This window comes from Pelophylax lessonae, assembly GCF_965119305.1.
Source record: "Pelophylax lessonae genome assembly, chromosome: 6".
Taxonomy (NCBI): domain Eukaryota; kingdom Metazoa; phylum Chordata; class Amphibia; order Anura; family Ranidae; genus Pelophylax; species Pelophylax lessonae.
Genome location: NC_138773.1, coordinates 281,256,936 through 281,329,024, shown reverse-complemented (window position 1 = coordinate 281,329,024; position 72,089 = coordinate 281,256,936). Strand labels below are relative to the sequence as shown.

General features: G+C 43.0%; 1 protein-coding gene across 1 annotated transcript; it reads left to right on the top strand.

The window, feature by feature from the left end:
• Positions 1-19,328: 19,328 nt before the first annotated feature.
• LYPD6 (LY6/PLAUR domain containing 6) lies at positions 19,329-52,715 on the top strand. Its single transcript, XM_082261406.1, has 5 exons — positions 19,329-19,441; positions 28,601-28,768; positions 31,700-31,798; positions 50,024-50,154; positions 52,318-52,715. The coding sequence occupies exons 2-5, from the start codon at positions 28,651-28,653 to the stop codon at positions 52,486-52,488; spliced, it is 519 nt and encodes a 172-aa protein (XP_082117532.1). The 5' UTR covers positions 19,329-19,441; positions 28,601-28,650; the 3' UTR covers positions 52,489-52,715.
• The last annotated feature ends 19,374 nt before the right edge of the window (positions 52,716-72,089 follow it).

The following is a 72,089-nucleotide window of genomic DNA, read 5'->3' as shown; positions in this document are numbered from 1 at the left end:
AGTTTCTATTGTTTTAAAAGTGTGTTTAAAGACCTTAAGGCTGCATTCACATGTCAGCTTATAATCGCGGGCAGAACCGCCGCGGTTCCGCCCGCGATTCGGAGATTTATTGCAAATCGCGGGACGCCTAGCGTTGCCCGTTGATTTGCAATAGCCCCCCAAACGCTGAGCGATGTTGCCGCGATTTACGCCCGCCGAATCGCGGCAACATCGCGCAAACAAAATCGCGGGACGCTCCAAAAAAGTACAAGAGCTTCTTTGGAGCGTATTGCGTCCCGCGATTTTGTTTGCTCGATGTTGCCGCGATTCGGTGGGCGTAAATCGCGGCAACATCGCTCGGCGTTTGGGGGGCTATTGCAAATCAACGGGCAACGCTAGGCGTCCCGCGATTTGCAATAAATCTCCGAATCGCGGGCGGAACCGCGGCGGTTCTGCCCGCGATTATAAGCTGACATGTGAATGCAGCCTAAAATGCTTTTACACGAACAGTGACAGTAAAAAAAAACATGCCTACAATGCATTTTAATAGGGTTTTTCTATTTCGCGGATTTTCACTTTTCGCGGCTGGGTCCGGAACGTAACCCCCGCAATGGAGGGGGGTTTACTGTACAGGAAAATCTTCTGAACTAAGATAGAATCTTCTGGCAAATGGTAGAGCCAATTAAAGTATCCTTTCTGTATTTTAATATCACATTTAAAAAATGTATAAATATGTAATTAGAATAAAAAAATGTAGGTAATTCACTATACCAAGCAGATTTTCTTTACGCACCATATTCTATAAAACCAGCAATGAGTGGAGAATGAAGACGGTGCACGGTGATAATCTATGTATTTCAGCTGTGTACTCTTTAGCCATGTTTAAAGTTTATTTAATTGATCGGATTCTTGAATTTGTTCCTTTTTGTTGATGTGTTTTTAGTTGAATATGTTTCGTGCTGATAATGTGTTCATCTGAGGATTTGGGCCCTTTTCACATTTGTGCAACTTGTCCGGCGACTTGGGACTGCAAAATCACATGACAGGTCGTACTCCATGATTTCCAATGAGTAACGTTCCTATCTTTTAATGTAGTCCCTGTACTACCTTGGTCCGACTTTGTATATGGACCTCAAAACACAACATAGGCATTGCTTCAAGTCCAGGCAAAATCGTGGTAAAAATCGCATGACTTTTAGGTCGCAAAAGTGTGAAAGGGGCCTTAGGTTCTTCCTGTAGAACAGAAGGGAAAATTTAGTTTCAATGTTCGTCTTCCTGGCAAAATGCTGTTATCAGCTATATAATATTTTCCTGCCCAAGGTCAGCGTTGGGTTGATTTGGCTCCATGGTCATTAGTAATGTGCAGTGTGAAGGTCGGGCTCATATTTCATTAAGGAGGTAGACATGTTCTTGAAACAAAACTTGTATGTGCAGCAGTTGTTGTGTGGATGAGGAATTGGCAATGTCTGCATAATATGTCCTGGTTCCCTTCCCACATACTGAGGAGCAGCATGCATGTAAAAAAAAAAAAAAAAAAACTGCAAAGAAAAAAGTTATTAAATATACTTTGTAAACCCCGAGTTTCTGTAATCAGATCCAGGGCATGCTGAGGAGCCCAAATCTTCTAGATTGATGCCCAAGCACAGTGCTTCACATGAGATTCTTCACATGAGATACTCTGGCATTCCTTGGAACCTCATGGGAGGAGGGAGCCAAGATCAGGGGAGGACTGGGCCATGGGGCAGGGGGGGGGGCAATTGCCCCCTGTGCCGCTCTGATGCCCCGTAAAAAGGCTGCACTGCTTCTGCCACAGACTTCCCTAAAGGATTCCTGGAGAAGAGAAGTAAAAAGTCCCTGCCGTGGACCTACTGAGTGCGGTTTGAAGACCAGGACAAAGAAGACCCCCGCCCCCCAGTATTGATGGTGTAAACTGTTTCTGAGCAGAGGCCGATTCCATGCCCCACTGGAGACTCTTCTGCCCTTGCCAGTCCCAACCGAGCGGTCCCAGCTCCCCCCAACCGCCCCCCTGCTGGCCAGGTCGGGAACCCAGATTCAGCCGGTAAGTAGAGCGTATCTGGAGCAGGGTTTAAGCTTGGAATGGGGGTCAGGAGGAGTATTGGGAGAGTGGGAGGGGGGGTGAGGGAAAGTGGGAGGGGGGCAGAGTCGCTGCCCCTGGCCAAGATATATTAAATCTGAAATCCAGGATATTGTCTAAGAGTCAGGTGCATTCCCACTGGACTCTTGATGTGCTTTGGGTATTTCTTCCAGGTCTGTGCAGTAATCCAGTTTGAGGTCGGGTTCACACTGCTCCGACATGGAAGTCGGACGACTTCCAATCCGATTTTGCCCTACGACTTCATGTTGGACTTCCATGCAATTTCAATGAATAGGATCCGTCTTTGATCTGACCTGGTATGAATCTTGAGGGAGTCGCATGGCAAAATTGTAAAAAAATAAATAAAAACTGCTTAGGGTCCCCCCCCACCCCCCAAAAAAAAAAACATACCAGACCCTTGTCCGAGCATGCAGCCTGGCAGGTCAGGAAATGGGGGGGGGGGGGGTGACGACAAGCGAGCACCCCCCCTTCCTAGGACATACCAAGTCACATGCCCTAAACATGGGGAGGGGTGGGTGCTTTGAGTCAGGGGTGGCTCTGCTCCCACCCACCCCAAAGCACCTTCTCCCCATGTTAATGGGAACAAGAGCCTCTTCTAACAACCCTGGGCGGTGGTTGTGTGGGTCTTCCTGCAGGGGCCTTATCAGAATCTGGAGGCCCCCTTTAACAAGGATGCCCCCAGATCCCAGCCCTCCCCCCCCCTCCCCCATGTGAATGAGGAGGAGTATAAGGTACATTGTACCCCCTACTCATGCACCCAAAAAAAAGTGTGTAATAAGTAAAAAAAAAAAACAGTACACCGGTGTTTGACAAAGTCCTTTAGTAGAAATGAAGAATGGCTCTTGTCGTAGCTCCAATGTGTCTCTTCTCTCTCCGGTCATCTTCCCCCGGTTCTTCTCCCTCTGCTGTCTTCTTCCTCTGGTTCTTCTTCCAGATAGCTGCCATAACCCTGGTATTTTCTTATATATTTTATCTTTCACATAAAAGTGGTCCCAGCGGCAGATTTGCTGCGGGATCACTTTTATGGGTATGGGCGGCGGTAGAGGTGCCCTTGCCTCTTCCCAGTAGTTTTCCCCGCTTACCGAGCCTTCAGTAGTCCTTTTATGAAGTGTTAAGAGTAAATCTAAATATTTATGTAATTCTTTACATCAATATCGATATACTGTATTGGCTTGTACAGTATAATGTCTCTAACTGTATAATATTTCTCATAGACCTCACATAACCCCTGCGGAAGACCTTACTGTATAGGTCGAAACGCGTTGTATATTGGGTGTAATAATTCTTTGATTACTGTCCATTGTCTTTCACCAGTTTGTGATATTCGATAAGACCGATATATGTCTGTAACCAAAGCTCATATTTTACGCCTTTTGATTTTCATAACTATTTTAAAAAAAATTTGAAAAAAAGATGAATAATTGTATACATTTTTAGTCTAATTTCTATATTTCTATTTGCTGCCTGAAAACCCCTGGGGGGGGCTTTTCCTTTTTCTCCGTAATATTGGGGTGTGCAGCCTTCTCCATACCATGTGTTGTATTCTCCCCAATTATCCAGTGTTCCATGAAAAAACCATACCCGTGAGAAATCCATACCCTCGTCACTTCCGGTGCACCTACGGAGGGTATGGATTTCTCACGGTAGTTAAACTTGCGGCGCTTTCATTAAAACAGCTCCTCTGCAACATAAATCATCTCCGCTTTTCCCCCTATCACTTCCCTCATCTCCGGTAATAAATATAAAAGCGGATCACGGAGCCGCGATCGCCGTCATTTACATCTCATACACCCGCCGCCGCTTTTATATTTATTACCGGAGATGAGGGAAGTCACAGCGATAGCAGAGGAGATGATTGATGTTGCAGCCGAAGTGTTTTAATTTACCGGCCGCAAGTATAACATTTCACACGGTGCCGTGATAATGTCATGCCCACCGAGCATGCGCACTTCTCTGATTCTTTGATGTTCAATTGCGTATCCGGGGCTCTGAGCATGCGCACTGCTGCGCTGCTCAGCTGTTTCAGACCGGAAGTGACGAGGGTATGGTTTCTTCACGGGGTATGGAATTCTAACGTTACACCGGTCATTTCCCCTTCTAGGCAGGAAGTCGAGTGAGGGCAAGCTGGCCTTGGCTGTGGAGTACCTGAGCGAAGTCCTACATTGCTTCCTCCCAAGGCCTTAAAGGGCCAATTTTTTTTTTTTTTTTTTGCTTTTTAGTGTAGATGTGAGATCTGAGGTCTTTTTTTATATTCCTTGTATTAGGAATAAAAGTAATCACATTTTTTTTCTTTTTTTTTTTTTTTTAAAGGGACAGTGTAAAAATAAAAGATAAAATAAATAAGAGGGGGGGGGGGGGATCTTCAGGAGTCACGAAGCATTTAATATTGTCAAATAGAATTGATAACAAATATACAGCATTACACAATATTTTTAAAGTCAACTGTTCACAAACAACATATAGGTTTTAAATATTCTCAATGTACATTTACTACTCTATCTAAAACTAGAATAAAATAGTTGGCTGGAGTTCCACTTTAATTCTTTTCACAATACAAAACTGCCATGGTGTGGATCATTGTGTACAGGTGTTTGTACTGTGCTTTTGATGTGCGTTTTTAGGCTACATTCAATTCTAGGCGTTGCTATTTTTACAAGCGGCTTTGCAGCATTTTTTTGCAGGCTTTTTAGGTTGACAAGGGACCAATGAAAAAAAAAAAAGAAAACCTCCTGTAAGCTGCCAAAAAAAACTTGTCCTTTTTTTTTTTTTTTTGACAGGCTTTTTTCTTAAGGCAACAGAACGCACAGATGTGAACAGGGGCCATTGAAATGAATGGGATTTGTCTTGTTGGGCGTTTTAGAGCTGAGTCTTAGAGCTAGATGTGAACGGAGCCTTAACCTCTTGCTGACCGCCCACGTAGTATTACTGCGGCAGGACGGCTCGGCTGCACAAAATTTACGTAGTACTACGTGATTTTGTGCATGAGGTTTCAGCGGCGCCGCTGTGTTTAGATGCAGCGGGAGGCGGGCCGCGGGAGGAGCGGCGGCGATTGCCGCCTTCTTCCCGTGATCGTCCGGTAAACTGACAAAAGACCCGCCTGCTTATGTAAACAAAGCAGGCGAGTCTTCTGTCACACAGGCAGGGAGAGATCAGGAGTTTCATCTAAGCTACAACCCCCATCTCTCTCTTCCTGTCACAGAGCCCTCCCCCCCCCCCCCAACACACACAGTCAGTAAGCATATTTAGGCACACATTAACCCCTTTGATCACCCCCAGTGTTAACCCCTTCCCTGCCAGTATCATTTATACAGTAACAATGCATAATATTTAGCACTTATTACTGTAGAATGTCACTGGTCCCCAAAAAGTGTAAAAAATGTCAGTTAGGGGCCCGATCTGTACGCCGCAAAGTTGCAGTCGCGCTAAGAAAAAAAATTCTGATCGCCGCCATTACTAATGAAAACAAAAAAATAAATAAAAATTTCAAAAATCTATCTTGTAGTTTGTAAACGCTATAACTTTTGCGCAAACCAACATGTATTCGCTTTTTCTGATTTTTTTTTTACCAAAAATATGCAGCAGAATACAAATTGGCCTAAACAGATAAAAAAAAAAAAAAATTTTAAATCAAATTTATTTTTTTGGGAATGTTTTTTTTAGCTGAAAGTAAAAAATATTGCTTTTTTTTTTTAAATTGTCGCTCTTTTTTTTTGTTTTATAGCACAAAATCTAAAAACCGCACAGGTGATCAAATACCACCTAAAGAAAGCTCTATTTTGTTTGGAAAAAGGACATCAATTGTATTTGGGTACAGCGCTGCACAACCGCACAATTTTTTTTGTTAAAGTAACGCAGTGCCGAATCACAAAAAATGGCCTGAACATTAAGGGGGTAAAACCTTTCGGAGCTGAAGTGGTTATTGTAGCCGAGGCTATGGATGTTCATATATATGGCACCCCCCCCCCCCCAACCCCGTGTTTGCCATTCTTCCTGTACTCCTTGTAGATGACAGATCCCTTTTTTCTTTTTTTTTTAAACTGGTCTACTGAACTTTACTCATCTTCAGTGGTATTTCCAACTTCATTCTAGTAAAAGCCAAAAATGTACTTTGGCCTTTCACCTCCCCCGGGGTGCTGCTTTGGCTCATTATCTTTCTGTAATTTTAGGCCCCCTCTTCAAGCAGCTGCTCTTCTTCTTCTTAAATTATTTAAATTTCTTTTTCATGAGATTTGAAATTGGAGAAGTTTTGTAGTGACCGGCCTCCCGTGGATACAGAGCGTCACCCCGGGCAGTCAGTGACGCTGACACATTTTGGGTTGGGCAGATAAGTTTACAGCGAGCTCGTCAGATTATTTTAGCTCAGCCTCGAGAAGCTTTTACGGCATCAGACATTTGCCGGGAGGAGGGATTAGCCGCCGTAATCCAATTCTTATGATCGGATTCCACCAACGCTGATGGGCAAAACTAATTGTTTTCTGTTCAAATTAGTATTGTTATTTCTATCGTTCAAAGAGAAAAAAATAGCAAAGGAGGAAAAAGAAAGTTAGGCCTAGTTTTGTCCTGAAAAAAGCCAATGAGGTCATTTTCATTTCAAGGCAATGAGTAGCACTAAGGTTGGCCATAGATGGTTCAAATCTCGGCCGGTTAAGCAGAAACCAGCCGAAATTGAAACTAGGGATGCACCGAAATAAATTTTGGGCCGAAACCGAAAATGCAGGATGCCCTTGGCCGAAAACCGAAAATGACTTTTTCCCCCAAATAATTTTAAAATAGATAGAAGAGGGGCATACACCAAAAACAGGCAGCGATGTATACCTGTCGCTGCCACCCTGTCACAGTATATGTACTGTGACGGGTTGGCAAGAGGTTAATTTAATTACCAATGGTATTAGTATTATTCAGCATGAGGGGGTTAATGTATTGTCACTGCTGGTCACTGATGCATTAGTGACCAACCAGTGGCAGTTAATTAACCCCTTTGTGCTGCATTAGTGCAACCAGTATCAGTGTTAATTAACACTGGTTGCACTGATACTGGTAGCACTAATGCAGCACAAAGGGGTTAATTAACTGCCACTGGTCGGTCACTAATGCATCAGTGACCAGCAGTGACAATACCTCAACCCCCTCATGCTGCATAATTAATACCATTGGTAAGCTGCCTCAGCCCCCCCCCCTCCCCTCCCCCTGCCTCAGCGTCCCTCTCGTCAGTACAAACTCCCCCCCCCCCCACCTCAGTGTCCTCTCCTACTCACTCAGCTCCTCCGGTGTCCTTCTTTCAAAAAACGCGCCTCTGGCCGGCGGCCCACCTCCCGGTGATGTCACTACTACTACTACGATCTGTGCATGAATGAAGTGACATACCGGGCGGGAGGGCGGGGCAAGTGGCCGCTAACTGTAACTATGTGAGCGCTTCGCTTGCCTGTCAGAGGAGATACCCGCCTGACAGGGAAGTGAAGCTCTCACATAGACAGTTATTAGCCGCCGCTCCCCCCGCCCTCCCCCCGGTGTGTCAGTTCAGTTCATTCATTCACATCGTCCGCTGACAGGGAAGTGAAGCGCTCACATAGTTACAGCTATTAGCGGCCGCTCGCCCGCCCTCCCGCCCGGTGTGTTAGTTCATTCATGAACAGATCGTAGTAGTAGGGACATCATTGAGAGGCGGGCGGCCGGCCAGAGGCGCTTCTTTTCAAACCTGCGATGCGCCCTCCTCCTACCTCACGGCGGCCATTAATTTCAGCATTTTTCACCCATTTTCGGCCGAAATGGGATAGGCCCATTTTCGGCCGAAAATTTCAGTGGCCGAAATTTCGGTGCATCCCTAATTGAAACCATTAATGGGCAGGCTGAATATACCAAGTTGATCGATCAGTTTGGGTACATCCAGCCTGCTGGTTTTGCTTGCGATTATTGCAAGCTGCTGCTATAGCTGCTAGCGATAATCACTGTCTTCTTTCTTCTGCCCCCTGGAAGACAATGGCTCGGCAGGAGGGATTCCCTGTCAACATGGTCAATGCTGGTGGGGAAATTGTGCGAATTTCTTCCTTTGCAGAAAATAAATTTGCACGGTCTATGGCCTGCCAAGGGCTTCTCTCACTATAAAAAAAACGCATATACAATTGTTTTTAACCACGTCTGGACCGGAAGATTTTCCCCCTTCATGACCAGGCCATATTTAGTGATTTAGCACTGCATAATTTTAACAGACAATTGCATGGTCGTGCAAAGCTGTACCCAAATGAAATTGATATTCTTTTTTCTCCACAAATAGAGCTTTCTTTTGGTGGTATTTGATCACCTCTGCGATTTTTATTTTTTGCGCTATAAACAAAAATAGAGCAAAAATTCTGAAAAAAATATATATATATTTTTCACTTTCTGCTATATAACATTCCCAAAAAAATGTAGAAATCAAAAATTGTTTAATATTTTAGGCCAATTTTGTTTTCTGCTACATATTTTTGGTAAAAAAAAATCATAATAAGCGTATTTTGATTGGTTTGTGCAAAAGTTATTGCTTCTACTAACTATGGGAAAATTTATGTCCTTTTTATTGTGTTTGTTTTTTTTTTTTTTTTTACTAGTAATGGTGGCGATCTGCGATTTTTAGCGGGACTGTGACATTGTGGCAGAGAGATCGTACCCCTAACTGACACTTTTGGGGGGACCAGTAACATTACTACAGTAATCAGTGCTAAAAATATGCACTGTTACTGTAATGACACTGGCAGGGAAGGGGTTAACAGTGTGGGTGATCAGGGGGTTAAATGTGTACCTAGGGGAGTGATGCTATCTGTTGGAGGGCGTGGTTTATGGAATGACCATAGAGACATGTGATCCTATATAGAAGGATCACAGGCACTCTGATCATTCCAGGGAGAACGGTCAGCTGTGTTTACAACAGCCGAGCGTTCTCTCTCAGCAGGGAAGGATCGTGGGTGTCAGGCGGCAATCTGAGCCCCCTGACCCGTACATCAGCTTCCCCGCTGATGAGCGGGGGCGGGAGCACGCTGCCGGCGGTGCGCACTCGCCCACTAGCTGCAGGCGCGTGACCGACGTAGACTTACGGCGGTTTGCCTGGGAGAGTCACACTAAAAAGTAAAAAGGCGGCGTGTGGTCGGCAATCAGTTAATTAAAAAGTTGAATACAATACAATTATATATAAAAATATATATTTTTTTAAAAAACTGTATTTTTTTTGATTTCTGTTTTTGGCCACATGCATTCTTCATTTTTGGTTTTGGCCCCAAAATTTCCCTTGTATGCCCTAGATAAAATGGTAACAAGCTGATTTTTAATGAATCCATATTATTGCATTTCATACATAATTAAATATAATGTTGACCATATACAATCCAACTGGCAATACACGATTAAGCAAAAGTATATGGTGTGAATGGGAAACAGAGAACAATTGTTTTCTATGTGCCCTTGCGTTGAGCCTGCATTGATCATGGTTTGATCAATGAACATTATGTGAATGAGCCCCTTCTGTTCTTAGTGCATTTATGTATTTACTTGTCTAACCTGAGTTTACCCTAAAGAAGATTACAACGAGACACATAAAAACGTACAAAGCCATTCTTGTAATCCAATCACCTCCAGTAACACACAATTTCCATTCCAGGACTCATTCACACCGCTATAAAAATGTTACTGATGCTATTACATGCGTTTTTCTAGGAGAAAAGTTCCTGCATAATGAATGATCGGTAAAATACTTGCGTAAAGATGCGTTTAAATGCGTAAAGACACGTAAGCGAACATAACTTGTTTTTGTGATCATTTATTTTTTTCATCTTCACCATCTTTCACCCAACGCCCAGACAGCATTTTTAAAAGTAAGATTTTGACTAAAATCCAATACTTTACACCTTGTAAGTATGAGAATATCGGTTCTGTAAAGGGCGATGGATTCAAATTATAGGGGTATTTTTAGTTAAAGGTATTTGAGGCCGGAACTCCGCTTTAAATTCTATGTATGTCTTTACACTCGTCCGTTGTGGTGTTAAAAATCTTGCTTGGTGCATTTTTGGTCAGTTAACCTGCGTTATGTCTTTGGGGTTTTTGAGTCACATGACATGATGAAAAACGCACCATAAGGCCAGTGAGTGTAGATGGAAATGTAACTTTCAGAAGTCAGCCCTTTTTTGAATAGCCGGTTACCAATACAATATGATGTGGTTGTTTACTAATATAAATCAATCAGAATGACTATAACCGAAGATTTTCTTCTCTTTATTGTAATATTTGTTCCTTTTACAGGAAAAAGATCTTTGTATCCTCACACTATTTCAGTTGTGTATTTAGTTGTTTGCTTGGAATTTTGTTTTAATTTTTCGAACTGGAAACTTCATGTATCATTCTAGTTCCTCTGGGGAAGTCCTGTTAATTCCTTCAACAATATACAGTATCTCACAAAAGTGAGTACACCCTTCACATTTTTGTAAATATTTTATTAGATATTTTCATGTGACAACACTGAAGAAATTACACTTTGCTACAATGTAAAGTAGTGAGTGTACAGCTTGTGTAACAATGTAAATTTGCTGTCCCCTCAAAATAACTCAACACACAGCCATTAATGTCTAAACCGCTGGCAAAAGTGCACACACCCCTAAGTGAAAATGTCCAAATTGGGCCCAAAGTGTCAATATTTTGTGTGGCCACCATTTTCCAGAACTGCCTTAACCCTCTTGGGCATGGAGTTCACCAGAGCTTCACAGGTTGCTACTGGAGTCCTCTTCCACTCCTCTATGATGACATCACAGAGCTGGTGGATGTTAGAGACCTTGCGCTCCTCCACCTTCTGTTTGAGGATGCCTCACAGATGCTCAATAGGGTTCAGGTCTGGAGACATGCTTGGCCAGCCCGTCGCCTTTACCCACAGCTTCTTTAGCAAGGCAGTGGTCGTCTTGCAGGTGTGTTCGGGGTCGTTTTTTTATATTGGAATACTGCCCTGCGGCCCAATCTCTGAAGGGAGGGGATCATGCTCTGCTTCAGTATGTCACAGTACATGTTGGCATTCATGGTTCTCTCAATGAACTGTAGCACCCCAGTGGCAGCAGCACTCATGCAGCCCCAGACCATGACACTCCCACCACCATGCTTGGCTGTAGGCAAGACACACTTGTCTTTCTACTCCTCACCTGGCTGCCGCCACTAACGCTTGACACCATCTGAACTAAGTAAGTTGATCTTGGTCTCATCAAACCACAGGACATGGTTCCAGTAATCCATGTTCTTAGTCTGCTTGTCTTCAGCAAACTGTTTGCAGGCTTTCTTGTGTATAATCTTAAGAATAGGCTTCCTTCTGGGACTACAGCCATGCAGACCAATTTGATGCAGTGTGCGGCGTATGGTCTAAGCACTGACAGGCTGACCCCCCCCCTCCCCTATTCAACCTCTGCAGCAATGCTGGCAGCACTCATACGTCTATTTCCCAAAGACAACCTCTGGATATGACGCTGAGCAGGTGCACTCAACTTCTTTGGTCGACCATGGTGAGGCCTGTTCTGAGTGGAACCTTTCCTGTTAAACCGCTGTATGGTCTTGGCCACCATGCTGCAGCTCAGTTTCAGGGTCTTGGCAATCTTCTTATAGCCTAGGCCATCTTTATGTAGAGCAACAATTCTTTTTTTCAGTTCTTTGCCATGTGGGGCCATGTTGAACTTCCAGTGACCATTATGGGAGAGTGAGAGCGATAACAGGAAATTTAACACACCTGCTCCCCATTCACACCTGAGACCTTGTAACACTAACGAATCACATGACACCGGGTAGGGAAAATGGCTAATTGGGCCCAATATGGACATTTTCACTTAGAGGGTGTACTTACTTTTGCTGCCAGTGGTTTAGACATTAATGGCTGTGTGTTGAGTTATTTTGAGGGGACAGCAAATTTACACTGTTATACAAGCTGTACACTCACTACTTTACATTGTAGCAAAGTGTCATTTCTTCAGTGTTGTCATATGAAAAAATAAAATATTTAAAAAAAAATCGTGAGGGGTGTACTCACTTTTGTGAGATACTGTAAATCATTCAGAATGACTATAACAGAAGATTTCCTTTCCTTTATTGTAATATTTGTTCCTTTACAGGAAAATAAGATCTTTGTATCCTCACAGTATTTCATTTGTGTATTTAGTTGTTTGCTTGGAATTTTGTTTTAATTTTTCGAACTGGGAACTTCATGTATCATTCTAGTTCCTCTGGGGAATTCCTGCTAATTCCTTCCTGAATATAAATCCACCAATCACAAAGTAAACAGAAGCAGCCGATTCAGTTTCTTCTATGTGACAGACTGTCCAATGTGTTAAATTGTAGACTAAGCAAATAAAACGAGCGGTAATTATACCATGAGATCAATGTGTCATTAAAGTCGGTTGTCACATTTCCACAGTCAGAAGATTAATTTGTACGCTGATGGCGTTTGTCTTTTAATTATGCGCCTTTAATTGAGGCAGGGTTGTTACGCTTGCAGCTCTGACTACCTAAGGTCCAAAGGACAGAGAGGAACGGGGGGAACGACAAGATGTTCCAGCTGTCAGGTGAACTATTGTCGCCTTTCCCACGATCCTTCTGCAACCTGGAATCCTATCTTTATTTTATCTTACCAATGATATCCTTTATTCTACTATTTTGTCTTTTACACTGATACATTTTTTTCTATATTAATTAAATTAATTATATAGCACAAATTTATACCAGAAACTCTATACTCCATTATATTTAGCCCTAAATTTGATGAGGGGAGTACCGCGCTTCAAGATATTATGTAATAAACTCGTGATTTAGTGTATTAAATTCATAGATCTATAAATAATTAAAAATGATAATGTGTTAATAAATAAATATTCCTTGTGTCGTCTTTTTTAATTATAATTTTTCTGTGTAAAAACCATATATTCCAAATGTGTATACCTTCAGGTGAAACTTTTCTACAGTTTAAAAATTAATTCCCAAATATAGCTGTAAATCCACTATATTTATCCGTTAACAAATGCTCCAAAGTGCCTTATAGCGCTCATATATATATATATATATATATATATATATATATATATATAATTAATAACATACATCTAAAAAAGTGCTCAGGGTGTAATTAGTGATTTCTAAAATTCATCAGTTATATTGCAATAAAAATTCCCGATTCCCAAATTCGTATATTTTGCAATATAAATATATAAAGTACTTTAGTGTCCCAGATTCAATAAATAAATAAATAAATAAATTCATAAATCTTCCTCCTCTGTGTATTCCGTGATTTCCTTCACTTATCCACTGTATATGTGGGTGCTCTTCGGTGTAAATCACCTTTGGGTGTGCTACCTGCTCACCTGTATAATGCTGATCATCAGCCTCAGAGACCCTCCTTTCTCCTTTCTTCCTCCAGATCTCTCTATTTAATGCTGTGGTTAGTGGTGTATTCTTCTTCTTCTATATCCCTTTTTCCAGGTGTCTGCTTACAAATTCCCTGGTGGTATCCCGGATCTCGGAATAAGGGGGGCCGATATAGTGTAGTATTGTTTAAACTTTTTATTGTACCAAAGCAAATAAAATCATATTCACTCACATTTCAAAACAGGATGTATTCGCATATGTGCATCGCGGGATTCTCCCGTCCTCTACTACGTCACTTCCGGTGTACGTCCCTACGCGTTACGTCACAAGGTCACGTGACTTCTTCAGGGGTCTATATATATATATATATATATATATATATATATATATATATATATATATATATATATATATATATATATATATATATATATATATATATAATTATATTTAGCCCACTCCCCCTTACATCAGATGTCACGAGACCCCCACCATCCCTTACATCACTGTGCACCCCCTTACCTTGTGCTGTTGCCGGGAAGAAGAATCTGGGGGCAGAGCTGGGAAGCAGAAAGTGCAGGGTCTGGAGGAGGACCAGGGGAGGGCTGGAGTCAGCTGCCAGAGTCTGCTGAATGCTGAGCTCAGGAGAGGCAGAGAAGAAGGGGGTGCTGCAGCTGCAGGAGAGGTGCAAGGGCCACATTAAATGGCCTGACGAGCCAGATTCAGCCTGCAGACCTTGTGTTAAACCCATTTGCTACAGATTATTAAAACAGAATTCTAGGGAAGAAAAACATTTACCCGTGCAGTGAGTCCTCCTCACCACTGCAAGGTTTCACTGTGGAGGAATACTTACTGTGAGCGTAGAATAAATATACCGCCACTATACTATGTTATACTTGTACTGTGTGCTTGGCCACTATACCTACCCTGTGTTAGTGGGGCCACTATACTCATACTATGTGTAGTATAGGTCACTATACCTAATGTTGGGACACTATATCTATACTTTTGTTTGTTGGGCCTGTATACCTATAATGTGTGTACTTGGTTCTTAAACCTGTACTGTGTGTGAATTGGGTAACTATATCTATACTGTGCTTGTTGGGTCACTATACTTCACGTGGGGTAGGTCACTCTACTCATATTGGGGGAGATTTACTACAACTGGAGCACTCAGAATCTGGTGTAGCTGTGCATGGTAGCCAGTCAGCTTCTAACTATAGCTTGTTCAGCTTTGACAATAAAACCTGGAAGCTGATTGGTTTCTATGCAGTTTCACCAGATTGTGCACTCTCCGGTTTTAGTAAATACCCCCCATTGTTTGTGCCTTGGGTCCCTATACCTATACTGTATATGCATTGGTTCACTGTACCTTTTTTTATTGTATGTGCATTGGATCACTATACCTACACTGTGTGTCATTGGATCACTATACCTATACTGTATGTGCATTGGGTCGCTATACCTATATTGTGTGTGTGCATTGGGTTACTATATCTATACTGTATGTATGTGCATTGGGTCTCTGTACCTATATGGTATGTGCATTGGTCCACTATACCTATACTGTTTATGCATTGGTTCACTGTACCTTTTTATTGTATGTGCATTGGATCACTATACCTATACTGTGTGTGCATTGGGTCGCTATACCTATACTGTGTGTGCATTGGGTTGCTATACCTATATTGTGTGTACATTGGGTCACTATACCTATACGGTATGTGCATTGGGCCACTATACCTATACTGTGCGTGCATTGGGCCACTATACCTTCACTGTGTGTGCATTGGATCACTTATACCTGTACTATGTGTGCATTGGGTCACTATACCTATGCTGTGTTTGTTGGGCCAATATACACACATATATTTGTTTTCACCTTCATTAATGAAAGCTGTAGTATTGGGTACCATGTGCATTTTGGCCTTTTTTTAAAGGGAAATGCAGCTGGCACGCATCCCCAAAGCTGCTCAGTGAACTGTCTACCCTTACCTACTGTTTGTCAGCTCCCGTGAATATATACCAGTATCAAAGAATACAGCTATGTAGTTGTCTCTTTTTCTAACTATGTGTATTTGTTACGGTTATGCACTCTCAGGAGCTTGAAGGCTGTGTTTGTGGTTGGGCCATTGACATGACCACATTTTGTCAAACTTTGAAATTAACTCCAAACTCAAGCTAAAATGTCAAGCTCCAGCAATGTCAATCTAAATAGAGAGGGGAAATATAAGTATGTAATTTTATCTATTCCTGCATTAATACTATAATTTGAAGTTGAATAAGTAGATTCCATTATAAGTCATCATAGCTGGTTCTCTTTTAACATGAACTCTTGAGATAAGTTCACAGTACATCTCCTTTTATATAGATCTATACAGCACATCTAAAAAATAGAGAATTATTGAGAAAAAATAGGAACAACGGCATTTGGATCCAAAATCTAAATAGTCCCTCCAAGCTGTGAATTTTGCCCTAGTCCTACAGAAGACCCTACATCTACAGAACGGTTGCAGGTTATGAAAGTGCTCACAGTGTATTGTAGACATCCGATTGCCTTGAGAAAGACTCATCAGCATTTTTCTGGAGAAGAGACGCATTGCATTCCCGCTGACTGTGCTCTTGGCAACAGCGACTGACGTCTGACCAGAGGACTTTGTGCTACACATTGTTATTATGGAGTTTTTCTCGGGTGGCTAATCCCATAACTAACAAAGTGATGTTTTGTTTTACAACCAAACCCGCAGAGTCAGCTCGTAGTTGGATATTAGGAACACATTACGTTTTAATTAACTGGACTTTGATGTTGTAGAACAGCCATTAGTATTAGAACGTCTGACCTGTCCTCCACCTGAGGGGCTTCCTTTCTCGATTCTGTAGGTAAGGTGGCTCCTGGATCAAAGTGGTAGTCATTACCTTCTTTTGGAATCCAAGGAATATTGTGGCCTTTATGAGTACTGACCACTGGAGGAACTGTACCCTTTCTAGGTAGTGAGCTGTAGCAGTGGAATTGTAGCTGGCAGAGATTATTTTTGCCTAGAGCTCATGAACACAGATGTATGACTTTTTTTTTTTTTTAACATAGGATCTTGCTGGTCTTTTGCTAAAGGTTGCTAGGCAACCTTTGTTATTGCACAGCGCTTGCAAATAAATTAAATAGTGCACAAATACTTGTACTAGTCCAAAACTTAAAGTCCAAAGATCATGTGCAAAATAGTGCAACAAAGAACCATTAAGTGCAACTTTTGGGGTAAAGTGCTAATAGTGCTGAAAAATCCAAATTGTATTGCAATATATTGGAAGAGTATTGGTGCTTCTGTGACTAAAGTGCTGAAGTGCTCCAAAGTAATAGCTGGTGCCAGGTGTCTTCATCCCCTTCTGGGACCCTACTCACCAGAACCAATGGACCCCTTTTGGGGCCAAAGGAAGCTTATGTCCAAAAACCGAACTCCTCCAAGCTGGCTCCCTATTATGACCCTTGGTTGGTCAAAGCAAACGGCACAGCAGATCCTCTCAATGATGTCAAATGCAGCACTCTATAGTAACGGCCCCTTGAAATGTATTGGCCCTGGGCAGCGCTTGTAGAGAAGGTTCCGGGAACGCCGCTGCCACGTGTGTTTCACGAAAACCAGGAAGTGACGTCAGATTGTGCCGCACCGTAAGTACGTCGACACGTTTCGCCCTCCCACTTGGGCGTTATAAAAAGACCTGGCGTTGTGTTTTTGTTATTTTATTTTTGTCTGCGCTGTTGTGTGAACAGCAGCTGCATCATATTTTCACATTGGTATTTGCTATTGTATTCACTTAGCGCGGGTTTTAAATCACCAGTTCACAACCTTTGTTGTTAGGACACAGGCAGCTCTGGAGGAGACACCTAGCGCCCTTTGTTACTAGGAAGCAGGCAACTTTTCAAGGAAGTCTTTGCTAGGACACAGAAGACTCATGTGCTCTAATAGAGTACATTTGTGCTGTACACTGTTTGTTAATCATAGCTCCCAACTGTCTGATTTTGAGAGACTGTCCCCGATTTGGAACAAAAAATCCCTCTTTCTATCTCATTTGTCCCTCTTTTTGGTCTGATCGATATAGTTGTATATAAAATGCACTTTTTATCTTTCAAAAATTGTTTTGCCAGTGCTAAATCTTTCATCCAATTTCTAAATTGCTTCATTTGTAAGTTTCAAAAGCCAATATAAAGGAATAAAAGGGGGGGGGGGGAATAAAAATAAAGCACTGGTGGATTTAACCAATCATATTTTTTTGTATAATTCTCCTTAAAGGGGGTGTGGCAGGGGTGTGTGTCCTATGCCTACATACTTTTGCGAATAGGTGTCCCTCATTCCAATCTCAGAAAGTTGGGAGGGTTGTTAATGTTAGCACAAATGTTTCCATGTATATGTGAATTATCACAATACACTCCCTTGAATGCAGGTTTTGGGCATTTTACTGTCCTAAATGTCGCTTTGACCAGCCCTCAAAAATTCCACTCGCCTGCTCGCATTTTGCGAGTGGAAGGATGAGGATGGCGAGTAAGGACTGTGCTGTATGGGGAATGTATTCGTGCCTCCTGCCGCCGCCGTTCCAGGGCAGCCTGCATTCTTTCGTTCAGCTCCTCTCCACCTCCTGCACCTGGGACCGCCCCTCTCCGCCTCCTGAATGTCCCCGCCCCTCACAGGCTCGCATCGCGAGCATCAGTGGCCAGTGCGTTGGCTTCAGAAAAGGGTGGACCCGGGGGGGGGGGAACAGCAGTGTGCCCTTAGCCCACCCATTGTGTGACAATAGCAAATGAATATTCACTGTTGTCACACGGATCCTCCTCCTGGCCAATCAGGAAGCGGGTCCAAGACCCGTTTCCTGATTGGCCAAAAGGCGAACAATTGCCATTGGCCAAGGAGGAGGGAGACGTGGAGGATTGAGGAGAAGCCGCCGCTGCATCAGGTAAATGCACTGGTCTCTCTGCATGCTGTGGTCACTCTGCATTGAAAGGGGGCACGCTGTGGTCATTCTGCATTGAAATGGGGCACACTGTGGTCACTCTGCATTGAAATGGGGCACACTGTGGTCACTCTGCATTGAAAGGAGGCATGCTGTGGTCACTCTGCATTGAAAGGAGGCACACTGTGGTCACTCTGCATTGAAGGAGGCACGCTGTGGTCACTCTGCATTGAAGGAGGCATGCTGTGGTCACTCTGCATTGAAGGAGGCACGCTGTGGTCACTCTGCATTGAAAGGGGCACGCTGTGGTCACTCTGCATTGAAAGGGGGCACGCTGTGGTCACTCTGCATTGAAAGTGGGCACGCTGTGGTCACACTGCATTGACAGGGGGCACGCTTATGAGATATTTTACGAGGGCGTGTTTAGGGGTGGAGCAGGGTAGGGTTTGGGTGGAGTAACTCTCAAGTCCTGGCTAGTAGCTCATGACTTGAAATTTTGAGCCCTGGCTTAGACTATCGATGTGAATGCCACAATGTGCATGGACACATTTGCAGCAATAGAGCTGCATTGAGAAGAATTAGAAGATGCAGATATACCTGCGTAGTTTGCAGGTTTATTGCACTGTACAGCTGCGTGCAAGAAGCCTTAATGTAATTTTAAAAGGCCTTCTCAATCTTCCATTCTAATAATACTTGGTGATTTTGCTGTGAAGGTCCTTCAGAAAATGGCATGCAGCCATAAACCGGAAGTGGCTGCAAGTGATCAGCAGCACTGAGATGCAGCAAGGCATAAAAAAGTGAAAAACATATTTTTTTAATGTAATGGAAATGGTTTATGGTATACTGTCTTTAGCAAACCAAATTTCATTCAGTTAGGGTTAAATTTACTTTTAAGCTACTTCATCGATGGGTATAAAGATGAAAAAGTTAACAAACATGTTTGTATTTCAGGCTATGGATGGACATGCAGCGCTGGGGTATAACATTGATGCTTTCTTACCTAAAGGATTAAGGCCCAAATACTTCTTTCCTTATGGTGGGGGAATATTCCGTTCACTAACTGTAAGTAATGCTCAGTTCTGTTCTTGTACGGTGTTATCTGTAATTTTAGTTTTTATTGATTCCTTCCTAATCCCAGGACTTTTATTAGATACGTAAGCAATACATCATGGCAGTCTCTGTAATCAAAAACCTCCCAGTACTTCTAGATGTGTCTCAGCATCCTTCTGAATGTTCTCTGGCAATTCATAAACAAAATATGGAAATCAAAAGATTAAATAATTGTAATACTTTGTGAAATTTATAGTAGAGAATTCTAAACCAGAAAAAGGAAAAAAGACATAGGACTTTAATGTTGCCATCTATAACCCCAAACCAAGGAAGTGAGTACTTCTCCAAACATTAAAAAAAAAAAAAAAAAAAGTTTATGAACAACATCAATAGATAAAAATGTGATTACAGTAAACCCCCGCTCCATCGCAGTTCAGTTTTTGCGGTCCCGGTATATTGCGTTTTTTTCTGTAATTTTATTTTACTTTATAATTCATTAAAAATGAAATATTTTTGTGTTTTCCATAGCTCTTGCTATGTCTCTCAGTATCTTTTGTGTGTTTAAATGAGTTTCTATTGTTTTAACCACTTGCCGACCGCCGCACGACTATCTACGTCGGCGGTCAGCCCCTCACAGGCAAACTAACGTAGGTCTACGTTGCTTGCTTGTGAGGGTCTAGGGAGCGAGCGCGCGCCGCCGGAGGCGCGCTCCCGCGTGGTCACGGCCCCCCCCCGCGCGTGTGACCAGCGGACCCGATGTCCGCCGGTCACTCGGCGATCGGCGGGGGAGAGGGAGAAAGTCAGGCAGCTTGTGTAAACAAGCGACCTGTCATTCTCCTCGCTGTAAAGACACTGATCACACGGATCTAGTATGTAGATCCGTTGATCAGTGTCCTTACAGCTGAAGCCACAGCCAATCACAGTAGAAACCACGCCCCTAGGGACACACACAGCCCCTCCCTCCCAAATAAAGTTAACCCCTTCACTACCAGTGTATTTTTACAGTAACAGTGCATATGTATAGCACTGATTACTGTAGAAATGTCACTGGGACCCCCAAAAGTGTCACTAATGTCAGTCAAGGGTCCGATCTGTCCGCCCCAATGTCGCAGTACCGCAAAAAAAATCGCAGATCGCCGCCATTACGCGTTAAAAAAAAAACTACAAAAATGACAAAAATCTTTCCCTTTGTTAGTAAACGCGATAACTTTTGCGCAAACCAATCAAAATACGCTTTTTGCGATTTTTTTTTTTTTTTTTTTTTTTTTTTTTTTTTTTTTTTTACCAAACATAGGTAGCATAAAACAAATTGGCCGAAAAATTTTTTGGGGGGAATTTCATATAAAAAAATGTGAAAAATATTGCTATTTTTGCAAAATTGACGCTCTTTTTTTGTTTATAGCGCGTGATCAAAAAATCGCACATGTGATCAAATACCACCAAAAGAAAGCTCTGTTTGTGGGAAAAAAAGGACGCCAAATTCGTTTAGGTACAGCGTCGCACGACCGCGCAATTGTCCGTTAAAGTCACGCAGTGCCGAATCGCAAAATACCCCCTGGTCAGGAAGGGGGTAAAATCTTCCGGGGCTTAAGTGGTTAAAAGTGTGTTTAAAGACCTTAAAATGCTTTTAAAAGTACAGTGACAGTAAAAAAAACATGCCTACAATGTATTTTAATAGGGTTTTTCTATTTCGCGGATTTTCACTTTTCGCGGCTGGGTCCGGGACGTAACCCCCGCAATGGAGGGGGGTTTACTGTACATAAAAACATATCCAAAATGAATTTGGCTTTATATACTATTCCCCATCTGGATATAGGTAGAAATCTATGTATGATGAGACGTGTGTCCACTGGCCTCATTTTCTTGTATTCCATAATCAGATGAATGAAGTATAAATCTTCCATGTACAGGCCAGATGCAAGAGTCAGTAGTAAATCACTGGTGTGGATCTCTACGCGTTTTGCCAAAAGGCTTCTTCAGGGGATCTTATTAGTGATGGGAAATGCATTACAAATAATATCAAAACTCCTATATCAATACTGATAATAATTGTAATGCATTTCCAAGCACTAGTGGGATCCCCTGAAAAAGCCTTTTGGTGAAACACGTAGAGATCCACGTCAGTGTCTGGCCCGTACATGGAAGATTTATACTTCATTCATCTGATTATGTAATACAAGTACATAAGGCCAGTGGACACATGTCTCCACATACCTAGATTTCTACCTATATCCAGATAGGAAATGTAGTGTGTGTATATATAGCCAAATTAATTTTGGATAGGTTTTTATGTAACCAAATTTTTATCTATTGATGTTGCTAATAATAATAATAAAATAAAAAAAAAAAAAAAGTACTCCCTTCCTTGGTTTTTGGGTTAAAGATGGCAACTATTAAAGTTCTATGTCTTTTTTCCTTTTTCTGATTATGCATTTTTGGTTGTGGTGCCACGCCAATGAAGTTGTGTCTCTCTCCTTTTATGTAGAATTCATAATCCACCAATTTAAAAGGGCAGTAAATATGCAAAGGGTTAATTTGCCTATAAGCATAAAGAGAGCCCGTAAAGAATCTGAATATCCACCCTTATAGGTCTTACCGCTTAGGATTTCCGTGTGTGCTGTTATTTATTTGTATTCTCTCCATGTCCTAGCAGAGATTTTAGTTGATTGGTGGCCTGTAAACCCCATGTGGACGCTGACCAATCTCCTACTTCAGCTCAGGGCTGATAACTGACACTTTTTCCAAATCGTTGGACAAGGATAAAACTGTCATTCAGCCACATCTGTTTTCTTTCATGTATTCCTGACATCACTCCTGTTATATAACGATTTGTTGATTGTTGCCAGCAGTGAGTTCAGACAGGAGATAGGACAGTCCTGTAGCTTGACACTTCTGCTCTGACAGGGAGAGAACACAAGTAAATAATAAATATTTACCAACAGACTGCAATATTATAGCTGTTCCGTGGTGGAGATTCAGAGAATTACAAATAGCTGCTGCCAATGGGTTCTTTTTAATAACTGAAATGCTCCTTATGACACATTCTGTCTTAAATGTTGCTTAATGTAAAAAACATACAAAACAACAGTTTGGCAACTTGGTGACTTGGTAGAATCTACAGGCAGTGTCAACTCGCCAAGAAAACCCAGAAATGAAATCCAATGTAGTTGTTCAAACAGGGGTGTATTTTTGGGGTATTATATACTGGTGAAAGAAAAACATTTTGCTCAAAAACCTAAAATGCTACTTTTTTTATTTTTTTTTTATTTTTTAGCAAGGATAAAACCAAAACGAACATGGGGTAATTGGGAGTGTCTAACTAAGCCCCCGTTCACACTGGGGCGACCTGTGAGGCGACCTGGTCGCCTCACAGATCGCCGAAGGTCGCCTCCCATAGGGAAGCTGCGGACCCGTTCTGATAGGAGCGACACAAGTCGCTCCGACTCAGAAAAAGGGTCCGGAGCTTCTTTGGGGCGACCAGGAGGCGACCGCCATAGACTTCAATGTTATGAAGTCCGTGGCGGCCGCTCCGAGGTCGCGGCGCGCTGCTCGCACCGCGACCTCGGAGGTCGCGGTCCGAAGTAGCGTCGCCCCAGTGTGAACGGGGGCTAATAATAAAACTTAAACAAACCAAGAGGGGGTACAGTGAAGCATAAATAAATACAATACAAGGAATAAAATAAATAGATGGCAGTGGCAGCACTGGATGAGCCTCGTTCATATGCACGGATTATACATTTCACAACCAACATTTCTGATTTGCCATTTTATCAAGGACTGGATAAATGGTCAAGTGCATATTTAAAAAACTGAAAAATCTGTTATTTTTATGTACCCGTAAAAAAAAAAAAAAAAAAGAATTCTAGTGTAATTAGTAGAAATAAACTAAAAAGGAAAGTTACAGCCAATTAAGTTCCTAGGTGTTGTGTTTTTTTTTTTTTTTTTTTTTTTTAGTGCAGCTTAAAATTAGTACCTGATTGGTTGCCTCAAATTTGCTTCCCTGCGGAAAATGAGCCACATTACCCTTTTAAATGTGACTTCTCCATGGTGTATTTGTTTTACTGCGAAAGAATAAATCGCTACATCCTGTGTTTTGTTCATCAGTAATTTCCCCGTGCGTTGTCTCCAAAGGGATAATAACGTCAGTGTCATTGGTCATGACACCGGAGGATTATTGTTATTAAAGCAGTTCCTTTTAAATAAATAAACAAAACCAGTTTATGGGATTTTCTGTTTTTTCAGGACTTTTTAGGTGGATTTAATTTGGAACAACATCCTGTAAATCGTTGCCAAGTATAACACGCGTGTCGGCTGTTGCTCAGAGATTAAATGTTATTTCATTAGCGTTGTACATCAATAATGTGCTTGTTCTATCAAAGTTCCTTTTTAAGCGTTTTGTGTAAATCAATAAACCGCAAAAAATAAATACAGTATATTCTGGTAGGCCCCACCAGCTTCTGAAACATGAGTTTCATTTAACCCTATTATGTCCCGAGGTCATAAATGCCAAACCAGATTTAGCAGCATCAGTTAAAATTATTATTCGGATATGACCAATGCTATTAAAATAATTTTTACATTTTTATTAAGGACATATAAAGCTTTTATATAAGTTTTTTTTATTTTTTTTTTCAGAATGTGTCAGCACAGGTCAACTGTATAGACCAGCCTTTTTCAAGCAGGGTTACGTGGAACTCTAGGGTTCCTCCAGAGGTTGCTAGGGGTTCCTGGAACATTGAGCAATATCTGCCTCTCAGATAACGTCCCACTGACACAGATGGTCTTTTAGCTCTCTGTAAGGCTCGGTTTCCACTAGTGCGGCTACGAAGTCGTGCTACTTCTAGCACGACTTCGTAGCGAAAGTAAACTGCGGCTTCAGTGAGACTTGTCCCTCATATATAGAGGGAAGTCGCACTGAAGACGGCTCAAAAGTAGTGCTCGATCTACTTTTGAAGTCGCCACAACTGAAGCCGTGGCAGTGGAAACGGGCCCCATTGAAAACAATGGGTTTTGACTTGCTGTGCGACTTGACATGTGTCAAGTCGCACCGCAAGTCGCACTAGTGGAAACCGAGCCTTAGAGTAGATTCTTCCTAACGACCACAAATGTGAAGCAGATTCTGTCCACTGACCATCAAACTAATGTACCATGAGCTGTAGGTTTAATAATAATTATAAGTAGTACTGGTTCCCTGAGGTAGGCTGGTATAGACCTAGGACATTCCATAGATTGTCCCAATTGGCCCAACAAAATATACAGTATCTCACAAAAGTGGGTACACCCCTCACATCTTTGTAAATATTTTATTATATATTTTCATATGACAACACTGAAGAAATGACACTTTGCTACAATGTAAAGTAGTGAGTGTACAGATTGTATAACAGTGGGAATTTGCTGTCCCCTCAAAACAACTCAACACACAGCCATTATTGTCTAAACCGCTGGCAACAAAAGTGAGTACACCCCTAAGTAAAAATGTCCAGTTTGGCCCAATTAGGCATTTTCCCTCCCCGGTGCCACGTGACTTGTTAGTGTTACAAGGTCTCAGGCGCGAATGGGGAGCAGGTGTATTAAATTTGGTGTTATCGCTCTCACTCTCTTACTGGTCACTGGAAGTTCAACATGGCACCTCATGACAAAGAACTCTGAGGATCTGAAAAAAAAATTGTTGCTCTACATAAAGATGGCCTAGGTTAGAAGAAGATTGCAAAGACCCTGAAACTAAGCTGCAGTGCGGTGGCCAAGACCATACAGCAGTTTGCCAGGACAGGTTCCACTCAGAACAGGCCTCGCCATGGTCGACCAAAAAAGTTGAGTGCATGTGCTCAGCATCATATCCAGAGGTTGTCTTTGGGAAATAGAGGTATGAGTGCTGATAGCATTGCTGCAGAGGTTGAAGGGATGGGGGTCAGCCTGTCAGTGCTTAGACCATACGCCGTACACTGCATCAAATTGGTCTGCATGGCTGTTGTCCCAAAAGGAAGCCTCTTCTAAAGATGATGCACAAGAAAGCCTGCAAACAGTTTGCTGAAGACAAGCAGACTAAGGACATGGATTACTTGAACCATGTCCTGTGGTCTGATGAGACTAAGATAAACGTATTTGGTTCAGATGGTGTCAAGCGTGTGTGGCGGCAACCAGATGAGGAGTAAAAAGACAAGGGTGTCTTGCCTACAGTCAAGCATGGTGGTGGGAGAGTCATGGTCTGGGGCTGCATGAGTGCTGCCAGCACTGGGGAGCTACAGTTCATTGAGGGAACCATGAATGTCAACATGTACTGTGACATACTGAAGCAGAGCATGATCCCCCTCCCTTCAGAGACTGGGCCGCATGGCAGTATTCCAACACAACGACCCCGGACACACCTTAAGAAGCTGAGGATAAAGGTGATGGACTTGCCAAGCATGTCTCCCGACCTAAACCCTATTGAGTATCTGTGGGGCATCCTCAAAAGGAAGGTGGAGGAACACAAGGTTTCTAACATTTACCAGCTCTGTGATGTCATCATGGAGGAGTGGAAGAGGACTCCAGTGGCATCCTGTGAAGCTCTGGTGAACTCCATGCCCAAGAGGTTTAAGGCAGTGCTGTAAAATAATGGTGGCCACGCAAAATTTTGACATTTTAACTTAGGGGTGTACTCACTTTTGTTGCCAGCAGTTAAGATATTAATGGCTGTGTGTTGAGTTCAGTGGCGGCTGGTGCTCAAAATTTTGGGGGGGGGCGCAAACAGAAAAATGTAATAGGCATTGCTTTGCGGCAAAAAAACGCTGTAAAAAATTGCGTGACTTTGAGGTCGCAAAAGTGTGAAAGGGGCCTTCGGAAATTAAGGTATAGTGTGCCCCCTTTCAATGCAGAGCGACCAGCGTGCCCCTTTCAATGCAGAGAGACCAGCATACCCCTTTCAATGCAGAGAGACCAGTGTGCCCCCTTTCAATGCACAGTGACCAGTGTGCCCCCTTTTAATGCACAGTGACCAGTGTGCCCCCTTTCAATGCACAGTGACCAGCGTGCCCCCTTCAAAACAGTGACCAGCGTGCCCCCTTCAATGCAGTGACCAGCGTACATGCCCCCTTCAATGCAGTGACCAGCATACATGCCCCCTTTCAATGCAGTGACCAGGATACATGCCCCCTTTCAATGCAGTGACCAGCGTACATGCCCCCTTTCAATGCAGTGACCAGCGTACATGCCCCCTTTCAATGCAGTGACCAGCGTACATGCCCCCTTTCAATGCAGTGACCAGCGTACATGCCCCCCTTTCAATGCAGTGACCAGCGTACATGCCCCCTTTCAATGCAGTGACCAGCGCACATGCCCCCTTTCAATGCAGTGACCAGCGTACATGCCCCCTTTCAATGCAGTGACCAGCGTACATGCCCCCTTTCAATGCAGAGATCAGTGTGCGTGCCCCCTTCAATGCAGTGACCAGCATACATTCCCCCAATGCAGAGATCAGCGTACATGTCCCCGTTCAATGCAGTGACCAGCATACATGCCCCCGTTCAATGCAGTGACCAGCATACATTCCCCCAATGCAGAGATCAGCGTACGTGCCCCCTTACTTACCTGGAGCAGCAGCGGCGGCGCGCGGCTTCTCCTCAGTCCCGGTGACCGGCGGCGCGTCTCCTTCTGTCCTCCAGCTCCCGCCTCCTCCTCGGCCAATGGCATGGGAATGCCTAGCTTCCAATCAGGAAGCGCGTATCGGACGCGCTTCCTGATTGGCCAGGAGGAGGATCGGTGTGACAATAGCGAACTTTCATTCGCTATTGTCACACAAGGGGTGGGCTCAGGGCGCAGAGCTCTGCGCCCCGGCTCCACCCTTTGCATCACCCTATTAGAGCCTCTGGCTCTAATCAGGTGATTTAAAAAAAAAAAACCCCATTAAGCTCCATGCATCAGGCGCCCCTGCATGCAGATTAGTGGGCCGGACGCATGGATGGGGGGGATGCGCCCTCAATACCCCGGCCACCACTGGTTGAGTTATTCTGAGGGGACAGCAAATATACACTGTTATGCAAGCTATACACTCACTACTTTACATTGTAGCAAAGTGTCATTTCTTCAGCATTGTCACATGAAAAGATATAATAAAATATTTACAAAAATGTGGGGGGTGTACTCATTTTGTGATATACTGTATATCACAGGACTCACAAACCTCTAAATAAGGATGTCCCTACTATCTAGAATGGTACATGTTTTCAAAAGGGCCGTGCATCCCATCTAAAGTTTTCATTAACCACATTACAGAACACAAAAGCAGCCCAACGTAAGGGGCCGCCAAAGAAAAAAAAAAGTAATAAGAAAAAGGAAATGCAGTAAAGAAGATAAGTGTAGGGAAAAAAAAAAGGAGAGTTGGGGTTGGGGATGGGGGGGTTAACAACAGACTCACTCCACTGTCATGACTGAGCCATATTTCCGTAAACAAGTGAAAAGGGACCATATTAGGTTTTTATATGGAAAGCTGCTTAAATATTTACTTTTGCTTTTGTTTCTTTTTATTTTAAAACAAGTTGACAAATAAAATTAATTAAAACAAAAATAATTATATATTTTTTTTTTTATATTGTAATTGTATCTGATGATTACTGTATGAAGTAGATATGTAAACAGATATACACCGCCATCTTCAGGCTGGCCAGGACATTGCAAGCTGTTTGTAAACAAACCTAACACCTTGCAGGTGATCACTAAGTTAAAGGGGTCATAGTGATCACATGATTGTGAAATTATGCTGGTTGATACCTGGTTGTTAGAGACTGGATCTGTCAGACAGAATGGGGGTCTGACTGCAAGCAAAGGCCCGCCAGCTGTCAAATGTGGACCGTATATTACCATCCCAATATCATTGGGCATTGTGCTATGGATTGTTGATTCTAAAGACTGTGTAGTCAGAAAGCACCGAAATGAAATGAAACTGACTTAAGCTGTCATCTCCATCTGAAATGCTAGTTGCCTGGCTGTCTGAGGCTTCAGTACTTTTTTAGTCACTCACTTGATCAGTAGTGTGAGAGTGAAGCCAGAACTTCTGATCTGCATACATGTTGTGGGTCACTATATCAGCAAGACAAGGGATAGTATTTGCTAAGGGGGTAGTGTTTTCCGATGTTTTGGTTGTGGCACCATAGTGTATGCTAATTCTAATATGTGCTTTTTTTCCACCCCCAGGCATTAGGATGGGCTCACTGATGGCTGCATGAATTGGACTCTGTTCTGCGATGGAAAGGTGGCCAGTTCTGGCCTGGTTCCTGTTATTTACCCACATAGCTGATTGGCTGAGTACAGTTCAATCCCGAGAGTTCACAGTGCAGGATATTATCTATCTCTACCCATCAAGTAAGATATTAAATTATGATAAAGTGCACCGCTAGTCTTGGAGAAGAAGACACTTTGTAAAGGCTTTAATTTATTTTTTTTCACAATATAATTTTTTTTATTACGTGGGTTTTGGGATATTTTGAATGCCACATTCATTTTTGACTAAAAAGAAAATGTGTAATATGACAGTCTGAAGCATTAATCATCAAATATATCTGTATAATATCTAGTGTGTTTTTGTGCTGCTTTAAATCCAGTTTCCTGACAAATGAATGCAAGTGTTCCTGTTTGCGGGGGTGCTTTATTTCAGTCTGTACACAGTGCACAAAAACCTGGTCTAGTTCAGTACACAACAAAGGACAGTACATGTAAAATATGGGTATGTGGAAAGATGATCAGCACACCGGTAGTTGCTCTTAAAAAATCGTCATCTTTATTCAAGAACCACAGAACACAACTGCTGATGAGATCAGTTGACGCGTTTCTGCCAATTAGGCCTTAGTCATAACTGTTTTGACTAAGGCCTGATAGGCTGAAACGGTCAACCGATCTTATCAGCAGTTGTGTTCTGTGGTTCTTGAATAAAGATGAAGATTTTTCTTTAAGAGCAACTACCAGTGTATGGATCATCGTTCTACATATGTACTCAGTTAAACGGCTGTGGATCGGGCACCTGGGAGCTCCTTTATTGGTGAGCTGTATGGGTAGTAGCACTGCTTTTTCTGTTTGCATTTTAAAATCTGGGTATGGCAAGCAATGGAATTCATTAAAGGATAGGCAAATATAAGCAGACAAAGCATAGTAAAACATGGGCAAATTGTACACGTAAGTAACAGGAAAGAAGAACTCGTTCATAGGCAGGAGAGCCATCGTGTACCCAGGGGCATGGAGTGGTGGAGGGGAGCGAGGGAAGGGGAAGAAAAGGCGCAATAGATGGACAAAAGGAGCAACCAGGAAAGGGAGGGGTAGGGGCCAGTAGGAAGGACACCCCAAGCTTAGTACCGAACCCTTCACCCAAACAATGATATTATAGGTGAACCACCTCAGGTCAGAGTCCAAGGGGACCATACAATTTTAAAGGGCATCCCCTATTAATACTGTGTACTGGACCTTAACTTCTACAGAGGGAGGGCCGCATTCACCATAACCTCCCACGAGGACACGTCAGGCTGTGTCAAGGACAACTATTTCATCAGAATCTCTTTTTGGCGTAGTAAAGGAGATAAGATATTAATTGCTTCGTATGGTGAGACCGTTTTTCGTCACCCTAAATTCCCCAGTAATGCTAGGGACGGAGAGGGTGGGGTGTCAATTGTAACCTAAGGTTTATTACCTTGAAGACAGCAGCACAATATGTAACAATAAAGGGACACTTCCAAAAGGTATGTAAATAGTTATCCGGTTGAAGTCTACAATGAGGGCGGGGGGGGGGGGGGGGTCCCGATCTGAGAACATTCTATGCAGCCTAGAGGGAGTATAGTATACCTGGTGAAGGAACTTGATTTGAATTGATTTATCCTTAAAAGAGACAACAAGTTTAGGGCCTTGCTCCAAACAGTCCTCCCAGTCTTTCCTATCCAGAGAGGAAATATCTCCCTTCCAGTATCCTCACAGTTTTCCTATCTTAGGTGAGTCAACAGAGGAGAGCATCATAAAGGGTGGAGAGAGGTTTGTCTAAATCGCCCCTGTTTTGCGATTCTTAAAGCGTAATTTGCACCCGTTTCCAGATGTCACACATAGGGCAGCTCATTCACTTCGGTGGGCTGCCCTGTGCACGTTTGTCACCCAAAAGAAACTCCTGCTCCTTTTTGAGTGCCATGCTTAGAGTGATTTATAAACACAAGTTTTTTGCCACGATTGCCGTGCAATTCTGAATGCAACAATTGCAGTGAAATCACACTGCATCTAGGGTGCCATTAAGAATAATGGAGCACAAACACACAAATGTTTTGCTGCGTTTTGGAACTGCTGGCAGATTTCCACGATTCCAGATCGCCTAATGTGAACGGGGCCTTTAGGGTTTACAAACCTTCAACTTTATAGCTCTTCCTCCATTTTTGTTATAGGTTTGCTCTTTGGTTTTGGTTCACCAGTGTCTCTACCAAGCTATTCACCTGTATTATAGGTTTTAATGCCCATTTACACCTATGTGTTGCAGGAACCCGGGCATGTTCTCTCCATTCCATTTTGAATAGCACCCCAGCTCTCTAAGGAAGCGCATGTGGCCCACACATGTTGCATTGGACATGTCACAAAAGTTGTGTTGCATTACAAATTTTGCGGCACATCTGATTTTTTATTTATTTATTTTTTTTTATTTTGGTGTGTTGGAAGCCCAATGAAACACAAATGTTTCGCAAGAATAAAAACGAGCCTTAGAAGAAGACCTGAAATCAGAACCCCCCTTTTTTTTTAATTTGTAGAAATGTTAGAAGCCCTGTCAGGTTTTATTTTTGTCTGGCCCCATTTCACTGGGTAGAGTCCCTGATTCTAATTGTTCTGTTAACCATTGACATTGGAATAAAAAGTTATAGGAAATCCAAAATGTAACCATTGTATCATTAACAGGTTAGGGGAACTCTTCCATTGGAGATTCTTGTTCAGATGACAACATTCTAAGAGGGGATTTCCCTGCACTGTGGATAAATTTCCTGCTGCATTTCTAGGCCAGGATGTAGGGGGAAATCTCCCCAATGGGACACAGTCAGCAATAAAAACCAGACGGGGTTTCACCATTCACTGCTGAATGCAAAATAAAAAAGGTTTTGGCAAGACACACACTTATTTTAACTGCATATTTAGTTTTGCATAATGGAAATCCATTTTTATGAGATTTTCTCACAAAGTAGGCTTTTTGGCTTTTTGTTTTTCTATATGCAATATTTAAGAAAAAAAGTTATTGTAGTGACACATCCAGATTTTCTAATGGTTGTGGTGTTGTTTTTGTAGCAACGCCGTACCCTGGGGGATTTAAATGTTTCACCTGCGAAAATGCAAAAGACAATTATGAGTGCAATCGCTGGGCCCCAGATGTCTACTGCCCAAGAGGTAAGTGCTCTCATGCATTAAATCCTGTTCTCTAATCCTTTAATGACTGACACACAATGAATATTTTTGCCCTAGTGATAAAAGCCCATTTGTTACACCCGTGAAGTGGAGGACTTTAGAACACTGACTGTTTGTAACTTTGAATTTGTCACGCCCAGCCCCTCCGCCCCTGACTTTCTAATCACTTTTAGAAAATTAAAGCTAACCTTTTCCCAACTTATTATTGAGTAGACTTGTCATGGTAGGCGGACAGCTTGGTCACTGTGATGACTATAGAAGCCTGAGAGCATGCTGGGAATTTCTGCAATGTGAGCTCAGCGTTTGTAATGACACCTCCCTCTTCTGTACCATCGCATACTACACCCTCTTTAACTTGGGGGGGAAACGTATTCTAACATGTCATATCCATTATTAAATACTCAAGACAAAGGCAGATCTAGTAAAATTAGAATTATTTTAAAAGTCTAATTTATTTATAATTTTATATACCATATATGTAAAGCACCACCCCTTTTAAGTACAAAAATAATATAAAAAGGCCACATCTTGGCATGTGATTGATAAATTGGTGGTATAATTTTAACTCTTAAAGGGCTTGTTCACACTTGACTAAATTTCTAACACCTAACAAATGCTCCTATAGCAACAGTATGGGCGTTAGACTCGCATTAATAAGGTTTACTATGGGCATTAGACTGGCGTCAATGAGCTTTAGTATGGGCGTTAGACTGGCATCAATGAGCTTTAGTATGGGCGTTAGACTGGCTTCAATTAGCTTTAGTATGGGCGTTAGACTGGCGTCAATTAGCTTTAGCATGGGCGTTAGACTGGCGTCAATGAGCTTTAGTATGGGCATTAGACTGGCGTCAATGAGCTTTAGTATGGGCATTAGACTGGCGTCAATGAGCTTTAGTATGGGCATTAGACTCGCATTAATAAGGTTTACTATGGGCGTTAGACTGGCGTCAATGAGCTTTAGTATGGGCGTTAGACTGGCGTCAATGAGCTTTAGTATGGGCGTTAGACTGGCGTTTTGCAAGCCTCAATGATGGGTTAAAAACTCTCCCCAAACACCTTATGCGCAGTTTTGAAGCGTTTGAGTGTTAAACTCCACAATGGAAAGTGACTTACAGGAGATAAACTAATTTTAACGCCCTGCAACTGCACTACAAACACCTTACTATAGGCTTGAATGGGAGGCGTTTGAAAGGCTTCAAATTCCTCCTGACTCGACACAAGGCTTCAATTTTCAAGCGACACGACGCTAACGCTTTATGTTTTGATTATGTGAACAGCACTGTGTGCATAGGCGTTTGAGGGGCAGTTTTAACGCCCCTCAAAAGGCCTGCTTTTAATGCCAATGCGGACTTAGCCTAAAGCTGACCTCTAGGCAGATATAAAAGACACAAAGTAATGCAGCTTTGTATTCATTAATACATCATTTTAAATGCAGGCAGTGTAAGTAGTTGAATCGGGCTTGGTATCAGCCTCTGTTCATTGTACAGCTGATCATAGACTGGTAAAAGGATAATCCGCACTAGGAACCAATCGGTTGTGCTGCTGTGCAAGGAGCATGCTAATAGAGGAGAGAAAGAACTGATAGAGAAATCGGTTAATTATTCTGCTCCTTCTCCTTTCACTCAGCAGCCTATTTTTTTACTGCCCCCAAACTGCAAGGCCTCAAGGACTTTTTTAATGTTTTAACTGTTGTGTTACTGGAAGGTTGGTTGTTAAGTAGGCATTTAGGGAGTTACTGGAAGGCTGGTATTGATAGGTAGGAGTTTAGGGAGTTACTGGAAGGTTGGTTGTTGATGAGAAGGCATTTAGGGATTTACTGGAAGGTTGGTTGTTGATTACTTAGGGAGTTACTGGAAGGTTGGTTGTTGAGTAGGCATTTAGGGAGTTGACAAGGTAGCCAAAATTGTACGCATGCCTGCTAGGAGTGTCTGCTCTTTAAGCTAAGGGGGATAAGGGGTAAACCCTTAGGAGTGTTTATGGGAGACAGAGTGGTCAGAATGTGTATCATTAATGTGGTGATGATCACTGTTAGAACAGGAAGGAGGCACATACTGTACATCAGCCATAACGATATGACTATTGACCAATAAAGTGAATAACATTGATTATCTCATTACAATGGCATCTGGAAGTGGGTGGGATATATTCAGCAGCAAGTGAACATGTTGTCTCTGAAGTTGATGTGCTGAAAGAAGAAAAAATGGGTATTGCAGTTTGTTGTGTATGGGGCTGCGTAGCAGCAGACCGGTTAGGGTATGTCCACAGCTCAAAGCACCTACATTGAGTATGTGAGCATCAGAACTGGACCACAGAGCTGTAATGGTATTGTGCGTTGGCACCCTAGTTTTTCAGGCCGCCATTTCGTTCAAACGCTGTCGAAAGCATCCATCTTGGGGTGCGAGCTTAGTTGACAGTGTCGGAAATGGTCATTCATACCAGCCTCATCCCCCAGCCTTTTGGCACTGTAATGACCCCCTGGGTCACTGAATGCAAGGTTCCTGCTAAGCTGGCATTTTTTACACCTTTAATATACACAAGCAGCTTGACCAAGCAGGAGTTGTGTCTCCGAGGACAGCAGGGGGTCAGAGCAGATGTCCAGTGAAAACTGTCTTGTAAATTCCCAAAGCCAAACTGTTAAGTTACATCTCACAATCCGTGCTCAAATCATATCTTCTTACCCGAACATAACATATTAACAAAAAGTAGATATTTGGGTGCCCCATAAAATACCAATCTAATTAAGTCCCAACACGGACACCTTCATGCCTAGAAAAGACAAGCTAGCGATCCGATGCCTTACCGGTCAGGGGTTATTCCGTGATAACCCATGTTTAGTGTCTAAAGATAGGACATTCAAAAACGTACCATAAAATATCGGTTTCAAGTATGTAACTGTTTCATATCTCCAGATATGAGTGCCTTTATGAATCTGTCAAAGCGGGAGGTCACTTAGCAGTTTATAGACTCAGAGCCATTGGCTGAGTACTTCTGATGACACCCCCTTGAGGGTCAGAGAAAAAGACAGGGACTGAGAGAGTTCTCAGTTCTCATTCTAAGATCGAAGGCATAACCTCGCCCAAGGGGAACCAATAATACCTGTTCAGCTTCTGAAGCTAAGGTAATACAAGGACCGTTTAATGCAAGTATTTTCATCCTTTCTCTTCATATTTCTCAATTGCTGTATTTTGTCTCTATTTCTTTGTAACCCATTTTTCTGTAAATATTTTTATTCGCACCAATTTTAAACCTTTCTTATAATTTAAACCTTATTTTGAAAAGTGTTAACTTTGTCTCTAAGCTCTTAAACGCAACTTGACCCAAACGAACCTGCCTCCTGAAGCGCGCTACTGTGTGTTACAGACGGTTATTTTAAAGTCATAATGGATATTTGTACTGTTTAGGCTAACCTATCTGAAACATTCTGGTCTGAGGTGACAGTGTGTTACAGACGGTTATTCTAAAGTCATAATTGATATTTGTCAAACCACGAGCATCCTCTAGGCTCAGTATAACGTAGAGGGGGTGGCAGGAAAGGGTTAATCGTTTAATTAACCCGGTGACAATCGCTCTCAGTCTGCTGGCATCTAGATTGTGGTCCCGCAAGCTGGACAATCTGTGTGCTGGGTGCAGCTGAGAGTGGCATTGTTACGCAAGTGACGGCAGGGTGTGAGATTGCTTGGTCTTTGGTCACGAGGTGGATGAGAAGGCCAGGGGTCTGATACCCGCCACCGTCACAAGAGCAATGAAAGAAGGGGGCCTGGTCTGATGAATTACATTTTATTTTACATCATGTGGATGGCCGGATGCGTGTGTCACTTACCTGGTGAAGAAAAGGAACCAGGGTACAGGATGGGAAGAAGGCAAGCTGGTGGAGGCAGTGTGATGTTCTGCTGGAAAACCTTGGATCCTGCCATTCATGTAGATGTTACTTTAACACTTACTACCTATCTAAAATGTATTGCTGACAATGTACACCACTTCATGGAAATGGTATTCCCTGATGGCAGTGGCCTCTTTTATCAGGATAACGTGCCCTGCCACACTGCAAAAATGGTTCAATAATAGTTTGAGAAACACACAAGTTTTAGGTGTTGACCTGGCTTCAAACTCTCCAGATCTCATTCCAATTGAGCATCTGTGGGATGTGCTGGAAAAACAAGTTTAATCCATGGAGGTCCCAACTGACAACTTACAGGACTTAAAGGATTTACTACTGATGGCTTGGTGACAGATATCACAGCATACCTTCAGATGTCTGGTGGAGTCCATGCCTTGATGGGTCACGGCTGTTTTGGTGGCAAAAAGGGGATCTACTCAATAGTGGGTGGGTGATCATATTGTTATGGCTGATCAGTGTAGTCTACAGCGTTGTAGGATGTAAAATATGTTGTCATGTAACTTGGGCTGCCCAGCACACGAGGAATGAACAATCACAAGAGAGCAAGCCTGTTATTTTACCTTTTGTCAGGTAAACAGATCCCATGTATGTCCTTCCACCATGAATTGAATATGTTTGGCTGGAGTTGCCCTTTAATTAAAGCCAGTTCACTCCAGTGACTGCACAGGAGACAAAACTGTCTGCAGATCTGTACTAGCGATAGAAGATGTGAAGGAGGTTGGCAGAATCTAATCATCCATTAATCTGCGCAACATAATATTGTAATATCCACTTAGCGTCTCCGATCAGATAAAACCCGATTCCATTACTCGAGATTTTCTCCAGGGGCCCAGCAGATGAACTTTTAATAGGGCCAGATACTGTTTTACAGTATCAGTTCCCTAAATATCCTCTGTTTACACATTTCCATCCCACGCTCTTCCGACCGTTTGAGTGACACACAGACGCCATCTATGTGATTTATTTGTCATGGAAAGAAGCTATAAAAAAAAAAATCAATATTAGATAACACTGACATCCATATTGGATTCTTGCCTTTTACTTATGTATGTCCAGGTCTTCTAAAGGGTCATTTCAGATATTTCATTATTGATAGACGCTGGGGAATTAAATCCATTCTATTCTAGTTTCTTAAATCTCCCATGGACTCCAAAGGTGGAATCTGGTTTTTAGTTCTTGTGTCTACACACCTGCAATGATATGAAGATACCTCTGTCTACACACCTGCAATGATATGAAGATACCTCTGTAGATAATCAAACAATCAAATCTAAAATCCAAATATCCAACTCCTATTTATGGACACCCTTAAGCTGGCCATACATGGATCGAAATTTGGCTGATTTAGCAGGGACCAGACAAATTTCAATTCCTCTATGGGTAGGCTGGTTGTACCCATCGATCGATTTGGGTACAATCAGCCTGTCATATTTTTTTACATGCAATTACTGCCCGTGGCTATAGCCACTAATAGTAACTATTGTATTCTGCCAGCCGGGAAGGCTCTGCGCCCCCCCTCTACCTGCCGGCAGAATCCAATAGTGCTGCAGGAGTCATTACCTCCATCAACACTGACTGGGCTAATGGGGGAATCGAGCAACTTTCTTTCCTTCCACCCGTGGTGGAGGAAAGGAAATCTATCAACCTATGTATAACCAGTGTGTAACCGCGCTAATATATCCAAAGGTCAATCTATGGCCTGCCTTCGTCAAATAAAGGGGGAGAAGTGATCTGCTTCTGGATCAGATTCGAAAAGTCAGCAAAATTATTTTCCATTTCTTGCAGGGCTTTCTCCCTATTCATTCCCGGCATTATATTGGCAGCCATTGTCCAGATAAAATCATAAATTAATTATATCCAGTCTGTAATACCCCCCCCCCCCCAAAAAAGTGTTTTTTTTTTTAACCACTTAAGCCCCGGAAGATTTTACCCCCTTCCTGACCAGGGCCTATTTTGCGATTCGGCACTGCGTGACTTTAACGGACAATTGCGCGGTCGTGCGATGCTGTACCTAAACGAATTTGGCGTCCTTTTTTTCCCACAAACAGAGCTTTCTTTTGGTTTTTTGATCATGCGCTATAAACAAAAAAAGAGCGTCAATTTTGCAAAAATAACTCTTTTTCACATTTTTTATATGAAATTCCCCCAAAAAAATTGTAAAAATCAAAATTTTTTAACATTTTCGGCCGATTTGTTTTATTCAACATATGTTTGGTAAAAAAAATTGCAAAAAGTGTATTTTGATTGGTTTGCGCAAAAGTTATCGCGTTTACTAACAAAGGGAAAGATTTTTGTCATTTTTGTTGTGTGTTTTTTTTTTTTAACGTGTAATGGCGGCGATCTGCGATTATTTTTTTTTTTTTTTGCGGTACTGCGACATTGCGGCGGACAGATCGGAGCCTTGACTGACATTTTTGACACTTTTTGGGTTACCAGTGACATTTCTACAGTAATCAGTGCTATAAATATGCACTGTTACTGTAAAATTACACTGGCAGTGAAGGGGTTAACTTTTTTTGAGAGGGAGGGGCTATGTGTGTCCCTAGGGGCGTGATTCTAACTTTGATTGGCTGTGGCTTGAGATGTATGAACAGTGATCAACGGTTCTACATAGTAGAACCGTATGATCATCATTCATACACCGGGGAGAATGACAGGCGGCTTGTTTACATAAACAAGCCGCCTGCCTTTCTCCCTCTCCACCCACCGACGATCGCGAGTGACCGGCGGACGATCGGGTCCGCCGGTCACACGCGCGGGGGGGTCCGTGACCGCACGGGAGCGCAGCTCCGGCCATGCGCGCTCGCTCCTGAGACCCTCACAGGCTAGCGATGTAGACCAACGTCGCTCTGCCTGTGAGGGGCTGACTGCCGCAGTAAATATATTGTGAGCAGTCGGCAAGTGGTTAATATCTTTATTAGAACATTTTTGTTAACCAAACAAGCTCTTGGAAAAATTGCTTGACTTGAGGTTTGAACCTGCATAGTCTTAAAATATTTTCAGCTTAAACTTTTTTGTCTTTTGTTTGTCTTTAATATTGAGTGGGAAACGATTACAACCCCTAATGAGTTGTTGATGCTCCTAAGGGTTAAATCAGAGAGATCTTTACTCACGTATGAGTGTATTTATAAGGATTTTACAGAGATATTTATCCTGCAAAACTTCATGTACATTCATTCTGTGCAGTAGTTACAATAGTCAGTAGTTACTGGGCTATTTTCTCTCCAGGTCAGATGTTCTTCATTCTTAAGAATTGTGTGAATCCGCAAATACACTATGATCATCAGCTCCATATTGTGCTTAGAATGTGGATTTTCCTGATTTACTCTATTCCTATGATGAACATCTGACCTGGGCAGAAAATAGCCTGGTAACATTTCGATTTTTCCAGCATTCGCACAAAATAAAATGACATGCAGTTTTGCAGGACAAATATACCACTTATTTGTCACGGTGACAATGGTTTCATCAGACTGGAAGTGAGGGATAATCTAAAACGGAAACACAAACCGAAATAAAAATCGACAGGGGTTCTAGTCTTGCCCCACTCTATTGGTATAACTACGAATGCAAGTTACTCACTAGGGGGAGAATTTCTGGGGTAAGTGAGGATGGAAAAGGATCTGGGGAACCAAGTAGATCACAGACTGAACAGTAGCATGCAATGCCAAGCTGCAGCGAAAAGGGCAAGCAGATTATTTGCATGCATTAAAAGGGTATTTACTCAAGAGCTAAGGCCCTGTTCACATCTGAGCGTTTTTCAGCTTGTAAAATGCTCATCTCTGAGGTTTTAAAACGCCCAACAAGCAAAATCCCATTCATTTCAATGGCCCTTGTTCACATATGAGCGTTTTGTCGCCTGAAGCAAAACGCCTGAAGCTCAAAAAAGTACATGAGCTTCTTTTTTGGCATATTGCAGGCGTTTTTGTTAGATGAAAAATGCCTGCCTTAAAATGCCTGAAAAACGCCCAAAAGAATGCCTGAAAATGATACGCTCAGGTGTGAATGGAGCCTAAAATTTTTACCAATTTAGAAAACTCTGGTTTAGTCACATCTTGAGTATGCCATCCAGTTCTGGTCACCAAAGCCATCCAGTTCTGGTCACCAAAGCTAATAAGTGGGCTGGAGGACCTCAGTTATGAGGAGTGACTACAGACATTAAATGTAGTTACTGTGGAGAAGAGACACTTAAGAGGGAATATGAATAGACAATACAAATCTTTTAAGTGGTGGCTTTAGCATTTGGCGGAAACTATTTAACCTAAGGTCTCATGGCCACACAATGAAGTTGAATGAGAAGCAGTTCAATCCTAAACTGAGTAAGGGGTTCTTTACTGTTATACTGTTAGAGCAGTGAGGTTGTGGAACTCCCTTCCACAGTTGGTGGTGTCAGCAGTGTAGATAAAGTAAAAATAAAACTTTATAGATGTGTTTCTTAGTAAACACATTGTACAAGGATATAGAAATGGTAGACTCAAACACACTCGGGTTGGTCTGGATGGACTGGTGTCTTTGTTCATCCTTACCAATCATGTAACTATGGTATGGTTAGTTGTTGAATGTTGCTTCTGGAGGAGATCAATGTGACCCTGTATTGTAGGAGTCTTTGCTTGCACATGTTTACAGCTATGTGATAGATAAGAGGATATACATTTAAAGGCTCAGACAGATTTTAGTAGTAGCTGAGGAATAATTCTTTCCATTCCCTGCGGGGTAGAAAACTTTCACGGCCTGATATCCAACTTTCACAGTAAATCTTCTATAGGTGATGTTGGGAAAGTACAGGGAGCGTAAACTATGCGTCCTGTCAGAGCGTGGAAAAAAATAGCTTTTTGTTTTGGTTTTGTGCTAAGATTAAAATATGGCCTGCAGGTAATAATGGGGATTATAAACAGCTCTGCGTTCTAATCTCCGATGATCTTATCACAACTTTGGTGATTTACGCTCTTCTCTGGTAGCCAGGAATCCTCTGACCCGACCTTCACTTAATGAACTTGTCTACAATGATGGGGCAATCATTCATATCTCGCTGCTGCCTTCTCCTCCCTGATTGGGAGAGATTTAGGTAATTTGCTCTGTTTGTCTTCAACTGAAAACTTCAGTTTTGTGATTGATGTTAGAATTTGCTAGGCAAGGCAGTTTGTAAATTAGGGAGATGGATTAGAACACCTCTCAGGTCTTTGGAAATTGAAGTGCCATGCCACTTAGAGGTTCAGATACGACTTTTTGTACATTAAGTCTGGGGTAAAGTCCAAAGAGGAGCCAATGCATTTTAGGGGTCCAGAAACACCCCCTTTTAATGTAATTGGACTAGAATTGAACTGAACCTTTAATGGTATTTCTTCCACTTTAATTACAAACACATGTTTTGTCAGCAGCTGATTTGGCAGCAACCAAGGTTTTTGTTTTGCCGCTTGTGTCCCGGTTAGGAGGATTCACCCTCCTATGAAAGTGAAAGAAAATCCCAAATTTTGAGTTGTCACCAGAACAGAAATAAAGGAGAAATCTTCTCTTTTCCGTGCGGCTCTGAAACCGACATCCCAGCATGACTTGCATACAACTTCTTTAACAAAAGTCAATGCAAGTCATGCCTTAGTCGCACCATCAGCCATAAAGGATATAAGTACATTTTGAATGGACCAGATGCCTTTTACTAACCCAAATATTACCTTGTAAAAGTAGTAGCGACATCATCGCTGTGCTATAGATAGCATGCGCAAAAAGCAGAGCTGTGGGAGGGACCCAGAAGGCTCCACCCACTACAGGATGTTGGCAGAAAACTACAGGAGGGGGCGGAGACGAGACCAGTCACCCTGCACAAGGAGAGGGCGCAGCAGTGACCGGTCTTTAATACAGGATGTTCCTGCACAGAGGTAACGTTTCACACTGGATTACTGCACAGATCTGGAGGAAATACATAAATCACACCAAGATTCACAGAATACACAACTCTTGTATTTGACAATATTTACTTATCCTGGAGTCCGCTTTAAGTTTTGGGTAAAATAGAACATAGCTAAAATCTCTGTCCATTTATTTTGCTGTTTATGTCCAGCTGTGTTCTGCACATGCAACAAAAAAGAGGAAATCTCTCCAAAGCAAGGGAGATTAAACAGTCCAATAACAGTCCCCTCTAAGACTTGTTACTGGAACAGATGTCCCCCATTAAGTGATTTCCCTTCACCTCCTGTCCTGGTGACCACTCGAAAATGTTGGACTTTCCATCACTTTCTGTCTGAGTGAAAATGTTAGGAATAGGGGAGTAAATCTTCCCAGCAATAAAATCCTACAGGGTAAACTTGGATACAAGCTTAGGCATCGCCCAAAAATACATTCAAAATCGAAAGTACAAAATCTTTATTGAACTGTTATTGTAAATAGAAGACCAACTCTAAACCCTAAAAAATAGGTGGTTATAAAGTCTAATAATTTTTTACTTTAATGCATTCTCTGCATTAATCTTCCACTATCTGTTCCTTACCCCCCTCCCTAAGTACTTACCTGAGCCCTTTCTTGATCCAGTGCTGTGCATGTCTGCAGCAGCGTTGGTCTTTGTTCCTCTTCCCACAGGACAGATTTAGAGCAGCGGGAGCCATTGGTTTCTGCTGCTGTCAATCAAATCCTATGAGGAACGGGAGGGGCTGAGTCACACTTTGTGTTTGTGGATGCACGCAGCCTGGCTCGTGAGCGTGTGCATGCATATGCCACCATAGCAAGAGGCTTGCTTTGGTGGCACACGCAGAAGAGGCAGAGAAGAGTGCCGACGGGGGACCCTAGAAGAGTAGGTAAGTAGGTCACAGTACATGTTGGCATTCATGGTTCCCTCAATGAACTGTAGCTCCCCAGTACCGGCAGCACTCATGCAGCCCCAGACCATGACACTCCCATCACCATGATTGACTGTAGGCAAGACACACTTGTCTTTGTACTCCTCACCTGGTTGCCGCCACACACTTTTGAAACCATCTGAACCAAATAAGTTTATCTTGGTCTCATCAGGACATGGTTCCAGTAATCCATGTTCTTAGTCTGCTTGTCTTTAGCAAACTGTTTACAGGCTTTCTTGTGCATCATCTTTTAAAGAGGCTTCCTTCTGGGACGACAGCCATGCAGACCAATTTGATGCAGTATGCGGCGAATGGTCTGAGCACTGACAGGCTGACCCTCCACCCCTTCAACCTCTGCAGCAATGCTAGCAGCACTCATACGTCTATTTCCCAAAGACAACCTCTGGATATGATGCTGAGCATGTGCACTCAACTTCTTTGGTCGACCATTGTGAGGCCTGTTCTGAGTGGAATTTGTCCTGTTAAACCGCTGTATGCTCTTGGCCACCAGGCTGCTGCTCAGTTTCAGGGTCTTCGCAATCTTACTATAGCCTAGGCCATCTTTATGTAGGGCAGCAATACTTTTTTCAGATCCTCAGAGAGTTCTTTGCCATGAGGTGCCATGTTGAACTTCCAGTGACCAGTATGAGAGAGTGAGAGTGATAACGCCAAATTTAACACAACTCTTCCCCATCCACACCTTAGACCTTGTAACACTAACGAATCACATCACTCCTGGGAGGGAAAATGGCTAATTGGGCTCAATTTGGACATTTTCACTTAGGGATGTACTCACTTTTGTTTCCAGCGGTTTAGACATTAACAGCTGTGTGTTGAGTTATTTTGAGGGGACAGCAAATTTACACTGTTATACAAGCTGTACACTCACTACTTTACATTGTAGCAAAGTGTCATTTCTTCAATGTTGTCACATGAAAAGCTATAATAAAATATTTACAAAAATGTGAGGGGGTGTACTCACTTTTGTGAGATACTGTACATTTTTTAATTAATTTCATAGCAGGTACATAGTGTGATTCAAACCGTCTATGGCCAGTCTTAGTTTAGTTGTAATAATGAGGTCCACTTATTAACATTGCTACATCCTAGAGAGCAGTTGGGTGACAGAAGAAGATACTCTACTCTTGATAATTGGAATTTAAAGACTTTTTTCCTTCAGTGAAATGCCGTTAGAGGTAATCTCCTCTTCTCCTGGAAGGCTGACATTGCATGTGATTTATGCATTACCTGCTGCATATCAGTCGTCACCTCACCTGGCGTCTGCAGATAGCGAGAAAGAGACGTTTCAGCGTGCCCTCGCAGTTTTCTTTACTCCCAGGTGGAAAGAGGCCCTTTCTATTGTCAGAGTGTATTTACCAAACATCAGTGTCCACTGCCCATGATATAGTATGTCTGGAAACCACACTCAGCAATTAATCAGTGTACAATAGCTGTCCTTTCACAGGGGATTAGAGTTGTAGCTTATGATATTGCTCAGATGTTTTCATGTAGATAAGTTTGACAGGACATTAGAAAACCAGGAAGAAGCGGGTGAGAAAAGTAGGATCGGAAGGATGAATCCATTCAAGGAGTAACCCAATTTTATAGACTGTGAAAGCTTTGCATATCCATTTATTCTGGGGACATCATGTACCTGCTAATTGGTGGTTGTTTTTATCAAAGCGTCTATCATGGGTATCTATAATAGAAAAATAGTGCAGCGCAATCCTAGTGGTAAAATTATAAAATCATGCAGAGTCCCAGTGTTAATAGGTGTCCATATAAACAGATAAAAGTCTCCAGTGTAAAGTGGTCCTAGGGCAATTCCATAAGGTGCTTGTCTCCACGAGTGCTCATGCAATCCCACCACCTGTTCACACTGCCGCTCACCTTAACAAAGAGACCCTACAGGGTCAACCAGCATTTCATCTCAAAATCAAAGCATCCTCACACTTTCTTCCTTAAGCGTAGTAAATGATTACACCTCCGATGCACTGTCAGCTCCTCAAACAATGTTACCAATATGTGTAGGAGACAAGAAAAAACGATCTAATGCTCTCTGTATGCAATCAAGCACTCTTTAATCCATATAAGAAAACAACTCACATTTTTGAAGAAAATAACAGCGCATATCTGCAGAGTTTGCAAGCAGGCGTGCATCAGGTCCACCAACCCGGAAGAGTGAGAGGCGGCCGCGGGTCACGTGACATCCCTCGTACGCGTTACGTCCGTGAAAATAAGCGGGACTTCTTCAGCAAGGGTCACGTACCATACTGCGGACCCGTCTTTTATGACAATATGATCTGCCCACCTCCTGTCTTCAATTAACTAATCAGTATGATTCCAAATGGAAACAGGAAACAGGAAGTGATTTTTTATCATGGGTATCTATCTGACTTGTTGGTTGTGTCTAAGACTAAAAGATTTACCTTTTTAGTCTGGAATCGCTCCTAAAAAATAACGGGGTACTTCCTTGTATGTAAGTGTGCCTATGGTCCCATAGCTGTATATCGTCAGTATTACATTCATGGCACTGCTGGCTCGGACTGCTAGTCTCAGGGATTTAAGCCCCGTACACACGAGAAGAAATTCGGCCAGGAATTTTCGTCCAACGACCGATCTGCCTATTTTCGGCTTGTTAGTATGATGCTTCCGACAACCGACTCCGACTTTTCGGCCGAAAAAATCCTGGTGTGCAGGCTATATAATTTTTGTTGACCATCAAAACAGATTTTCGTCTCATTAGTACAGATTTCGATGGGGAAAAATCTTATGAGCAAGACTAGGCATGCTCAGAGATGAAAGAACACATAGAAAGCAATCCAACACATGACATCACTTCTGAAGTAGAATTCTGTCGTACGGGAAAATTTGTGTGCAGTCTAGAGCACATTCCAACCAACAGACACCACTCTGGACAAAAGACGGACGACCGGTCGGCGGAAATTCGTTGCGTGTGTACGAGGCTTTAGTGATACAACTACTGTGCTCTTCACTGTTCTATTTTCCTCCACACCAAACTCACCAAACCATGTCTGTATGGAGCTGACTTTGTACACAGTCCTGCTGGAGCTGAATAGAGACTTCCCCAAACTGTTACCACAAGGCTGGTAGAGCACAATTGTCTGAAATGTCTTTGCCGTGACATTTAAGAGTACCTTTCACTGTATAGGACACCATCTGTCCTGGCCGAACTTTTCTTTCCGAAAGAGAGTGGGTTATGTTGGCTTTGTGGTTCACACGTTGATACCCTTTTCCATACGCTTTGGGAATGCCCAGCCTTACAGCCTTTCTGGCACTTGGTTCTAGCAATCATACAGCACACCCCAGGCTTTGACGTAGCAGACAACCCAGCGGAAGTCCTCCTCCATCTGACCCCAATGTCTTGTAAGAGGTATAAGAAATCCATGTTGCTCCAGTTGTTGAATGCCTCAGTCGTGTATACCAAGAGCCTGGAAAGGCTCCTCCCCACCAACCTTGAGACTGTAGTTCACAAAGGTGAATGATATACATGAAATTGAAGAAATAACTGTGGCCCTCAGGGATAAGGTCTCTGATCAACATAAAAAATGGTATTACTGGAACAAATTTAAATATTCATCTAGATACAATGAACTACTTTGAACTGTCAGGCCTATATCCTGCAACCTAGGGCCTGGAATCTTTTTGAGGTTGGCCTAAGTTTTTTTTTTTTTTTTTTTTTTCTTTGTACACCTCCCTTTCCAACCCATTACCCCCCCCCCCCTTTTTTTTTCCCCCTCCTCCCAAGGTGAAATACATAAATTCGTTTGGATCTGGAATGTTTTCCCAGACATTGTTCAATTTTTCTTCTTTTTATTTCTGAAATAATGAAAGTTGTAAGGTGTCATCACAACCCTCCCTGTGTGGAATTGTAGTTATGTTGTCATGATTATGTATAGTCCATCAGAAACTTAATACATTTAGAGCCCATTCAGACTAGCGCGACTTGTCAGGCGACTTGTCAGCCTGACAAGTCGCGGTAGGTCGCGGTCCATTGAGTAGTACAGGACCGGTTCTAATAGGAGCGACACGAGTCGCTCTGACTTAGAAAAAGGGTCCTGTACTACTTTGGGGCGACCTGGGAGAGACTTGCATAGACTTCCATTATGTGAAGTCCCTGCAAGTCACGCCGAAGTCGCAGTGCACGCGACTTCACAGGTCGCCCCCCGAAGTCGGATCGCCTCAGTGTGAACCGGCTTGTATCTGTGTTGTTTAATTTTCTTGCAATAATTACCAGTTGAATGTAGAAAATTGTTCAAGTTTGTGCTAGGCACTCCATAGATGAGAGTTTTTGTACAACTGATGGTTGGGATGTGACCCTTCTAAAAGAGAGAATGTAAAAAAAAAAGTACCCTTTACTGGAAACACCTTAACCTGTGGGCTGTCCACATATGTTTGGCTATATAGTGGCGGGTATGCCAAACATTTGGCTATATAGTGTTATCTGATTGTTAAAGCTCAAGGAAATTGGGGAAGAAATCCATAATAAGTCATCAGGAACTCTCTTCTTTACTATTATTTCTTCACTGCCTTCTCTGATCCTCCTCCTATTTTGGAAGTACATTTTTGGGTTTGACCTCCACCAGTGCCATTTACTGGTAGATATTATTTTAGGGAATTTTTTCCTGCAGTTATTCAGATCTGCTGATCTAAATAGGTCTCAGCTTTAACCTCCTTTTTCTGCTGGTCGGTATGGCTTGCCATTCATCAAATATCTGCATCTCTTTGATTTCTACTGGTCCCAACTCCTTTTGTATTCTGGTTGGTGTACCCTATCTGCCATATGTCTTGATCTTCATCGTGGTTCTTGGATCATGCTTGTATGTCTCAAGTGTCTGACTATTTGCTGCTTTCTGATTCAGCACTTAAGGGTCATGCAGTCAAGCTTCAGGCTTTTTTGTAAGGATGAAGAATGAACTGTGCATCATAGTGACAGGCAGCCTATGTTGGGCACTGGTGACATACAGTAGAGTGTCCACCCTTATCTGTGATAAAATTTATCATCGGTAGTTGGAACAGGTGCTTGGCTCAGTTGTTGCACTCCAACATTTAAATACATATTACTCAGTGAAGGTTACATGGTTCATAAGGTGGGTCCATCCACCAGCTGTCCATCCATATTCCTATTGCACACATTACCAGAAAAGGCTCTATGAAAGTGGGTGCTGCAGGGACTGCCAGCTGGAAACTGGATCTTACATGACACAGTGTAAATATTTGCCAGCACACCACGGATCTTTAAGTTGTGTCCAAACAGCTTTATTGAAGTATGATGACATCACAAACAAGAGAGTGTAACGTTTCAGAGTCACCCAGGACCCCTTCGTCAGGCGTGTGATGATCACATACCTGACGAAGGGGTCCTGCGTGACTCCAAAACATTGCACTCACTTGTTTGTGATTTTATCATACTTCAATAAAGCCGTTTGGATGCAACTTAAAGATCCATGGTGTGCTGGCAAATATCTACACTGCAACAAACAGCTGTGTCTCTTAGTTCTCCATGAGTGAGGTCATTCACTGCAATCATACTTTGTTCAGTTAGTTACATCATACATTTCATTTCAGAGAGAATATTCATCTTTGTCTTGCTAATCACTTATCGAGTTTGTGGACTGCCAGAATTCTGACAATCTTGTTGTTTTATTCCTTACTCAATAAATGTTTCTGTATGAGCGCTGCCTTTGTGTAGGTGGAGCGGAGATGAGAGATGGGTCAGACAGCTTGTAATAACTGAACCAATGCCGGCGGTATGTTAGTTTGTAGAAAGCTCCTGTTGTTTTCATTCAGGGTGTGTTGAGATCGCTGAACGATATTGAAATGGAGGTTTGTTTGGGGGGTTAAGCCTCAACTCCCCTGACACAGGTTTCTTGGCTATGATAATAGACCTTGCAAGATTGCATATACTCATACCTTACCTTATTATAAAAAAAAAATGGTATGTGACCTGAAAGAAAAACTCCAACAAATGGCAAAAAAAAAAAACAATATAGAAATGAATTATGAAGCGGTGTATGTATAACTTTTTTTCACACAACTTTCACCCAGAATTCACATTTTTAGATCCAATTTAAAAAAATGTGTGAATCTTGGATGCAAGTTGTGTGAATATGTGAAAACTTTTATAAATAGACCCCTTGTGCTTGCAATGAGGGAGCACGATGGATAATATAGACACCCTAGGGGTTGATTTACTAAAGGCAAATAATGTGCACTATTGCATAAGCAGTTGCTCCAGAGCTTAGTAAATGAGGTAAAGCTTCACTGTCCAAAGAACACCCAATCACATGCAAGGAGAATTTAAAAAACAGCATTTTTGCTTGCAGGTGATTGGATGATGGAAGTCAGCAAAGCTTCTCCTCATTTACGAATATCTGGAGCAACTGCACTTGCACTTGCAAAAGTGCACAGTTGATTTGCCTTTTGTAGATCAACTCTAGATGTATTTAATATTTATTAACTCTACACTAGGGATCGACTGATTATCGGCAAAGCCGATATATCGAGGGCCGATATGCACTTTCCCCGATATAGCAACCAAGGTGGCCGATATTACCGACATTTCAGAAAGTGCTTGTACCTGAGTGATGCCTGCAGCTAGAGGCATCACCCCGGTACCGGTGCCCATAGCCGATGGTCGGCTGTCTTGTAATGACAACCGATGTGGCTCAGAAGCCGCCTGGCTGTCATTACAAGGAATGGGAGGGGACGTTCCCCCCTCCTGTCGCCTTCCGCGGCTCACCTGAATCTTCTGTCCCACCGGGAGACCCGGGCATCCTACCTGCATGGCTGCCGAAGACCCGATCAAAGCCGCATTCGGGCTCTGGTCGGGTCTCCATGCAAAAACCCGGAAGTGATGTCATGACATCCCTTCCGGGTACTGGCGCCAGATTCAAAAACATGACAGAAGCATTGTTGAAGCAGCTGTTTTGAACGCTAAGTGCAGAGGAGGGGTTTGTGGGTTTGGGGTCTTTAGACCCCCAGATCCCTCCACAAGAGTACCTGTCAAGTAAAAAAAAAAAAATAAATAAAATATTTTTTTGAATGTACGAAAATATCGGCCGATCCCAATACACGGTGACCAAAATATCGGTATAGGCAATGAAAAAACGATCGGTCGATCACTACTCTACACAGCCTCATTTCTTTCTTATTTAATAGGCATTTTAGAGTTTCTGTTATTTGTGTGCCCCGAAAATCACATTCGGCCCTGTTCATGCCAGTTCCTGCATTTTATGTGCATTGAACTTTGATCAAAATCTACATTATATAGAGTTAAATGGTAAAGCACCTAAAATGCAACACACGAAGAGCACTACACAGATGTGGACTGCAGCGTTTTTTGATCCGCAGCAATTTTCATGGGATAAAAATTTTAGTATATGCATTTGTAATTTATTGTACAACTTCACTGCGGACCTTTTTAATATTTTTATTTTTCATATTTTGTCTCTTCCCCAGATACACGATACTGTCACTCTCACCATATCATGGATGCTGTGGGGGAAAGTTTGTCGGTGACAAAACGCTGCGTGTCGCTGGAGCATTGCCTGAACACGGGGTGCAGAGACAGTGGGAAGCATGGCCACAAGGTATGACTTTATGGCAATATTTTCATTTTCCATTGACTGCAAGCATAGAAACACAGATGAAAAGAGTCCCAATCACTGCACCAAGCAAACCTGACGATCATGGTCTTAGCTCCATGGGTGGGGGGAAATGCGTCAGCCGGGTGCGTGACTTGGACACAGCTATACAAAGACATTAAGGGTGCGGCTTCAGGCTCTAGTAAGTCCTTATATGCTGATAACCGTTGGGAGCGCAGGCAGAGAAAGAGCTCGTCTCGGCTCCATAGAAGCCAATAAGGAAGGAAAGGAAGTCACAGGAGCCGCACATCACACAAAACCCTCATGTAATAAAGAGTGGAAGCAACCTCAGCAAAGATTCAGTCCAGGCCACACCCCAACAAGTTTCGCCCTGCCAAATGGGAATTTCCATGACTAAGTGCCGTGGGTGGGGTGAAAGATGTTGGGGGTGTGGCATGGACAGAGTCTAGGCTGAGGCTGCTTCCGCTCTTTACATGAGAGTTTTGTGTGACGTGCGGCTCCTGTGACTTCCTTTCCTTCATTATTGGCTTCTATGGAGCCGAGACAAGCTCTTTCTCTGCCTGCGCTCCCAGCGGTTATCAGCATGTAAGGACTGTGTGATGTGTGGCTCCTGGGACTTCTCTTCCTTCCTCCATTGGACAGCGCTAGACTGAGTCTGCTAATACCTGCATGACTGTCGGGACTTATTGGTGTGCGGTGATCGGGACTTTCTTCTCTGCTCAATACAAAGAGCCAGGATGGGCTCTTCATACCGATACTGCACCCACAGTGGAGTCTACTGGATTTGCATATAGGAGTGTGAGCTGCAACCCATATGTTTTTAAGTTTACATAGAAATATAGACATGTACTATTTTTTATTTCATTGCACAACAACTCACAGATGGTTTGCAAGTGCAATTTTTTGCACTTCCTAGGTATGTTGTGGCTGCATTCAAAATGAATGGGGCAGCATTATGTTGTAATCTCTTATACAGCAACACTCAGAATGTGAGAGGAAGGGGTGTCCTGCATTTACAGGATAAGGAATGTGTTGACAGGAGGAGTAATCAGAGAGCTGACCTCATTAGTGCTCTTACAAGGTCCCGGTTTTGGGGGTGGGGAGGTGACTTGCAACCATGCCTCGGACTTAAGCAGAAAAAATGCAGGTCACCAGGATGACTGTACTTCTGTGGAGGGGCTGTGTCTATCCCAGGACAGGATCGATGTAAATGCAAATCCCTTAGCAAGAAAAACACATCCCGTACACGCATTTCATTCAGCTTTAAAGTTGTTGTAAATCTCAGACATGAAACATGAACAAAGCATATCCCTCTATAGTGTGTCTCAATCCAGAGCACTAAGTGTCATTTCTGTCTGCTGCTTCCTTCCTCTGCTACCAGTATGAATAATTTTTGACAAGTTTTCCTGACACCAAGAGAAAAAAGGTGACAGGGCTGGGAGCCCAAGCTGATTGACACCTTTAGCTCTGTTCCTGTGTGCTATGTGAAGAGGATGTGTCCCTTCCTTCCAATCCGCTCTCAGAGCTCTTCTCACTGAGCTCTTCAGAGTGTAACTTCAGCTCTCCTACCCATTTTCTGAAAGCTCAGACAAGCTTTATAAATTCTGCACTTTGAACAGCTGTAGCGAAAAAAAAGAGAAGACTGCAGATAAACAGGTACAACTTATGTAGGATGATTTGTTTAATCTCTGTGTATCACCTGAGACCAGTCACTTTACTGGGTATATGTAAGGTTTTTTAACCATGTTAATTTTAGAAGACCCATTAAGCTGGGCCTGCCTGCCTCTATGCTGCCTTTGCCTGATTGAAACCTCTGCCTGAGCCATCAAGTAAGGGACAAATCTCTGTCAAGAGTCATTCTCTTGTGTTTGTGAATGTCAGCATGAGCTACTGGGCTCTGTAAACAGGCAATTTACAACAAAGGAGCAAAATAGACTGGAGAAAACATGCAAAGGGAGCCTAGAGCTCCCCCTCTGGCTGAATAAAAGATTATATAATTTTTATATACAATATTTCTTATTTACAGATTTTAAAAGGATAAATATTTTTTAAAATGTATATATATATTTTTTTTTGTTCTGATTATTATGTACAAAGACTTTAGAGAAAAAAATTAATATGAATAAAACCTTCTCTTTGTTCCTGCAGGTATGCACATCATGCTGTGAAGGAAATATCTGTAACATGGCTCTGCCCAGGAACGAGACAGACGCCATCTTCTCCACCACATCCCCGCTCAATGGCTCCCAGAAACATTCCACACAAGGCCTCGGCCTCCTCCTGTGCCTTCTATACTCTTCCTGGCTATTCCTGACATAGAACAGTCAAGGACGGCAGCAAGAATTGGCTTATATGTGTACTGTGTACATAGGATTTATTTATATTTGGAATGGACGCTGTATATTTTGTATATTCTTATTTTTATATGTTCAGTGGATTCTTAAGTCAGAACTATTTTTATAAATAGAATAATTAAATATAATTGGGGTCTTGTGAGAGCAGAATCTTTACTAACACAAGGGACAGACTATGTTCCTGACAAATGAAATGGGTCCCTGGCATTGGCTACTGTGAAGATCCGTGTCCAAGAAAAAAAAATATCACTTTACCAACTTCTGGACTGGAAGGTTTTACCCCCTTAATGACCAGGCCACTTCTTGCGATTCGGCATTGCGTTACTTTAATGACAATTGCGCGGTCGTGCGATGCTGTACCAAAATAAAATTGATGTCCTTTTTTCCCCTTTAGGCTCCGTTCACATGTAGGCGTTTTGGGGCGTTTTTGGGGCGTTTTTCTGCTCTAGGATCAGCTCTCAAAACGCCCAACAAGACAAATCCTATACATTTCAATGGCCCCTGTTCACATCTGAGCGTTTTGAAGCTGTATACAAAACGCCCAACGCTCAAAAAAGTACATGAGCTTCTTTTTGGGCAGATTACAGGCGTTTTCCATTGATCTCTATTGAATCTAAAAACGCCTGCACAAAAATCGCGGTAAAAATCGCGGTAAAATCGCGGTAAAAAACGCCGCAAAAATCGCGGTAAAATCGCGGTAAAAAACGCGCGAAAAACGCTACGCTCAGGTGTGAATGTAGCCTAAATAGAGCTTTCTTTTGTTGGTATTTGATCACCTCTGCGATTTTTTTTTTTTTTTTTTTTGCGCTATAAACAAAATTCTGAAAAAAAAAAAAAAAACAATACTTTTTACTATCTGCTATATAACATTCCCAACAAAAAAATTTAAAATCTAATTTTTTCATCATTTAAGGCCAATATGTATTCTGCTACATATTTTTGGTAAAAAATACCCAATAAGTGTATATTGATTTGGTTTGCGCAAAAGTTATCGCATCTACAAACTATGGGAAAGATGTATGGCATTTTTATTTTATTTTTATTTACTAGTAAAAGATTTTTAGTGGGACTGCGACATTCCTGCGGACAGATAGGACACCTAACTGACATTTTTGACACTTTTGGGGGGGGGACCAGTGACTTTACTACAGTAATCAGTGCTAAAAATATGCACTGTTACTGTACTAATGACACTGGCAGAGAAGGGGTTAACACCAGGGTGAACAAAGGGTTAAAAGTATCTCTAGGGGGTGCTTTCTACCTGTGTGGGGGATGTATTCACTGAATGAACACAGAGACCTGTGTTCCTAAATAGAAGGAACACAGGATCTCTGTGTTCATAATGGACAGAACAGCGGTCTGTCGTGTTTACATTGGCAGACCGCCTTTCTGTCTCCATGGGGAGAGATTGAAGGTGCCCGGCGGAAATTGCTCCCCATGTGGCCAATCAGTGTGTGCACGCGCCCCCTCTAGTGGTTCTGCCAAGCGATGTACAGTTACGTTGTTTCGCAGGACAGAGCCGACCTGCCACATTACATGTACTGCTGGCGGTCGCCAAGTGGTTAAAGGGATAATTTACGTTTACTACAGAACTGCCAATGCAGATGAGGGGCATCTGTAGATTGGTCAGAGCCGCACAGTCTGTTCTGAATAATGCCCTTGCTATACACTGCATCTGGAAAGTATTCACAGCGCTTCACTTTTTCCACATATTGTTATGTTACAGCCTTATTCTAAAATGGATTCAATTCAATATTTTCCTCAAAATTCTACAAACAAGACCCCATAATGACGACTTAAAATAAGTTTGTTTGAAATCTTTGCAAATGTATTAAAAAAAAAAAAAAAAAAAAGAAATACACTCCATGTACATAAGTATTCGCAGCCTTTGCTCAATACTTTGTTGAAGCACCTTTGGCACCAATTACAGCCTCAAGTCTTTTTGAGTATGATGCATCAAGCCTGGCACCCCTATTTTTGGGTAGTTTCTCCAATTCTTTGCAGCACCTCTCAAGCTGCATTAGGTAGGATGGGGAGCGTCGGTGCACAGCCATTTTCAGATCTCTCTACAGATGTTCAATCAGGTTCAAGTCTGCGCCACTCAAAGACATTCACAGAGTTGTCCCGTAGTCACTCCTTTGCTATCTTGGCTGTGTGCTTATGGTCGTTGTTCTGTTGGGAGGATAAATCTTCACTCCAGTCTGAGGTCCAGAGTGTTCTGGAGCAGGTTTTCATTAAGGATGTTTCTGTACATTGCTGCATTCATCTTTCCCTCAATCCTGACTAGTCTCCCAGTTTCTCCTGCTGAAAAACATCCCCACAGCATGCTGACACCACCATGCTTCACTGTAGGGATGGTATTGGCCAGGTGATGAGCGGTGCCTGGTTTCCTCCAGACATGAAGCTTGCAATTTAGGCCAAAGAGTTCAATCTTTGTTTCATCAGACTAGAGAATTTTGTTTCTTATGGTCCGAGAGCCCTTCAGGTGCTTTTTGGCGGGTTTTCATGTGGCTTTTACTGAGTGGCTTCAGTCTGGCCACTCTACAATACAGACCTAATTGGTGGAGTGCTGCAGAGATGGTTGTGCTTCTGAGAGGTTCTCCTCTCTCCACAGAGAAATGCTGGAGCTCTGTCAGTCTGACCATCAGGTCCTTTGTCACCTCCCTGACTAAGGCTCTTCTACCCCGATCACTCAGTTTGGCCAGGCGGCCCACTCTAGAAGTGTCTGGTGGTTCCAAACTTCTTCCATGTACGGATGATGGAGGCAACTGTGCTCATTGGGACCTTCAGTGCTACAGATATTTTTCTGTACCCTTCCCCAGATCTGTGCCTTGATACAATCCTGTCTTGGAGGTCTACAGACAATTCCTTGGACTTTATGGCTTGGTTGTGCTCTGACATGCACTGTTAACTGCGGGACCTTGTATAGACAGGTGTGTGCCTTTCCAAATCATGCCCACTCAAATTAATTTACCACAGTTGGACTCCAATAAAGTTGTAGAAACATCTAAAGGATGATCAGTGAAAAAATGTGAGTGTCATGGCAAAGTATGTGAATAATTATGTTCATGTGATTTTCTTAATTTTTTATTTTTAATAAATTTGCAAAGATTTCAAACAAACTTCTTTCACGTTGTCATTATGGGGTATTGTTTGTAGAATTTTGAGGAAAATAATTGAATCCATTTTGAAATAAGGGCCTTCCTCTGCAGAGTGACAGCCATAGGCGTGTGCACGGGGTGCACCAGATGTGCCTTTGGCTCTATACACCACCACAATGGATTTGAAATAAAACAAACAATATGTGCTTTAACTGCAGACTTTCAACCTTAATTTGAAGGTATTTACATCCAAATCAGGTGAAAGGTGTAGGAATTACAACAGTTTGTATATGTGCCTCCCACTTTTTAAGGGACCAAAAGTAATGGGACAATTGGCTGCTCAGCTGTTCCATGGCCAGGTGTGTGTTATTCCCTCATTATCCCATTTACAAGGAGCAGATAAAAGGTCCAGAGTTCATTTCAAGTGTGCTATTTGCATTTGGAATCTGTTGCTGTCAACTCTCAATATGAGATCCAAAGAGCTGTCACTATCAGTGAAGCAAGCCATCATTAGGCTGAAAAAACAAAACAAACCCATCAGAGAGGTAGCAAAAACATTAGGTGTGGCCAAATTAACTGTTTGGAACATCCTTAAAAAGAAAGAACGCACCGGTGAGCTCAGCAACACCAAAAGACCCGGAAGACCATGGAAAACTGAGGTGGATGACCGAAGAATTCTTTCCCTGGTGAAGAAAACACTCTTCACAACAGTTGGCCAGATCAAGATCACTCTCCAGGAGGTAGGTGTATGTGTGTCAAAGTCAACCATCAAGAGAAGACTTCACCAGAGTGAATGCAGAGGGTTCACCACAAGATGTAAACCATTGGTGAGCCTCAAAAACAGGAAGGCCAGATTAGAGTTTGCCAAACAACATCTAAAAAAGCCTTCACAGTTCTGGAACAACCTCCTATGGACAGATGAGACCAAGATCAACTTGTACCAGAGTGATGGGAAGAGAAGAGTATGGAGAAGGAAAGGAACTGCTCATGATCCAAAGCATACCACCTCATCAGTGAAGCATGGTGGTGGTAGTGTCATGGTGTGGGCATGTATGGCTGCCAATGGAACTGGTTCTCTTGTATTTTTTGATGATGTGACTGCTGACAAAAGCAGAAGGATGAATTCTGAAGTGTTTCGGGCAATATTATCTGCTCATATTCAGCCAAATGCTTCAGAACTCATTGGACGGCACTTCACAGTGCAGATGGACAATGACCTGAAGCATACTGCGAAAGCAACCAAAGAGTGGAATGTTATGCAATGGCCAAGTCAATCCCCTGACCTGAATCTGATTGAGCATGCATTTCACTTGCTGAAGACAAAACTGAAGGGAAAATGCCCCAAGAACAAGCAGGAACTGAAGACAGTTGCAGTAGAGGCCTGGCAGAGCATCACCAGGGATGAAACCCAGCGTCTGGTGATGTCTATGCGTTCCAGACTTCAGGCTGTAATTGACTGCAAAGGATTTGCAACCAAGTATTAAAAAGTGAAAGTTTGATTTATGATTGTTAATCTGTCCCATTACTTTTGGTCCCTTAAAAAGTGGGAGGCACCTACACAAACTGTTATAATTCATACCCCGTTCACCTGATTTGGATGTAAATACCCTCAAATTAAAGCTGAAAGTCTGCAGTTAAAGCACATCCTGTTTGTTTCATTTCAAATGCATTGTGGTGGTGTATAGAGCCACAAAGATTAGAATTGTGTCCATGTCCCAATATTTATGGACCTGACGGTATGTGTTATGGTGTGCTGCAATTTAAAAAAAAAAAGAGTCATGTATACTTTTCCATTAACCACTTAAGCCCCGGACGATTTTACCCCCTTCCTGACCAGGGTTTTTTTGCAATTTTTTTTTTTTTATTTTTGTTTTTACTGCGTGACTTTAATGGACAATTGCGCGGTCGTGCGACGCTGTACCCAAACGAATTTCACGTCCTTTTTTTCCCACAAACAGAGCTTTCTTTTGGTGGTATTTGATCACCTGTGCGATTTTTTGATCATGCGTTATAAACAAAAAAAGAGCGTAAATTTTGCAAAAATAACAATATTTTTCACTTTTTTTATATGAAATTCCCCCCCCAAAAAATGTAAAAATCTAAATTTTTTAACATTTTCGGGCAATTTGTTTTATGCTACATATGTTTGGTAAAAAAAAATTGCAAAAAGCGTATTTTGTTTGGTTTGCGCAAAAGTTATCGCGTTTACTAACAAAGGGAAAGATTTTTGGTGGTTTTTTTTAACGAGTAATGGCGGCGATCTGCGATTTTTTTTTTTTTTTTTTTTTTTTGCGGGACAGCGACATTGCGGCGGACAGATCGGACCCTTGACTGACATTTTTGACACTTTTGGGGGTACCAGTGACATTACTGCAGTAATCAGTGCTATACATATGCACTGTTACTGTAAAAATGACACTGGCAGGGAAGGGGTTAACTGTATTGGAGAGGGAGGGGTTAAGTGTGTCCTAGGGGCGTGTTTCTAACTGTGATGGGACATGTCTCCTATTGTAAAAACAGAGATCAACGGTTCTACATAGTAGAACCGTCTGATCTCCATTTTTACACAGGGGAGAATGACAGGCGGCTTGTTTACATAAGCCGCCCGCCTTTCTCCCGTTCTACCGACGATCGTAGTGTGACCGGCGGACATCGGGTCCGCCGGTCACACGTGCGGACTCCTCTGTGAACAAGCCGGGGGGGGGGGGGGGCGCGCGCTCGCCCGCTATTGGCTCAAAAGCCGGTGACAGGCTAGCGACATAGATCTACGTCACTCTGCCTGGCCGGGGCTGACTGCCGCAGTAAATATACTGTGCGCAGTCGGCAAGCGGTTAATAAATGGTGTTAGAAGCCGATTCCTAATGAATGGATTGCCCTAACCGAACGATTTCCAAAACACACATTGCATTACACACCACAACACAAAGTGTGATTCTGGAATCCTTCCTACACCATACACACTGACGGCCAAGCAGTCGGTTTATCCTCTTCTTCTCATATAAACTGTGTGGGTATTTTTCATTTTTTGATGGCTGATTGGTTGGCATTTATGCACTTAATAGTTTTTACTCATTAACGAGGTTTAATGAACCTTCCTAGTTACACAGCTCAGTGATGCCCAACCAGTCTGCCTGGAAGATCTCTCTCTTTCTGCAGGCATCTCTAAATGTCACTTAATGGATCCTGGCGCTGGTAAAGGGGGAATAAATATAATTTGTTATTTATTGAATGTATTCATTTTGGGTGGACACTGGGGCATTGAGTGAAAGAGTATGTAAACCCAAAATGTAATATTCCTGATATGTGCCTGCTGTACTTGTATAACAAAGTATCCTGTTCTCTTTGTATTGCTTCCTGTGTGTGAAATCCCTGGTGTTCCTGCCAGTCCCTCTCCTATTAAAAACTGACCACACTAAGCAGGACACACTGTGGTCAGTTCTCTGGCTATTGTGGGAACTCAGCCTGCTCTCCTCCAATGATCAGATTTGTCCTGACCCCCCCCCCCATCCCACACAGCCATTCACTGGGAATATCAGTGTGCTGCTGTTTCTCTTCCCCCAGATCTTGTGCAGCTGAGAACAGAGGGAATGTGATCACTTACACAAAAGGAGAAACAATGTATTTATAATGTTTTTTTTTTTTTTTTTTATGTATACACACCTACATCAACATCTATATATATCATTGCTATCTTTAACTGAATGGGTTGTTAAACAAGGTGATTGTTTACAATCACTTTAAGGGCTCATGCACACTGCAGCTCAAAGAAGCGGCTCCTACAGGCTTTTGAGCTCCATTTTTTCTGCCTGGAAACTCCCCTCCATGTTAGCCAATGTGTCCATGCACACTTTGGCTTTTTCAGGCATATACTCCTACAGGCAGAAAAAAACAGACATGCACTTTTTCTAATGCAACACACGGCATGTTGCAGGCTACTGTGGTTATGTGTTAGGATGACATCCTAAGGCTTTTTTCACAGGGGTGACCAGAAAGCGGTAAAAACAGGTGGCTGAGCCATTTTTTTTTAATGCCCCCCTGGTCACCCATCTAAAGTCATAAATGTAGCCAGCAGGGGCTGTTCACATGCTACCAATTTAACAATGGGATCCCACCACAAACATAAGACAAATGTTTGGCTTGCATTTTGGTGCAATATAAAAAAGCCTGCAGAGTTGCATCCTGAACGCCTGACAATGGCTGCATAGTTGCACTTTGAAAAGCAATCCAGTGCACCTTGTTTTTCAGAGCACGGACGAGTGTGAACCTAGCCTAAATGAATGAAACTGCAATGAACCCCCCACAAAGTGTCATGCAGTATAGTAATGGGTGGAGATATTTATTTTTGAACCAATTAATATCACAACGCAATATTCAATGAGATCCGCCCTCACAATTCATAGCGTTTGTGAATCAAAAAAAGTTTGTACAATTAGATTGTAATGGGTCTACTTAAAGTGTTACTAAACCCACAAAAGTAAAATCAGTCTGTATATGCAGTAAAGCATGCTTTCTTATACTCACTGTGGAACCTAAGGGGTTAATCCTTTGCATTGTTTAAAAAGGCTGTTTGATCCTCTCTTCTCTGATCCTCCCCTTCTTCCATTGTCCCCAATCCATCTCCTGATAGTACAGAGCCTTGGAGTCACTCTGCACATGCTCAGTTTGGTGTGTATTGCTAGAACGTGTTTTTTTTTAGAGTGTGGGGGGGGGGGGGGGTGCATGTGATCAGCACAGGGCCAATCAGCACTGTCCAGACAGAAGGTCAGGGGTCATGCAGCATCATAGGACAATCAGAGGAGAATGAAAACTCCTCCTACAAGCTTTAACCAGACACTGATAGAAGTCACAAGACTGCTATATACTGCTGATGAGAAAAGGTATTGAACAGTTTATATTTACTAAAATAATTGCATTTCCGTGTTCTGTGTACTGTGGGAGAGCAGATATAGTGAGTGCAGGCTCCTGGGTTTAGTAACACTTTAGGATGGCAGCTGATGGGTACAATGTTCGCTGGGCATTCACCCAAAACTAGGAGTTACAAGCCACAATGTTTTTTTTTTTTAATGCACTACAAGAAGAAGACCGATAAATTCATGTTGGCTTTATTGCAGCAAGAGACACTTCTAATTCTGTGGCTGATTATTGTTGCTCTTTGTATCTTAGTTCTCCAATATGTGAAATGTAAATGGATTGTGCCAGGAATACGGTGTAGATATATGAACTGTAATGTAATATTATTTACCTGATGTACAAACATATTTATTTGTGTAAACGTGTATATATTGTAAAGCTTTGTATTTTTGTTACATATCCCATATATAACCTAGCTGCTGCAATGTAAAGTATAGAATAAACAACTTCTGATTTTAAAATAAAAGTAAACTTTTTAAAGAGTTTTTTTCATTGATATGTGAATGTGACCAGCCTAAAAATAACGCCCTTCCCAGGTGCCTCCGATCGTATCTTTACATCTTTAAGTCCCAGTTCACATATGTGCGATGACAGACATTGCATGTGATTCGGAAAACACTGCTCTGCAAATCACATTTGATGTTTGTGCAATGTGAATTCAGCCATACAGATAGTATGGCTGAATTTGCATCGCATTAGGACCAAAGTCATACAGGACCCTTTTTTATGTCCGCACCAGAATCTGATTGCATGGCTGTTTACACCTATGGGATCCGACTCCTGTCCGAACTGACAGTTCGGCTGCGATAGTGTCATTAACTTTGTATTGACACCTGCGTTCCTGAGGGCTTCGTTTCACTTCGCCTGGCTTCTGGGAGGGATACAGGCCACCCTCCAACCAGAACCGAGAAGTGTGATGTCGTCCCCACTGTAGACCATGCCCTACATGTTTCGTCATACGTGACGTCGTCTGTGGGTTCGTCTGGGCGGTACAGCATCACGGAAGCTGCCGGTATCCCTCCCAGAAGCCGGGCGAAGTAAAACCAAGCCCGCAGGAACACAGCAATACCACTTGCTGTTCAAATGCCTGATTCTTACCCAGTTTATTGTGAGTGCAATTTCTATTTTCTTTTAACCACTTTTAAGACCGGAAGATTTTGCTGCTCAATGACCAGGCCACTTTTTTCAACTTGGCACTGCGTGACTTTAAATGACAATTGCGCGGTCATGTAATGCTGTACCCAAACGAAATTTACGTCTTTTTTTTCCCACAAACAGAGCTTTCTTTTGGTGGTATTTGATCACCTATGCACTCCTGAGCCCAGCGCTCTGTGTATTATGCAGTCCTGTGCCCAGTGCTCTGTGTATTATGCAGTCCTGTGCCCAGCTTTCTGTGTATTATTCAGTCCTGTGCCCAGCATTCTGTGTATTGTGCATTCCTGTGCCCAGCGATCTGTGTATTATGCAGTCCTGTGCCCAGCCTTCTGTGTATTGTGCAGTCCTGTGCCCAGCGCTCTGTGTATTATGCAGTCCTGTGCCCAGCGCTCTGTGTATTATGCAGTCCTGTGCCCAGCATTCTGTGTATTATGCAGTCCTGTGCCCAGCATTCTTTGTATTATGCAGTCCTGTGCCCAGCGCTCTGTGTATTATGCAGTCCTGTGCCCAGCGCTCTGTGTACTATGCAGTCCTGTGCCCAGCGTTCTGTGTATTGTGCAGTCCTGTGCCCAGCACTCTGTGTATTATGCAGTCTTGTGCCCAGCGCTCTGTGTATTATGCAGTCCTGTGCCCAGCGCTCTGTATATTGTGCAGTCCTGTGCTCTGTGTATTATGCAGTCCTGTGCCCATCGTTCTGGGTATTGTGATGTCCTGTGCCCAGCGTTCTGTGTATTGTGTAGTCCTGTGCCCAGTGCTCTGTGTATTATGCAGTCCTGTGCCCAGCGCTCTGTGTACTATGCAGTCCTGTGCCCAGCGTTCTGTGTATTGTGCAGTCCTGTGCCCAGCGCTCTGTGTATTATGCAGTCCTGTGCCCAGCGCTCTGTGTATTATGCAGTCCTGTGCCCAGCGCCCTGTATATTGTGCAGTCCTGTGCTCTGTGTATTATGCAGTCGTGTGCCCATCGTTCTGGGTATTGTGACGTCCTGTGCCCAGCGTTCTGTGTATTGTGTAGTCCTGTGCCCAGCACTCTGTGTATTATGCAGTCCTGTGCCCAGCACTCTGTGTATTATGCAGTCCTGTGCCATTTGTAAATAAAAAAAAATAAAATATGTCCCCGGATTTCATTTTAATATAAAATAACATTTAAAAAATTGTTATTTAAATATAAATAAATAATTAAATATAAAATATAATTATATATATTTTAAATATTAAATATAATTAAAATAAATGACATTGTGCTCTGTGTGTTCAGCTAACAATTGCTGAGAGTTGAATAATACTTGAATGTTGTGATTCAGCAAGTGGTAGAGCCTGAGGCACGCTAAAAGCCTTCTATCCGTCCTATACAGTGAATGTTCGGTGTGATGTCATATTCTGTACAGTAGAAAGTCATGCGGAAAGTGCAGCTTTGTCGCAGAAGGGAGAAGATCAAGGGCTTTTCATGACCGCCGAGAACCAGAATTACTGCTTTGACTTCAGATGTGTAACAGCAAGTGACAGCTTAATGACTGCAAAAGGGAAGCAAACTATTATTGGATTATTAGGAGTCTGGGGTCACTCCGAGGATATTAGACATGTTTATTGAAGTGTAATGTGTATACAGGGCACACCTCTGCTACAAAGTTACACGAACGCGAGTCACACCCGCCGCCAATCCACAGAGCGAAAGTCATTCCCCCGTTTACAGGTGGATGGAGAAATCTCCGCTGATTGTAACGTGTATGGTGAACTTTGGACAAAGGAATCCAGTGATCTCTTCCAAGATTTTCTATTCAGCCATGGGTGTGCAGTTTGTTCTTCTTCCAATAAGCTTACAAAATGCTCAGTGAATAGCAGAAGGGAAATGGAACTTTGAATGTAAACATAGGTGTGCCGGGTGTGCCTGGGCACACCTTATCACCCTGTGTGGCTCAGATTCTCCCTACTAGACCAGGATTCCCCCTTGTAGCCACCCCCCCCCCCACAGTACTGCTGGGCTTCCCTCCTCTCCCACTAGCACACAGGGGATGTTTCAGGATGGAGAGCCGGGGAAGGGGTCATTGATCACCTAAAGACAAAGCCTACAATTGTTAATTACAGTTAAAATCAGTATTTTTTGCTAGAAAATGAGTTAGAACCCCCAAACATTATATATATTTTACTATACTATATACTTGGTCATCCGCTGACATACGCAATCCCATTGACATGCATTATGTCCGCATATCACCAGCAAACGGATGGGGTGATATACGGACATGCGTTGGAGCGCCCGTGTGAAAGAGGCCTTAACTGCTTGCCGACCGCCGCAAGTAGATTTACTGCGGCGGTCAGCCCCTGCCAGGCAGAGTGACGTTAATTAACGTCACTAGCCTGGGAGGGTCTGGGGAGCGAGCGCGCGCCCGCGGAGGCGCGCTCCCGCTCCCGCGCGGTCACGCACCCCCCCGCGCGTGTGACCAGCGGACCCGATGTCCGCCGGCCACTCGGCGATCGTCGGGGGAAGAGGGAGAATGTCAGGCAGCTTGTGTAAACAAGCCACCTGTCATTCTCCTCGCTGTAAAGACACTGATCACACGGATCTAGTATGTAGATCCGTTGATCAGTGTCCTTACAGCTAGAGCCACAGCCAATCACAGTAAGAATCACGCCCCTAGGGACACACACAGCCCCTCCCTCCCAAATAAAGTTAACCCCTTCACTGCCAGTGTATTTTTACAGTAACAGTGCATATGTATAGCACTGATTACTGTAGAAATGTCACTGGTAACCCAAAAAGTGTCAAAAATGTCAGTCAAGGGTCCGATCTGTCCGCCGCAATGTCGCAGTACCGCAAAAAAAAACGCAGATCGCCGCCATTACGCGTTAAAAAAAAAACAACAAAAATGACAAAAATCTTTCCCTTTGTTAGTAAACGCGATAACTTTTGCGCAAACCAATCAAAATACGCTTTTTGCGATTTTTTTTTACCAAACATAGGTAGGATAAAACAAATTGGCCAAAAATGTTAAAAAATTTTGATTTTTACATTTTTTTGGGGGGGAATTTCATATAAAAAAATGTGAAAAATATTGCTATTTTTGAAAAATTGTCGCTCTTTTTTTGTTTATAGCGCGTGATCAAAAAATCGCACAGGTGATCAAATACCACCAAAAGAAAGCTCTGTTTGTGGGAAAAAAAGGACGTCAAATTTGTTTAGGTACAGCGTCGCACGACCGCGCAATTGTCCGTTAAAGTCACGCAGTGCCGAATCGCAAAATACCCCCTGGTCTTTTAGCAGGAAAATCCTCCGGGGCTTAAGTGGTTAAGCTGTAAAAACGCCAGACGCTGCTAAACACGGCGGGCGTTTTTTAAAAAGGGAAAAATGTGATTGGTCACAAATAGAAGAGGGTTGTGTTTATTTAAAAACGCTGCCAACGCGCCTAAACGTACATTGACGCCAATGCGAAATGCTGCTAAAGGCGCATTTTTTACGCCGCTTTTTTCTGGCATCAGAAATAGCTTTGCAGCTCGTGTTTTCTAAAGCCCTGAGTGCATGGGGCCTTAAAAATGGAAAATAAATATGACTCTTCCCGACCCCTCCAATAAATTATGGTGACAGGGGAGATCAAACACGTGTAATGCAAGAAAAGATCCAATGGCATCATGGGAACTGAGCTGGGTCTGGGATACTCAGCTGTGATATGCAAAGGAGGTCTGGCCACACACACGAACAAAAATGGAATTGTTTACACCTGATAAGATTGGGAAGAGACACATGTGAAAAGAAACCTATTATGCCACCTGCTGGCTGAAAATAAGAATTTAAAATATTTGAAGTGTTACTAAACCCAGGAGCCTGCATTCACTATATCTGGTTTCCCACAGTACACAGAACATGGAAATGCAATTATTTTAGTAAATATAAACTGCTAAATACCTTTTCCCATCAGCAGTATATAGCAGTCTAATGCTAGTGGAGGAGTTTTCATTCTCCTCTGACTGTCCCATGAGGCTGCATGATCCCTGATCCTCTCTCTGGACAGTGCTGATTGGTCCTGTGCTGATCACATGCACCCTCCCAAAGAAAAAAAAAATCTTTAGCACTACACACCAAACTGAGCATGTGCAGAGTGCCTCTTAGGCTCTGTTCTCTCAGCAGATGGAGTGGGGACTGTAGAAGAAGGGGAGGATCAGAGAAGACAGGATCAAACAGCCTTTTCACACAATGGGGAGGATTAACCCCTTAGGTTCCATAGTTAGTAAGTATAACAAGCATGCTTTATTGCATATACAGACTGATTAGCAACACTCGAAGTGCTGGCCCTATGTGAATCCTGTGCAGTAAGAATAATAAAAATGATAATATTTATGTCATTGTTTCCTTACATGACCAAAAAAAAAACATATTTTTTGCTTTTTTTGTAGTCTTGGCCATAATAAATCAAGTAACAAAAAAAAAAAAGGCAAAACCACTATGCATTCCCTTTATAAGTGGAATTAAAGAAAGATCTTAATTCTCCAAAAATAATCCATATTCATCCACTACTTAGTGGTTATGTAATCTATTTTTCATTAAATTGTTTCTTACTTTGGTTTTCTGCCTTTTTGTAACACCCTCAGGAGCTCCTAAACCTCTCCTGTTCCCCCCCTCATGGTGTACGTTAGTTGCAGTCTTGTGCACTGCTGCTATGAGCACTGTAAATCCTATAGTCTATCTCAGGAGCAAGCAGGAGATTCCTACATTCCTACAAACTGTGGGACCATGGAGAACAAACGCAGTCACCCTCTAACACAGGTGTCAAACACAAGGCCTGCGGGCCGAATCTGGCCCTCCAGGCCATGTCATGTGGCCCTCACATCCAGGGCTTTTTTTTCAGCCTGAATGTGGTGGATCCCTGCACTCTGTATGTAGTGTACTCCTCAACCCTGCTCACTGTACACAGCACACCCCTGAACTCTGCATTCTGTGCATAGGACCCCTCTGAACTCTGCATTCTGTACACAGCACACCCCTGAACTCTGCATTCTGTGCATAGGGCCCCTCTGAACTCTGCATTCTGTACACAGCACACCTCTGAACTCTGCATTCTGTGCATAGGGCCCCCCTGAACTCTGCATTCTGTACACAGCACACCCCTGAACTCTGCATTCTGTGCATAGGGCCCCTCTGAACTCTGCATTCTGTACACAGCACACCCCTGAACTCTGCATTCTGTGCATAGGGCACCCCTGGACTCTGCATTCTGTACACAGCACACCCCTGAACTCTGCATTCTGTGCATAGGGCACCCCTGAACTCTGCATTCTGTACACAGCACACCCCTGAACTCTGCATTCTGTGCATAGGCCCCCCTGAACTCTGCATTTTGTGCATAGGGCCACCCCGAACACTGCATTCTGTACACAGCACACCCCTGAACTCTGCATTCTGTGCATAGACTTATTTTTTATAAGACACAGGGGCCCACAGGATTATAAACAGACTGTAGACAGGATATTAAACTTTAAATAAAACCGTAGCAGGAAGGGAACGGGCACAAAAAAAACCCTATTGGAATCCATGCGTCCGGCGCCCTGCATGTAAACCGAATTGACCTGTCTAACAGTATGTGTTAAAACAGGGGTTTGGTTGCACACATTTGCAAATACATGCGTAAGCTGCAGGCCCTGGTGTAACATAAATGGCAGAGTAGGGTAGCTTTGCCTTAGCGAGATATGAAGTGATCTGTAGAAATAGTATAATTGTAGATGTAGTGTCATTTTGGGTTATTAAGAATTGTAGTATTCAGTACTCAGTCATACACATATGTCCTTTTATTAGCATTTATAAAGGACAGAACTGGTCTTTGGGATGGAGGTGACACCAAGTCTCCCATGCAAGTGAACAAAAGTTGTCACCTTCCTGAATCCTCAAAGAGAGCTGCTGGTCATCTTGGCTGAGGGCATCCGCAGGGGGCGACGATAGGCTCCAAACAGTCTGCAAGCTTGGATTGGTATCATCAGGTCAAAGGAATGTATTTTATCTCTCATAATAGGTGAAATATTAGTGGCAGAGAGATGAAAATCATTTCTTCTTAAGGTTCACATGTTGGGCTACATGTACATATGTCTGTAGCATGTGTAGCATCCTAGAGAAACGCACAAAACCGTTATATGGCACCTGATTGCGGCAGGCAAGCAGTGTTTGGTACGGTCGCAATCAGACCGATGCGCTGGTGTCAGAATTCCTATCCCTGACTCAGCGGTCAGTGCCGTTCTGGGTCAATTTGACTCTGGTCAGTTCAGAACATGAAACCTCCTGTGGGCTGGGACGGGGACAACCCCCTGGGGTTGATTGGTCAAGGGCTAAAGTCCAGCCCACATTCATATTCCAATAAATTGGGGAACCTGGGATATGGACATGGTTCTTCCATGAAGCCAGTTCTAAACTGGCGAGTCCCCACGCGGTTTCCGGTATGCTTCTACCAAGGGATAAGCTTTGGTTTATTTCTGTTTTTATTCCTTTTTATTTTCATAGCAAATTGCCAATTGTGTGTCTTTTATCTTCTTTGCATTTTTTGTAACTCCTTTTGCTTTGTATATATTTCTTATGCACTGCCCACTTTCGGGAAATTAAATTGTAAAATTAATAAGTGACTTCTGTGTACTAAGCTAGGACTCAAATCTCTGGAGAGATTGTTGCATTTTAGTGCCTAATTGCTTGGTCTAAGCTACATGCCAATCTGTATGCAATTGCACTGTGTGTTGGCAGATTGCATGCAGATTGTAAACCAGACGGAGATCTGTGTGTGTGTGTGGTGGCTCAGCAGACCAGTCTGCGGACAAACTGTTGGGTGGTGGCAGGCTATCATTTGTGGTGTGTGGACAGTGGGAAGAGTGATTAACACCGGGGTTCTAGATTGTAGAATAGCTGGAGGAATCTCAGTAGTGTGTAGTAATTGCTAAACTGCTCCCCAACCCTTACATTGCACCAGATTGTTTGTAAGATTTGTATCTGCCTGTGTGTGGTCAGCCAGCTGGATTGGAGTGGAGTCTCCCTCTAGTGGTGACCAAAGGCAGTGCGGGCTGTGAAAGTGTCACAGCCAGTCTTATTACTCAGTAGGAATTTCCCCTATTCCCTTTTACTCCCCAGTCACGAAACCACGTCTCGGTTAGCTAGTCGCCGTGGGCGTGGTCAATCGTGACACCCAGCAAGGCACCCTGATATCTGCAGACCCTAACTCTACAATTTAAAGAGTCTCCACAATGGGAGCACATGCATTCATGGGATAGATGGAGGACAGGTGACTAGAGGGAGCCCACCCCTCCTTAAAGGCACAGGGTAACACTGAACACCCAGCACATCGCACAATGGCGGCAAAGGTGTCAGTGCGTTGCCTGGCTCAATATAAATATTAACGATAATGCAAAAAGTGGTCACCGCCTCCTTCTATAACTGGTCTTAATGGTAAGGAGCACTGGAAGGGCGGACGCAGATCAAAAACTTTTTGCATTATCGTTGATATCTATATTGAGCCAGGCAACGCACTGACACCTTTGCCACCATTGTGTGGCAAGTGATTCAAGTGTCTATACAGCCACTCCATCACCTATACAGGCGGCGGAGGGGGTGCCCCCCCTCCTCCCTCTCTGTGAGATCAGAAACCGGAAGCAGCACGGATTTCCTCTCTTCCAATTTTGGTTCTGTCCTGGCTTGTTACCAACCAGTGAAGCAACCAGACAGATCTGTGTCTGATCGGCTGCATTGGAAGCCAGAGGAGAGATCTGGACAGTGGCGGCCGGGGGAACAGAGGGCACAGGGGCGCCGCCCCCCCATCCATGCATCCGGCCCCCTAATCTGCATGCAGGGGCGCCAGATGCATGGAGTTCAATGGGGATTTTTTTTTTGGCATCACCTGATTAGAGCCAGAGGCTCTAATAGGGCGATGCAAAGGGTGGACCCGGGGCGCAGAGCAGTGCTTCCCGAGCCCACCCATTGTGTGACAATAGCGAATTAAAATTTGCTATTGTCACACAGATCTTCCTCCTGGCCAATCAGGAAGCGCGTCCAATGCGCGCTTCCTGATTAGCCGCAAGGCAAACTTCATGCCATTGGCCGAGGAGGAGGCGGGAGCGGAAGGACTGGAGGAGACGTGCCGCCGGTCACCGGGACTGAGGAGAAGTCGCCCGCCGCTGCTGCTGCTCAAGGTAAGTAAGGGGGCACGCACGCTGATCTCTGCATTATGTATGCTGGTCACTACATTGGGGGCACGCACACTGATCTCTGCATTATGTATGCTGGTCACTACATTGGGGGCACGCACGCTGATCTCTGCATTGGGGGCATGTATGCTGGTCACTACATTGGGGGCATGTATGCTGGTCATTGCATTGGGGGCATGTATGCTGGTCACTGCATTGGGGGCATGTATGCTGGTCACTACATTGGGGGCATGTATGCTGGTCACTACATTGGGGGCATGCACGCTGATCTCTGCATTGGGGGCATGTATGCTGGTCACTGCATTGGGGGCATGTATTCTGGTCACTACATTGGGGGCATGCACGCTGATCTCTGCATTGGGGGCATGTATGCTGGTCACTACATTGGGGGCACGCACGCTGATCTCTGCATTGAGGCATGTATGCTGGTCACTGCATTGGGGGCATGTATGCTGGTCACTGCATTGGGGGCATGTACGCTGGTCACTGCATTGGGGGAATGGTATGCTGGTCACTGCATTGGGGGCATGTATGCTGGTCACTACATTGGGGCACGCACGCTGATCTCTGCATTGGGGGCATGTATGCTGGTCACTGCATTGGGGGCATGTATGCTGGTCACTGCATTGGGGGCATGTATGCTGGTTACTGCATTGGGGGCATGTATGCTGGTTACTGCATTGGGGGCATGTACGCTGATCTCTGCATTGGGGGAATGGTATGCTGGTCACTGCATTGAAGGGGGCATGTATGCTGGTCACTACATTGGGGGCATGTACGCTGATCTCTGCATTGAAGGGGGCATGTACGCTGGTCACTGCATTGAAGAGGGCATGTATACTGGTCACTGCATTGAAAGGGGGCACGCTGGTCACTGTGCTTTGAAAGGGGGCACGCTGGTCACTGTGCTTTGAAAGGGGGCACGCTGGTCACTGTGCGTTGAAAGGGGACACGCTGGTCTCTCTGCATTGAAAGGGGGCACGCTGGTCACTCTGCATTGAAAGGGGGCACACTATACCTTAATTACTGAAGGCCCCTTTCACACTTTTGCGACCTCAAAGTCACGCAATTTTTTACAGCGTTTTTTGCCGCAAAGCAATGCCTATTACATTTTTCTTTTTGCGCACCAGCCGCCACTGGATCTGGGGTCTAATAGACCCCAGATCTCTCCAAAAGGAGAACATGGCACAGCCCATGCTATCACAAGGGATGTTATTCATCCTTTATAATAGCAATAAAGTTGATTAAAAAAAAAAATTAAAGGGACAGTGTAAAATTCTATTATAATAATTCTAGCTCCCGACCTCCTGTGTAACTTTAACCTGGTAACCTGTAAAGGCTTTTAAAGTGTCGCCTATGGAGATTTTTAGGTAAAGTAGTTTGGCTCTTTTCTACAGGCGTACACAATTTTAAAGCGTGACACGGTAGGTATCTATTTACTCAGCATAATATAATCTTTTATATTTTACCAAAAATTGTGTGTTATATTGTGTTTGTGTTCACTAGCCACTTCTGGTCTGGAAGAAATTTTCCCCCTTAATGACCAGGGCATTTTTTGCGATACAGCACTGCGTTGAATTTAACATACAATTGCGCTGTCGTGCGACGCTGTACCCAAATAAAATTGATGTACTATTTTTCCCACAAATAGAGCTTTCTTTGGGTAGCATTTGATCACCTCTACTGTTTTTATTTTTTGCGTTATAAACCAAAAAATAGCGACAATTCTGAAAAAAAAAACAGTATTTTTCACTTTCTGCTATATAGCCGGCCCAATAAAAATAATTTAAAAATCAAATTTTTTCATCATTTTAGGCCAATTTGTATTCTGCTACATATTTTTGGTTAAAAAAAATCCAAATAAGCGTATTTTAAATTGTTTGCACAAAAGTTTTTACGTTTACAAACTAGGGGAAAGATTTATGTCGTTTTTATTTTTTTACTAGTAATGGCGGTGATCACTGATTTTTAGGGACTGCAACATTGCGGCGGACAGATCGGACCCCTAACTGACATTTTTGAAACTTTTGGGGGGGACCAGTGACACTACTACAGTAATCAGTGCTAAAAATATGTACTGTTATTGTAATAATGACACTGGCAGGGAAGGGGGTTAACCCAGGGGTGATCAAAGGGTTAAATGTGAGTCTAGGGTGTGTTTTCTAACTGTGAGGAGGATGGAATCAACACAGAGACCTGTGATTCTAAATAGTAATATTGATACCAGAGAGAACAA

Excerpts from the sequence above, each read along its gene's own strand:
- LYPD6 (XM_082261406.1), top strand. The coding sequence starts at position 28,651 with ATGGAAAGGTGGCCAGTTCTGGCCTGGTTCCTGTTATTTACCCACATA. Across the intron at positions 28,769-31,699 it reads TATCTATCTCTACCCATCAA|CAACGCCGTACCCTGGGGGA; the intron begins GTAAGATATTAA and ends TTGTTTTTGTAG. Across the intron at positions 31,799-50,023 it reads AGATGTCTACTGCCCAAGAG|ATACACGATACTGTCACTCT; the intron begins GTAAGTGCTCTC and ends TCTCTTCCCCAG.